Source organism: Tasmannia lanceolata, unplaced genomic scaffold (assembly GCF_043159265.1).
Source record: "Tasmannia lanceolata isolate RefF3 unplaced genomic scaffold, GAP_Taslan_0.1 ptg000020l, whole genome shotgun sequence".
Taxonomy (NCBI): Eukaryota; Viridiplantae; Streptophyta; class Magnoliopsida; order Canellales; family Winteraceae; genus Tasmannia; species Tasmannia lanceolata.
In genome coordinates, this window is record NW_027518697.1 from 1131678 (window position 1) to 1199647 (window position 67970).

At 40.1% G+C, this 67970-nt stretch overlaps 4 protein-coding genes across 4 annotated transcripts; all 4 read right to left on the reverse strand.

Annotated features, from left to right (window-relative positions):
- Nucleotides 1–1678: 1678 nt before the first annotated feature.
- On the reverse strand, nt 1679–4865 carry LOC143854778 (uncharacterized). Its single transcript, XM_077364888.1, has 3 exons — nt 3141–4865; nt 1812–3050; nt 1679–1687 (listed from the first exon to the last, which is right to left on the reverse strand). Exons 1-3 carry the CDS (start codon nt 4863–4865, stop codon nt 1679–1681), a joined length of 2973 nt encoding a protein of 990 aa, XP_077221003.1.
- A 12659-nt stretch (nt 4866–17524) lies between these two features.
- Nucleotides 17525–20285, reverse strand: LOC143854779 (uncharacterized). The gene is made up of 6 exons (XM_077364889.1): nt 20018–20285; nt 19411–19676; nt 19226–19324; nt 18920–19066; nt 18366–18481; nt 17525–17888 (listed from the first exon to the last, which is right to left on the reverse strand). Exons 1-6 carry the CDS (start codon nt 20283–20285, stop codon nt 17525–17527), a joined length of 1260 nt encoding a protein of 419 aa, XP_077221004.1.
- A 4107-nt stretch (nt 20286–24392) lies between these two features.
- LOC143854781 (cysteine-rich receptor-like protein kinase 10) lies at nt 24393–40950 on the reverse strand. The gene is made up of 7 exons (XM_077364892.1): nt 39549–40950; nt 37901–38029; nt 37619–37824; nt 37324–37534; nt 25295–25535; nt 24793–24943; nt 24393–24701 (listed from the first exon to the last, which is right to left on the reverse strand). Exons 1-7 carry the CDS (start codon nt 40948–40950, stop codon nt 24393–24395), a joined length of 2649 nt encoding a protein of 882 aa, XP_077221007.1.
- On the reverse strand, nt 25807–29478 carry LOC143854743 (cysteine-rich receptor-like protein kinase 25). The gene is made up of 4 exons (XM_077364851.1): nt 27927–29478; nt 26384–26509; nt 26102–26307; nt 25807–26022 (listed from the first exon to the last, which is right to left on the reverse strand). The coding sequence occupies exons 1-4, from the start codon at nt 29350–29352 to the stop codon at nt 25807–25809; spliced, it is 1974 nt and encodes a 657-aa protein (XP_077220966.1). The 5' UTR covers nt 29353–29478.
- Nucleotides 40951–67970: the final 27020 nt, after the last annotated feature.

Here is a 67970-nt window from a genome sequence, read left to right on the forward strand (position 1 = left end):
AGATAATGTCTAAGCCTTTGGGTCGCCCAGACTAATGCTAGACAAGTCTTTTCCAAGATAGTGTACTTTATCTCGTACTCTAGCATTTTCTTACTGATGTAGTAGATAGGCTTCTCCTTCTTAGATCCTACATCTTGCTGAGCAAGCATACAACCCATTGCTGTATCTGTGATGGACAAATACATCAACAATGGTTGACCAGGAATGACTGGGGATAAGACAGGAGGCAAAGACAAACACTGCTTGACCTTTTCAAATGCTTCCTGACATTCTTCATTCCATTTCTTGGAGGAATTCTTTTTCAATAATTTGAAGATGGGTTCACATGTCATAGTTAAATGAGATATGAATCTCCTCAAGTATTGCACTTTGCCAAGGAATCCACGAATTTGCTTTTCCGTCTTTGGTGGTTGCATTTCTTGGATAGCCTTGATTTTCTGAGGGTCCACTTCGATTCCTCTTTCACTGACCATGAATCCCAGCAACTTTCCTGACGTGACCCCAAATACACATTTATTTGGGTTCAAGCGAAGTTGAAACTTTCGGATTCGCTCAAAGAACTTCCTCAAAGCGACTGTATGCGCTGGCCGAGTCTTGCCTTTGACAATCATGTCATCGACATAGACCTCGACTTCCTTATGAATCATGTCATGAAGAAGAGTAGTCGCAGCCCTCTGATAGGTGGCACCAGCATTCTTGAGACCAAACGGCATCACTCTGTAGCAATATGTCCCCCACTGAGTAATAAATGCCGTCTTCATCATGTCCTCGGGCGCCATCTTGATCTGATTGTAGCCTGAAAACCCATCCATGAAGGATAACAGAGCATGTCCAGCAGTGTTGTCTACTAGGATATCAATGTTCGGAAGAGGAAAATCATCTTTCGGACTGGCCTTGTTCAGATCTCTGAAGTCAACGCACATCCTGACTTTTCCATCTTTCTTGGGCACAGGAACTATATTTGCAAGCCATTCGGGATATTCCACTACTTCAATGAATTTTACTTCAAGTAGCTTCTTCACCTCATCATGAACCTTTAACTCCCATTCTGTCTTGAGTTTTCGGAGTTTTTGCTTCTTCGGCTTGATGCCCGGAATTAGAGGTAATTTGTGTTGCACAATGTCCTCACTCAATCCCGGCATGTCATCGTAAGACCAAGCAAAAACCTCCTTAAACTCTTTTAGCAAAGTGATTAATTCTTCGCGTTCCTCAGGAGATAAAGTTTTGCCAATCCGAATCTCCCGAATTAAGGTTTCATCACCTATATTTACAGTCTCAATTTCTTCTTCGAGTGGTTTGGCTCGGCGAATCTCCTCTTGTTGAATCATGTATTTGATTTCAAGAGGAGTTTCGTCGGCTTCCTCGTTTGAGGGGGAGTCTTGATTATTATTATTATTAGTTATTTGATCAGGCTTTGAAGCAGAATCAGAAACAGAATTAGAAATAAAGACAGGATCGTACACAAATGAGTCTTTTATTTCTTTTGCAGAATTGATGATTACATCGAATGATTCACCCACATCGGGCGTTACAGACTCTGAATTCAAATGAAATGACATGTTGATATCAGTATCAACATAGACAGGACTATGTACAAATGAAGAATCAGCAAAAACATCCTCTGACTGAGACTCGACAGGGACCGACTCTTCACCACCTCCGAGAACTACTCCGACCTCTATGGTACCTGCATCAAAAGAAAAGTTAGAAATGACAGACTCTGGGTTGAACTCAGAAACTGACACATTTTTTGAAATGACTGACTCTTTTGAAAGGACTGGACTATACTGGAGGACTACTTGGGGTATAACCTGTGCGGTCCAATTGTCTAAAGGTCCAGTGGCTGGAGTAATGCAATCCCTTGGGCTCGTGAAGGGCACATCTCCTCCAATCATAGCGACGATTGGGGCCTCAACCTGATATAGGGAGTCTAGGAGATGCGGCTCAATATTTTCTGCCCAATCTGCAGCTGGTTTTTCTGCTATCGATGCCAAGGCAAACTGCTCACTATAGAAATCTTCTGACAACTCATCTGTGAAGAAGATCTCTAACCCTGGAAGCCTCTTCCCAGTCTTATCGCCCCAGGTCTCAGGAAAACCATAGAACGGACAGTCTGCCCCTTCTTTTCTGAATCGGCCGTTCATAATCATGCTGTACGGTCCTGTCGGAAATTCTGTACCCCGACGACGGCATTCAGCCCACTTCATCATATAACGCTTCATTTCTTGAACCTCTTTCGGAGTTGGCTCGTACCCTAACCCGAATAATCCGCCGACTGCTTTCAATTCCGGCCACTCAGTTGGGCCCTGCAGATTTCTTCCCAGACCAGTTCCCGGGACATAACCATACTTTCGCATTATCTTCACCACTTGAGTGTTCGTGCTTGATAAAAACATTATCTCTTCATTCATTGCTTCCCCAAAGGAAATAGTAGAGACTTCTAATGAAAAGCCAGTTAAACTAACATCTCTTGATTTTTCAGTGCTCAGTTCAGATGTTATTTGTCCAACTTCTGGCTCAGGGTCTCCTCGCACTGTGATCACCTTGTTATTCCTAACAAATTTCAACTTCTGATGCAAAGTTGAAGGAATAACTCCGACCTTGTGCAGCCAAGGTCGGCCCAGAAGAAGGAAGAAAGAAGTCTTTATATCGAGTACTTGGAATTCAACCTCAAAGGTTTCTCCCCCTATTTCGATATCGGTGGCCAGTATCCCGATCACGTCTCTTCTCGTACCATCATATGCTAATATGCCTTGCTCAGATGGTATGAAGTTGTTGGGCCCAAATCCCAAAGTAACAGCGGTGCTCAAGGGACATACGTTTAGAGCAGACCCGTTGTCTACTAGCACTTCAGGTACCCTTTTCTTGTTGCAGATTATGGTAATCCTGAGAGGTCGAGTGTGATCTCTACCCTCCGGAGGCAAATCCTCATCAGTGAAGGATAAAGTCTTTGAGGTCCTTGCCATGGCAACTAGACTTACTAGTTCGTCAGGAGTAATCTCGACTGACACTTGGGATGCGTTAAGCTCTCGAAGTACAACTTGTCGGTGCTTTGGGGATGCCATCAACAAACCCCAAATTGAAACATTAGCTTGTGTTTTCTTCAATTGTTTCAACAAGTTGTCTTCTTCTTCTTCTACAGTCTGTCTTTGCCTCTGATTTTCTGATGCTCGGGCTATTTCGGCAGGATTCTCAGCTCTGAGTTCAACTGGCTTAAAGACCCGACCACCACGTGTGACATGACGAAGCTCGTCACACTGATCCTCTAGAAGCAACAAGTCTTCTTCCTCTAGTCTCAAAACATAGGGGACTTTTTCTTTCATCTCTTCTTCCTCCTCACTCTTGAGGACATAAGAACAAGAACACTCAGAGGATCCTGTTAATCCTTCATCTGGAAGGGACAGTATGTAAGGTTTCTTGTTTTCAATCGCTTCGTCTTCATCATCCCATCTCAGAACATACGGTCTATCAGAAATAACCGCACAAATACGGGAGTGATCTAAGAGGATTTCTTCAGTGAAAATGGCATACACGTTCGGGGGAGGCATTGCATGTGTAGGCAATGGGTTTCGAGTGACATTCGGTACTTCAACGGCAAGATCCTTTGCTTCTATCATGTCTTGGATCTTGTGTCTTAAAGCCATGCATTTGTCAGTCAAATGCCCTGAATTCTGATGATAATCGCAGTATTGGTCCTTCCTCCAATACTTGGGCAAAGGGTTGGGAAGTTCTCTAGGTTCCAACAAAGTAATTTTTTTATCTCTCAGCAACTTCTTCAAAGCCACTGATAAGGAGTAAGGGAGGGGGTCAAACTGACGAAAAACCTTCTTTTCAATAGGCCTCCTGACTTCAGTCACCGTTCTGGATGGTGGTTGATCATAACCCGGCGGTCTGGCATAACTGGAAGGCCTGGTATAGTTAAGATTGTGCACCTCCTTCGGTGCCACAATAGGTCTTTTTCCCTCTCTCACATCAGACGAAGATCTTGATCTTAGTCCCTTGGACAAAGCATCTTCGATTTGAGTCCCTGTTTTTATCAGATGATTGAAGTCCAGAAAATATTGAATAGCCATGTGATGATAGTATTGCGGGGATAGGTTCTTGACAACAATCTTAATTTGATCGGCATCTGATAATCGATGTGTCATCTGCGCCGCTTTACGCCTCCATCGGCGAATGAAAGAAGTGAAGGTTTCATTGTGCCCTTGTTTCAGCGCCTTCAGATCTCTTTTTGTCACATCTATTCCCTCCTCCATGGAGAATTGCTCAACAAATCTATTGGCAATATCCTCCAGAGTTCTGATCTCTTCGGTTTTCAAGCTTAAAAACCATTTCTTTGCTGTTCCAGTAAGAGATCTAGGGAAAAGAAGAGCAATCTGCTCTGGAGTAAGCCCATGCTGCTGTAAGAGAGGAATAAGGGCTTTCAGATGACTCTTGGGACATCCTGTCCCATCATACTTATCATGATCCGGCATCTTGAAATTAGGAGGTAGCACAACTCCCGGTATTATCATATACTCGGCCATGTTTAATTTTTTCGGACCCTGCATTTTCATGCTCTCCATCTCCTGGGCCATCTTATCCAACCTATCGACTATCCCCTTGCCTTTATCCAGATGGGGGAGACAGTTCTCTTCTTCATACTGCTCGTCATCAGAATGGTCAAAGACTGGCAACACAGGAGGTTGAGCCATCATAGGAGGTGGGCGAGGCATGATTGGGGTTTGCTGAGGTGCAGGATTCTTGGTAGTAGATTCTCTGTCATTCTTTAATCGGGCTATTTCTTCATTAATGGTACTCAATTGTAACATTATAGCTTTCATCATCTCATTGGTGTCCATACTATTTTGCCCATTCTCTGCCATCATTTCAGGGGTTGGTTGGACTGGTGAAAGTATTTCTTGAAAATTCAAGGAAGGCGATAAAGGAGAAGTAAAAGAAAAAGGTGACAAGGATTGCCGGCTCAGCCTGGAATCAGATGTCTGACGGGACCAGGTTGGTTTTGAAACGAGGATTTTCTTAGGAGCAATGGCTGCTCAATCAAGAATCCTGAAATGGAAGTATAATCACTAGATTAAAATTTTGATAATCGAGATAAACTATCTTGATCAAACAATGACAAAAGAAACAAAAACACACTTTCATTAATAAAATCCAAATTGTGATTACAACGGATAAAAAAAATAATCTCTGATCACAGCTGGATAAACAGACTGACAAGAATGGAAAATGCAGAAATCGGAATAACAAAACATGATATGGATCTTCAAGGTTCCTCAATCCGAGCTCTCCGGCTTGCGGGCTCTTCCGATATTTCTCCACGTCGGAATTTGCGAGATAGACCTAACCTCCTTTCTATATTTTTGTTTCCCCAAGCAGCCACAATGGATCGGACGAGATCAGGAGTAAGATCTTCACAAAGAGGAGGGACTATGATTCCGGGAGGACATGGAATTCCCGTAATCTGATGGAGAATTCGAATGGGTGCATAAAAGGAAGACTTCTCGGTACCCATGAGGTAAACAAATGAATGTGGGTAAGTGCTAGTAAAAACATGAAAACATGAATGACTCACCCAGCGAAATTGGCTCTCCTCTACATGTTGTAACCAATTGTGCCATTCATCAACGGACTGAGGTTGGTTGGCTATTGGTTTCCATGTATGGAAATTCTTCAGGGTATACGGATTTTGTTTTTGTCGCTGAAGAATTTGAAATTTTTCACCAAGCCAGACATACAACAACTTCACACACCCACAGAAATTGTCTTTGACATTTTGGGAAGCAATAAGATCTAGTCCCAAAAAGGTCTCTGCTAACATGGTAGGAATGGGATTCCTCCCTTTGTTAATTTGGTCTACCACAGTTAACAAGGTTAACGGAGCAACACGAGGGTTTTTCCGAATGACATATCGCGCAAAGACACTAAAAATCAAAGCATTGCGTCGACAACTCTGAAAACGAGAGCTAGTAGGATCGACGTTTTCAGAAAAAAGGGTGATGAGTTTTTGAACTTGCACACACGTATCCGTTAAGCATGAAAGTGCATCAACGGTTTGATTTTTGAATAGCTTGCAAAAAATGGAATGAGAGGAATCTATGTTCGAAGATTGTATCCAAAGTCCATCTGTTGGGAGCTCTAATAAAGCACACCAATCTTCGAATATAGGACAAAGCTCGAATGATCCAAATCGAAAAACATGAAGATTAGGATCCCAGAATCTAGCGGCTGCTTGGAGAAACTTCCAATTTATATCGGAAACACTTAAATGACTGAAGGCACAGATGAACCGATCAGCCATACTCCTATCCGAGGATTCTAGCGGAAGAGCCCCAATAGTCTCGCTTATCCAGCCTTTCAACAAATTATTCGCCATGATTTAACCTAAACACAAAGAATAGGATGGGATAATTAGGGAATGGAGAATAACTTGGAATAAACAAAGAATAAAGATGGACTTAACCAATAATCACAAGAAGGATATAATTGGCGACATCAAATGTTCCATTGATGATCAAAGATGATCAGAAACTCAGGGAAGAGACCACGGTCATAAAATGACAAAAGTAGATCATAGACCGGATCTAAATCTGAAAGGTGGACGGCAAAAATGTACGATCAAGAAGATCAATAATGATAGACTATGGTCATAGGGACAGCAGACAAGCTATCAACCATATCTAAGACAGGACGAACAATAATCTGAGTAATACAACAAAAGAATGGGTAAATGAGGCTTGCATTTGAAGGATGAAAACAGGTAATATTTATCATCACTGGGTCAAGGAATAAACCATAGCTATGAGTGTGACAGGTAGAAGCCACTAGCTAGGTTTAGATCTGAAAAATGAATATACACGATTGATTGATTCAAGCCCAGGAATCTCTACTAGAAAGTAGGTCCTAAACTTATAATCAAAAGATATATGGACAAAATCTCCATGACTAGAGCAAAAGATAGGCCACGACCATGAGAGGGCAAGTAAAAGCCACTGGTCGGGTCTAGATCCGAAGAACGGACTGATATGACTAATTTGATTAGATAAGGAAGCCTCACTAATGAGTAGGCTCTAATCTGATAATCAAAATATAGATATATACATATATATCCTAACCAGGGGCACCAGCCCTAAATATGATTCCATAGAGTCAAGAAGCTTGACTCAAGACAGACATGTGAGTGTATTAGGACTGCGATGTAGTCACATAAGGTGAGCTACAATAATCTAAGAAATAGGACATGGCTCCTAAATCTAAGCTCCAACATGTGTGAGCAACACATGTTCGTCCTTATATGAATGCAATATATATATAAGCACATGCAGATCCTAATTGGGTTTTACTAAATCAACATATATATCCATGTACATAATATATGTAAAATGAAAGTAGAGCTCCGGACTCAATATCAGGTACTATGCATATGATCCATACTTTAAGTATATAACACAAGTACACCGAGTGTTATATACAGTATGCTTCATTGCTCACCGGCTGCTGTAAACACAAGTACACCGAGTGTTTACGACTGCAGCACTGGCGCATAGCTTGGTAATAGATACAACAGCACCATCTGGATAGTGATATCCCATGAGGCACGCATTATATCTATCCCGTGGAGCCAATAAATAAGAAAATCAATAAAAGAAAATAAAGAACAAAATGATGTATGCTGTGCAATGTGTGAATCCCTTGTTTTAAACACCTATTTGGTGCCCCTGGATTCTAAGCGATCACATTCCCATTTATAATGATTTCAGCTCAAAATTCTTCAAAATTAATAACAAATGGCATTTTAACAGAGTTAGGCAATGTTCCAAGAACTCCCCAGCAGAGTCGCCAGCCTGTGGACCCCGATCCGAGAGAGAGGCGGTGGAGGACGAATTCCACACGCTAACTGTCTCTATGGATCATTCACGTGAATGGAGAGCTCTACCAAGGAACTCTCGAAAGAATGTGCCTCTCACAGCATGAGTGGCGATAAAAAGGGAGATACCTCTCGATTCGGGGACTAGCCCAGATTCGAGGAGTACCTTAAACAAAGAAGAGTCGCCATCCAAGGAAAAGGGTCCAAGGATCCCATACTATGCTCTGTCGCAACGGATAACCAGAGATATAAAAGAGGGTTCGTGCCTGGTTACGAATTCGGAAGGTCTAAAGAGCACCTCATCCGCCCAAGTGCAAACACCTGGTCTCTTATGCCATTTACTTAATAATTTTGAAGAGTTTTGGACGAGAATCATATGAAATGGGAACACAAATCTCCGAGAAGACGTCTATCTAATCATGCATGTCTCGGAGGAATAATAAACACACATAAAAGAAATAAAAGTGTCACCTGAGAAAAACTAGGTTATAAGTGACATGCCTAATGGGTGTCTAAGTTCTGATGAACAAACACATGCACGACACACCAAAAAAAGTATAAGGTCTGCGCAATAAAGTAAGAAAACACTGCAAAACATAGAAAAATGACTCGATACCATACAACCCTAAGACTCTAATCTATACCTAGGCCCGAGTCTTTAGATGATCTGATGTTCATCCAAAGAAGCCTACGTATCCCCGCCTCCACGAGAATCAAGGCAACGTAGTTCTTCGCACCTATTCTAAGCTATGATGCCTAAGACATCTAGACCTCTATCCTAGACTCGATCTAAAAGATCGGACTAGTTCTTAAAGCTTCTTGTGTGATTATTTAAATTCCAATGGATTGTAGATTTTAGGACACCCTATATGCCTTAACTAAATGCAGGTTAGCCCTGAACTAATGCAGGTGGTTCCTGTAATCTATGTGTAGCTAGGCTGTACGCCCTAAGGGAAACAATGGGATCACTAGCGTATCCAAGACTTAATCATCAGTCGGCGATATGAATCGCCAACTGACTGGACGGAGGTGCTCCTATAACTCTAGGACAAACTCCTAACTCTAACACAAACACAAACAAACCACACAACACATCAAAGACAAACTCAAAACTCTAAAATTCTCCATCTAGGGCAAACTCCTAACTCTAGAGGAAGATCTTGTTAAAACAAAGTTTTGAAGATTTTTGGTATTTCTTCTTAAAATGGGTAAATGATTTATTTACAAAGGTTTGGCTGGACCTGAGATAAGAATCTCAAGCTGCACTACGTACCTCGTGGAAGAGGATCAAGCCAAACGTAGTTCGAAACAGATTTCCTAACTACTCCTAATGACTCAAGATTTTTGAGATTTTTGGTTTTTTAGATGTTTTTAAGTATTTTTGACTCAAGAGGGACAAATCCTATCATCATAAGGGGAGGACAGACTCCTGATATCCCGCAAAGGTTGGACAGCATCCTATACTTTGCGGGAAAAAAGAACAGAAACACAGCTCTGCAAGGGTTGAACAGCATCCTATACCTTGCAAGAGTGGATAAAAATCGCATGATTTGATGAGAGGTTGGAAAGAAACCTAACCCCTATGATGATAGGACTGACTCCTGAAAGAAAAAACAGACTTTCTAGCTAAGGACAGATTCCTAGGCTAAGGACTGACTCTGAAAATAGGATTCTAAGAAGGAGGTGCTAATGAGACAAAGCTTGTCTCCTAAAAGAAAAAGAGATAAAGAAGGGTGCTAGTGAGACTATCAAGCTGAGATAAAACTCACAAGTAATAAGGGAAGACCTTGTGCATATTTAGCAAAGGTAAAACATCCAGCCGGGCCGGACAGCTACCTAGCCCTAGGGTGCAACAAATGTGCAACCAGATACCCATATAGGATAGGGGTATGAAGCCAAGCCGAGTAGGGTGTTCTCCCAAAACCAAATGATACACAAAGAGAAGGTTTAGCAAGAAAATGAGACTAGGTAAGTCTCTTAGACACAGAGGTAGGATAGAGAAAATACTAACAAGGAAAAAGAGACCTTGTGCATATTTGGTAAAGGTAAAACACCCAGCCGGGCCGGACAGCTACCTAGCCCTAGGGTGCAACAAATGTGCAACCAGATACCCATATAGGATAGGGGTATGAAGCCAAGCCGAGTAGGGTGTTCTCCCAAAACCAAACGACGCACAAAGAGGAGGGTTAGTAAGAGAATGAGACTAGGCAAGTCTCCTATATACAAAGGAGAGGTATGCAACTTGGACTGAGCAAGTCCCCTAAGGATGGACTCACTAATGAGACAAAGCTTGTCTCTAAAGGATACAACTTTCTCTGTCTGAGACATAACCTGTCTCCCTAAATTGAGGCTTTAAATGACAAAATTTAAGGGTATCTCAAAAGACTGGGCATGTCTTAAAAACAAACGAGGGAAGGGCTACTCGGACTAAGAGAGTCCCCTAAGGATGGGCTTAGGCTAGCGCCTTCATCGCCCTACAAGAAAAGGGGATTCTAATATCTAAAGAAAATTAACAGCAATCTATAAGACTGTGTTAGTCTATCAAAGAGAGAAGAAAAAGCTATCAGATAATTGCAAATTTCACTCTATTTTTATAAAAATAAATCAAGTGCTAAGCAAAGAAGAATTTTCAATAAAAAAACAATACACAATCTAAAGCAATCATAAAATGATAAACATCATTAATTAGTCCAGACCAGCCGCTGGATAGCCTAATAAAGTAAAAACAAACAATATCAAACACTTCTAAACCAACCACAAACCCCAATACGGGGACCCCAATGAAATCAGATGATGCCAAAGTAATCATCTGATATCATATACACATGATAATATTTCTAATCCCGCCTTGAGATCAGACAGTACTCATGTCGATGATATCGAATAGAGTAGTCATCTGATCTCCTTCTTTCCTAAAACAGTTTATTTAAATAAATAAACAAGTATCATAAGCCTCAAGATATTCTCACCTGAGCATTCTATTTATCACCGTCTTCAAAATCTAACTTAAAGATTAGTATAAAAGACAAGTATTAAATATGCCGCAGGTTAAATATATTAAATGATACTTTCAATTTGTACAAATTTTAATATCTAATAGGGCATTAACTTAGGCAGAAAATGTAAAAAATGTGGGAGTGAAATATAATCAGATTTGTGCCAACAGTGGGGCCAAAATGTGGATAGATTTTGTATTAAAACTGGACTAAGACGGATTAAACTATATATAAAAAAAAATGGGGCTGAAACGAACTGAACTATGCTCAAAACAGGGCTGATTTGGTGAACAAACAAGGGCTGATTGCTGGGTTGATCTTGCACACAAACAAAGGTAAGTTCATGGGTTGATCTTATACATAAACAAGGGCTATATTACGGTGTAATAACAAGGCTGAAACAATAGAAAAAATTGTTACACAGTGGGGATTGAAGCAGGAAAACCATCATTGAATTAAGAGGAGATAATGAAAATACTATTATGTTCCCAATCTTGCACCATTCAAAGATACAAATTCAAGTAAAAATCTGTGTACTTAGATCAAAAACCAAGTCCTTATGACTTGATAAGCATATCAAGACAAGCATTTTTTTTTTTTACTTTAACAACTCAGACAATATCATAATTTAGCTATCATGTCATATAATATCATTAGAACTCATTTTTCTAAATAAAGAAAATAAGCTAAACATGTGACCATTAAATCAATAGAACTGACTTACATAACATATATATAAGACATGACTGCTGTTTTTTTAGATCACAGGAACTTAAAAGATCAAGCATGCAATAGATTTTAAGTGCAAATGATAACCCAGGCTTATAGCAGATATCCTAACTTTCAAATAAACCCATCCACTGATTTAACTGAAGCAGAGAAGACCATTGTACTAACACAAAGAACTTCAAATGCAGAAACAGATCAAGTTTTCAATTCAGAGACAATAAAAGCTAAATTTGAATCTTCTTTCAAGACTTTTTAAAGGAAAGGAGATAATAGAAGCATGCATGTATAGAAATTCCAACAATAAATTGAAATAACCAGTAATCCATTAGGTTTTAATGAAAATTAAGGATGATAAGCATTAAAGACAAACCTGCTGAAGGTATTGATGACTATGAGAGGTAGATCTATTGAATATCCGACAAATCAACTGGAGAGGAAAGCTTTTCCTCTCTAGTTTCTCTAATCACTGCAATTCCCCTTCTCTTTTCCCTCGTTAATTCTCTTCAATTTGATTATTACAGAATAATAATCCACCACAAAAATCGTGTAATCCTCCGAGTAAAAATGAAGAAATAGGGTTTAGAAGCTAAGGAAAAGGTTAGGGTTGCTAATGGAGATGAAATAGCGATGGATCTAAGATTCAAAAGCTTAGCTAAAGTTTCATTCAAGAGGACAAGAGAAACAGTGAGAATAAGAAAGAAAAATCAGAAAAGTCTACCTACCGGAGAATGATCGAAAGAAAAAAAAAAAATGAATGGCCGAAATTACAGTTTGAGGTGAGAAGAAAAAAAAAATTGGGGGATATCTCTCTTTCTTTTGGTTTGAACTAGTAAACAAAATGAAAAGCTTATTGAAAACTTGCAGAAGGTAAGAGATGATCTGATTCCGGCCAGAATCTCCTCGGATCGACAATCTTGTCGGAGTTTGGATGAGATCCGATGGAAAAAAAAAAAAAACAAAAATAGAGAGAGAAACTGAAGGAAATGCGTCTGACGATGACCGGCCGGAGCTAGGGTGTTGCCGAAGAAGATGAAGAGAGGGTTAATCGAAAAAAAAATGAACAAGAACTCACAAGATCTTGCCCGAGTTCCTGTAGATCTGGCTGACCGAAGCTTGGAGAGATTGAGAGAGATAGTCAGCCGAAACATGGAGATCTACCGGATTTCATAAGGATCGGCCGGATTTTACGCTCGCCGGAGGAGGTGGATTGGCAGGAGAAAAGGAGATCGGAGAAGGAGAAGGGAGTTGGGTTTGGACGAGATTCGTCTTCTCTCTCCTCAGAGCTTATCTCTTAAAAAAAAAATTAAGAAAAGTTAAGATCCCTTTAAAAATGAGCTTAAGTGAGTATTTATAGGAAAAAAAATGAAGTTGATATTGGCACCAACATTGATGGGCGCACAAATGCGCGACTCCTCTGGGATAATGCACCCCCTATACTTGATAACTGCACTAACTTGCTTTGTCCTTTGCAAATTTTCTCGGCGGAATTTTTTGAAATTTTACAGGGGTATTTCTGGGATCATAAGGTTCTCAAAAATATGGTCATGGGTGCTTAGGGTCTTTGGATGACTGGAATTTTCCTTCAAATACACGGATTTTGGGGTAAAATGAAAAACCTAGTGGGCCACCCCCTCATTTGCATTACATACACTGTTTCGGTCCATTTACCGGGCAAACGAGCTCCAATCTCGATGAAAATTTGCAGGGGGTTAGAAAAGACCCTCATCCAGCCTAGGGTGAAGTTTGGGTCCCTAATGCTGAGATTCTGATGGATTTGGCACGAGCCGGGAAGGTTTAGGGCTTAGTCAAAATGGGGTGTCTACAGGGTGCCGGTGAGATCGGATGATACGACCGAAGAAGGAATATGGCCTAAGGAAATTGAAGTGGGGGATTTAAAATGGGTTTCACAGGGATTTCCAGTGTCGGCTGCTATGGAAAAGAAGGATGAGGTTAGATTTGTGGAAAATGGGTAATGGGTTGTGGGGATGGCGATAAACGAGGAGATGGTGAAGTAAGTGGTCGGAACAGGGAAGTGGGTTGAAGATGATGATTTGAGTTGCAGAAATGGGGCGTGAAATGAGGTTGGAATTTGATTTGCCGGAGGGGATGGTCGGAGAAGACAAAGTGGCCGGCTAAAATGGTTGCTCTGGTGTGGGTTTGTAAATGAAAACAAAAAAAAAACAAAAGAGGGTTCGATGGTGGATGGATGGAGGAGAGGGGTTTTCGAAGCGAGTTTTGATGGTGGGAAGCGGTGGTAGTGGAGTTGATGGACGGAGAAGATGGACGGAGGTGGGAAGATGGCGATGGTGGCGGCAAACCCTCCCCCTTTCCTTCCTTGCTCTCTCGGTTTCTCTCCTCTCTCTGTTTTCTTCTTCTTCTTCTTCTTTTTCTTTGGTGGTGTCGGCGGTGATGGGGAAGATGGTGGAGGTATAGGAGGAGATGGGTATGGTGGAGGTGGCGATGCCGGATTTGAGGATGGTGGTGGTAGTTGGTGGTTGGTTTGGGTGTTTGAGAGTAGAAATGGGTTAGAGGTGGGTTTTGAGGAGAGGGTTTGATGGGATTTGGGGTAGGAAAATGGTGGAGGATGGTGGCTGGTGGCGGTGACAGAGAAAAAGGAAGATGGAGGAGGAGGTGGCGGCTGGCAGTGGAGGTTGCTGGAAAACTATCGGCGGCTCCGGTGGGATGTGGGTTGGAAGAAGGGTGGCCGGTGGTGGTTGGCTCGATGGAGGTTGATGGTTGTGGACGGTGGTCGGAGGTGGCACGGCCGGAGGTGGAGGTTGCAGAGAAAGGGGAAGATGGAGGAGGAGGTGGCGGCTGGATGAAGATGGGCTTTGGGTAACGGGTTTGAGGCCGGATTCCGGCAAGTTGCCGGAAACAATGAAGTCACAGATGGGGTTTGAGAGAAAAAAAAAATGGGTTGTAATGGTGGAGATGGGAGAGGCTGATAATGGTGAAGATGGGAGGGGATTTTCGGAGAGAAGAAGGAGTAAGGATGTGGGAGACAACAGTGGAAGTGGCCGGCCTCTCCCTCTCTTCCTTTCTCTGCGGCTGTTCTTGCGGCTGCCCTTTTCTCAAATGAGAGAAGACTCCCCTCTATTTAAGCCCTAATCGCTCCTCTTTAGAGAGGAAATGACGTTGCTACCCCTACTTTTTCCCATGGACAGCCCCCCCTGGTATATGAATTTATGACCATTCTTTTACCCTATAGGGGGTGTCTAGATAAGGAAAAGGGGGGACAAATTTGTTTTTTACTCTTAGGGACCGGTATTGGCACACCCCTACCAAGATGGTGCACCCCTCCTTTGCCTAAATAAAAAAAAAAAACAAGAAAGAAATGACATCAGTACAATCATTTCTTGGTGATCGCACTAAACTCATCTTGCCTTTTCTCAACTCCTTTGTCCATTTTCTTTGAAGATTTGCAGAGACGCACTCAGAAACAACAAGCATTCAAAGGTTCCACAATTAAGTCTCGGAACTCGAAAATTTAGGGGGGCGGGACAGTACCAAAGCTCCGGGATATTTGGTAAATTTCATAAATTTCGGGGAATCATTTGGGCTTGCACAGGTTTCGACAATAATCTGGAAATGAAGATTTGTCGGGGTCTTTTGCATTTTGGGTTCGGCTCTTCAATTTTTGAAGTTGAAGTGCGGGTTTAGGACATCAGGGAATTGTTTTTGAGATCCAAGGGTTCAGGAACTTTACTCGATTTCAGGATTTTTATTCGATTTTGGGAATTAGGGTCTGGTCAAAATGGGGTGTCTACAGTAAGTTGTAACTTTTCTTTTTGGAGGATGCAACGAGAGAGCGGGCAAGCCTTGTCACTCACTGAAAACAAAGATGCCATTAGGCATTGCTTGGCCAGGTAATTATTTTTGGTTAATTATTAATTTTGAAGGTCAATGTAGATAGAAACTTCTCTTAACTTTTAGATTTATCCAAAGAGGCCATTAGGCATTGGCTCTTTCCTGACAATAAAGCTAATCATGTTTTTTTTAATCTCTGTGCTTGTATTACATAACCAGCATATTTATTTGACATTTTCCCCAGGTTTTTAACCGCATTTGGGGAATTTTTAATTTGCAAGACCGTTCTTGGGGTGGTAATTAAAACCATTGCAATATACAAGTTCCAATGAAGTAATATTTTGGTGCCTCCATGTTTTGCTAATTGGTGAGATTTCAATTGCGATGCCAATTGTTCATTTTGTTATGATGACCATTGAACCTCAAAATGTATTGTGTGGCATGACTAATTAACACAAGTGTGATAACAGTTGTACTGATTTGGGATTGCCTGATCGGTTGATAAAAGAAAATATAAATTGAACGGGAACTTTCCAATTGAACCCCCAATTGTGCAGCGTGTCCTGGCAAAAAGAATGGTTGGCATTTTAGTGCTTAATGTTAGTTCCACTTTTGGATTGCACATGAAATACAAGAGGTCAAGGTAAATAAATTATAAAATTTGTTTCAACAAATTTATTTAACCACTTTGAATGGGATGCTTGTGGGTTTTGTGTTGCGGAATTGGGGCTCAAATCAGCCCTCTGCGGTGACCCGTTAACAATCCGAACACGAAAGTGTGTATCCGGATTTACGTGTTAACAATACGCAGCATTTCCAAAGTAAATTTGCAAGAACAAATAAAGTAAACCACAAGCCAAACCACAAATAAAGCACACAAGTACACCAAGATTTGACGTGAACCATGTGTGTGGCTACGTCCACAGGAGAAGACTTTAACAGATTTCACTATGTGGAAAATAAGTGGGTTACAAGAAGCACTCACCGGATAACAAAAGCCCAAAGCTTTCTCCGGATTACACAAGAATTGATCTCTACACCGTTTAGGATCCAAGCACCAATGCTCTCTAGAATAGCCTTGCTTCTTCTACTTCTTCCTTCACTTTTCCCTTTACCAGAAAAGTGCCCCAAGAAGAACCTGTGTTTTTCCCTTCTCTTGTTTTTCACCAAGCCGTACGCATTCCAAGAACCATTTTACATTTTCTATGTGATTGCTCTCCCAGCCGTACACGTGAATGTTTCTGCGTTAAAACATGACTCAAAACCAATTAATTGTTTCCCCTATGTGAATAGGATACCCCGTTTGCAAAACCCACTAGCTGTTGGACTCTTAATAAAAGAGTCCTAGTCAAAACTGTTATGTGCTTTTAATAAATTCAAGGCAATCCGAACATTCTCCACCTTGGCTTGAATTTGGTTTATCCACCACCTGTAAATATCTTTCATCACAAAGTCTTCTCCACCACACCCCGAAGGATGCTAGTTCGACCCAACTTGCCGAATGTTAATCAAGTCTAAGCAATGCTTGAACTTCTCCGTCGTCACAAGCTTAATCAACATATCTGTAGCATTGTTTCTTGTGTCGACCTTTTCTAAAGAAATTTCATCTCCGTCAATGACCTCTCGAATAAAATGGTACCTAACGTCTATGTGTTTTGTCCTCGCGTGAAAAACTTGAATCCTTGCCAAGTCCAATGCACTCTGGCTGTCGTAATACACACAAGTGTTTCCTTGCTCTACCCCATGTTCACTTACGAGTCCTCTCAGCCATATGACTTCTTTCACTACTTCCGTTGCTGCCATATAATCTGCCTCTGTAGTAGACAAAGATATAGTCGTCTGTAAAGTGGACCTCCAAATGACAGGTCTGCCATGTACCTACTACTTGTGCAATATCTGGTCTAGTACAGACCATAGCATACATCATGCTGCCAACAGCATTTGCATATGGAACCCGAGACATGTACCTCCTTTCTTCATCTGTAGTAGGTGACAACTTAGAGGAAAGTTTAAAATGAGCACCAAGTGGGGTAGCAACCGGCTTTGCTTTATCCATCTCATACCTTGAGAGCATCTTCTCAATATACTTCTTTTGAGATAGCAACAACTTTCCCTTTTCCCTGTATCAACGAATCTCCATACCCAAAATCTTCCTTGCAATGACTAGGTCCTTTATTTCAAACTCCTTGCTCAACTTGGCTTTCAACTTATTGATCTCCAACATACTTTTGGCAGCTATAAGCATGTCATCAACATATAAAATCAAAATAATGATAGATCCATTACCAAGGTTTTTGAAATAAACACATGAGTCATACTCACTTTTGTGGAAACCCTGTCCAATCATGAAATGATCAAACCTCTTATACCACTGCCTAGGAGATTGCTCCAAGCCATACAATGACTTTTTCAACTTGCAAACATGGTCTTCCTTTCCTTCTACCTTGAAACCTTCTGGTTGATGTATGTACATTTCCTCTTCTAGATTCCTGTGCAAAAATGATGTTTTCATATCAAGTTGCTCAAGCTCAAGATCAAATAGTGCTGTCATGGACTTTGATCGAAGTATGCTTCACTACCAGTGAAAATAACTCATTGTAGTCTGCTCCTTCCTTTTGAGCATACCCCTTTGCCACCAAACGTGCTTTGTATTTTTCTCCACAATTTTCTGAGCTTGATTCTTTTTTCCTGTAAAGCCACTTGCATCCAATCGCCCTTTTGCCCTTTGGTAACTCCACCAAATCCCAAGTCTAGTTCTTTCGAAGAGATTCTATTTCTTCACCCATTGCATCCTCCCAACACTTGAGTTTTCACATGCAACTGCTTCTTGAAATGTAGCCGGATCTCTACTTTCTGTTACCAATGCAAAAGCCAACATATCCTCATAGCCATACCGTACAGGTGGCTTATGAGTTCTTTGAGATCTTCTAACCTGTGATCTTGACTGGTGCATCTGCTAATCCTACTCATGTAGACTTGCTTCAGAAAATTCAACTTGAATATTTTCTTTCTGCACTTCTCTTAGAGTATCAACCTCCACCTCAATGGTCTCACCTGTGTCATGTTTTCCTTCTTCTACAATCTGCTTATGTGACTTTAACATATAAGATTAATTGAAAATAACATCTCGACTAATGGTTAGCTTGTTAGAAGAAGGATCCCTCACTCTAAATCCCTTGACCCCACTTGCATATCCAAGAAAGATAAACTTTTTGGATTTTGGGTCAAGTTTAGAGCGTTGATCATTTTTAACATGAATATAAGCAGAACAACCAAAAATTCTCAAAATAGAATAATCACTAGGTTTGCCAGACCATACCTCTTATGGAGTTTTGCAAGAAATTGCTGTTAAAGGTGTCATGTTGACCAAGTAACATGCTGTATTAACCGCTTCTGTCCAGAAGTACTTCTCTAATCCAGCATTGCTCAACATACTGTGAGCCCTCTCTAGAAGAGTCATGTTAAGTAGTTCTGCAACTCCATTTTACTGTGGAGTTTTCGGGGTAGTAAAGTGACGAACTATGCCTTCGCCCTTGCAAATCTCAATAAATTCGGAAGACTTGTATTCTCCTCCATTGTCTGTCCTTAGACACTTCACCTTCTTGCCAGTTTGCTTCTCAATCATGGTTTTCCATTGCTTGAAGGTAGAAAACACCTCAGATTTTCTCTGTAGAAATTAAACCCATACTTTTTTAGAGTAATCATCAATGAACGTCACAAAATAGAGAGCACCGTCTTTTGAAGCAACTGGGGCTGGTCCCCACACATCTGAGTGCACATAATCTAACTTGCCCTTGCTTCGATGAATTGAACTTTTATAACTCACCCTGCACTGCTTTCCGAATACGTAATGCTCACAGAAGTCTAACTTGCAACTTTTAACACCCTTGAGTAGATTCCTTTTACTGAGCTCTCTCAAACCTTGCTGACTCATATGCCCCAACCGCATATGCCACAGCTGTGTCAAATCAGTCACACCATTTTTTCTGTAGAAACGGCTGCTCCACCTACCACTGTATTTTCCATCAACTCATAGAGATGATTTTTAACCATATTTGCCTTCATGACCACGAGAGAACCCTTTACAACCTTCAGAGTTCCACCATCTCCAGTAAACCGACATCCACTAGTGTTTAAAGCACCTAAAGAAATCAAATTTTTCTTCAGCTCTGGAACATGTCTAACTCCTGTCAAGGTTCTAATGGTGCCATCATATATTTTTATATTCATTGTACCCATCCCAACTGTCTTGCAAGAATTGTTATTCCCCATCAAAACTGAGCCACCATTCAATTGCTCATATGTAGAGAACCAATGTCTGTGTGGGAACATATGAAAAGAACATCCTCTATCAAGGATCCATGTATCATGATAACAATCAATGCTTGATGATACGGTGAGCACATTGTTGTAGTCTTCATCTGAGTTTTCCTCTGCCACACTTATTTGTTAGAAGTCTCTCCACGCTTCTTTTCCATATCTTCCTTGTGTTTTCGGCAGTCTTTCTTTACATGCCAAATTTTATGGCAATGAAAACACTTTATCTTGCCTTTCCCTGTTTTAGATTTTGACCTAGACCTGCTTCGATTATTCCCTTTCTCTTTTTCTAGTGATCTACCTTTGGCAACCAAACCTTCTACGTGCTTCTCACTCGTAGGCCTCTTTCTCATCTCAATAGAAAGTAGAGTAGTAGTAACCTCCTCTAATTCTATGATATCCTTACCATAGAGCAGTGTTGTAACCAAATATTCGTAAGATGGAGGTAGAGAAGTCAACAAAATCAAGGCCTTGTCTTCATCATCAATTTCCACATCAATGTTTGATAATTGACAAATAATTTTGTTATAGGCATTCAAGTGATCCATCACTTCAGTCCCTTCCTTCATCTTCAAGGTGTATAATTGTTGTTTCAAATACAACCTGGTTGTGAGAGACTTTGTGATGTAGGTGCATCACACGATCATGAAATCAACGGTCAAGATCGCCCAATATTTAATTGGATCGCCCAAGCCCTTCAGATTAGAAGATTTCGAATGGCGCCAAGATCGACGGTCCTTGTTCACTAGAAGTTTTAAGAGTCCTACTTTAGTTGTTTTTAATTTAATTATTTTCAACAATTGTTTTTTAGTTGGGACGTCCAGAAATATTTTAGAGTTCCACTTTTACTGGATTAAGTTGGAGTATTTTTAGGAGTGTGAGTTTGTTTAGGATTTTAAAAGATTGAGTTAGAGAATTTAGGATAGAGAATTTAGGGGTCTTTTCACGAGTTTTTTAGGAGTCCAAATTTTGGCATACTTTTAGATAGAATGGGACGTTTCATTCTTTTAGAAAGAGTAGGATTTCTCTTTTTGAAAGCCTATAAATATGGCTTTTTGTAAACGTTTTATGATTATTATTGGAATAAAATTTGGTTGCCTATTGTTGCTTTTTGGAGAACGTATGCTAGAGCCATATGTTGCTCTTTTGACCCTCTATGAGAGAGCCACCTGCTACTATCTCTACAACAAGCCATCTGCTTCTTGTTTTTACCTCCTCAATTCAACCACCTGCTGTTGAATATTTCAAATACAAGCTTCCGCTATATCCCCCCCGCCCCCTTCGTTACTTTGTCATGTACAAACTCTCAAGTTTCAACAACATATCCGCCGTAGATTTCTCATACATAACATGGTATTTGACATCGTTTCCCAACGACAAGCAATAGAGCTCATAGCCTTCAATTCCATGTCATCCCAATCACCATCTGACATATCTGCAGGTTTCTTAGCCTTCCCTAACAGTGCTTTATATAATCCTTGTTGAACTAAAAAATCACAATCATTAACTTACCACAAATTAAAACTATTTTTTCCGTCAAATCTTTCCGCTTCAAACTTTGCACTAGAAACTGTCACCGCCATTGTAGAACCAAAGCTCTGATACCACTTGTTGTGGAATTGGGGCTCAAATCAGCCTTCCGCGGTGACCCGTTAACAATCCGAACACGAAAGTGTGTATCTGGATTTACATGTTAACAATACGCAGTGTTTCCAAAATAAATTTGCAAGAACAAATAAAGTAAAGCGCAAGCCAAACCACAAAAAAAGCACACAAGAACACCAAGATTTAACATGGTTCACCACACGATGTGTGTGTGGCTACGTCCACAGTAGAAGACTTTAAAAGATTTTACTATGTGGAAAATAAGTGGGTTACAAGAAGCACTCACCGAATAACAAAAGCCCAAAGCTTTCTCCGGATTATACAAAAATTGATCTCTATGCCATCTAGGATCCAAGCACCAATGCTCCCTATAATAGCCTTGCTTCTTCTACTTCTTCCTTCACCTTTCCCTTTACCAGAAAAGTGCCCCAATAAGAACCTGCCTTTTTCCCTTCTCTTGTTTTTCACCAAGCCGTACGCATTCCAAAAACCCTTTTACGTTTTCTGTGTGCTTGCTCTCACAGCCGTACACGTGAATGTTTTTGCGTTAAAACATGACTCAAGACCGATTCATTGTTTCCCCTATGTGAATAGGATACCCGGTTTGCAAAACCCACTAGCTGTTGGACTCTTAATAAAAGAGTCCTAGTCAAAACCGTTATGTGCCTTTAATAAATTCAAGGCAATCAGAACATTTTGCTATTATCTAGTTTGTGATATTTGTTTCTTTGAGTTGTGTTGGCTTAGTGAAATTTTCATTTCTTTATTCACGTTGTCTTCTATAGTGGCAACAGCCGATGTTTATATAATGATGATGCATTCATAATGATGTATGCAGTACTTTGAAGATTAAAGTGCAGGAATTAGGTGAAGAGCTATACTAGCATGCCCCACAGCATATAAAAGGACTCTTACTAGTCTATGAGGTGTGAGTGTTGTAACAGAACAGAGGGAGCAGAGGCCAATCGTTGTTCAGTCATGGGACCCGGGTCAGGTTGGATCGGGTGGAGGCCAACCCTAACCCAACCCGAGATAGCATTCCCTTATCCCTAACCCGACCCAACCCGCCTCTAAATCTCTCAACTCTAACCTAACCCATCTAACCTGTTTTTCTCTAAATTGGGTCAGGTTGGGTTTGTGTTCACCTAGGCCAACCAAAACATACAAGAAAAAAATATAACCCAATGAACATCAAGATAAAATTAGAGGACGGAGGTCAGGTTCGGGCCAAGTCGGCTTGCCAAGGCCTCAACCATAACCCAACACAAAATTAAACTGGGTTGGTTTTCCCAACCCTAACCCAACCCAACCTGAGGAAATGACAACCCAACCTGAGCCAAAATCGGGTTGAATCTGTCGGGTTCGGGTTGAGCCCGACCCAAGAAGGTTCTAGTTTGGAAAATCCAGGGTGGCAGGAGTAGGTGGTCTTCTTCGTGATCATGGAGGCAAAACAAGTTGGGTGTTCACAATCCCGATTTGGATTGAGGTGGAGATAAGAGTCTTTATCAAGGAATCAAGTTGATTGATCATAATATCCTTGATCAAGTTAAGTTATAGTGGGAGGGGATTCCCTTAATCTCATAAATCGGTTGAAGGGAAGTCTCCTTCTTCCTTAGCAGTTTACAAAAATGGGTTGATGAGATTTTGGATCGTGTAGAGGGATCCTCCATATCTTTCCATCACGTAAGAAGATTAACGACCAGTGAGGCAGATTGGCTAGTGAGTGAAGGGAGCCTTTAGGGTGGCATTGGAAATGTCTGATTTCCTCCTTCCTTGATATGTGTTGTCTTGTATACTTTGTTTTTCTTTTCTATTTTTTGGTTGTAGGTTCATCATCTCGGGCTAATCCCCTGGTTCTCTTTTCATTATAATATAATTCATTTTCACTCAAAAAAAACTTGACTTATAGATGACGTGGGGGTGATAAAAAGTTATGTAAGTGCTCTTATTAAGTTTGTAAATTAAATTATGGAAATCAGAGTAGCTCCTTCTCAACTAGGCTGGTGCAAACCTAAAGCGCTTGCAAAATCAGGGTGTGGAGGGCTCAATTCTTATCTAAACAACATCCTAAACTACAACCATGTATACAATAGAACAAAAGTACATAAATGAAAAGTTTTTTTTTTTTTTTTTGAGTTTGTTTTTCATTTTTCTACTTTGACATTCATCAATTATATTAATTACAACTAGCATGGTAGGCCTCATATTCAACCAAAAATGTCATGATGGGGTGGAACATTGTTGGTTTAGGCTCAATGGGAAAGATTCTATGGGGCCCTCATCCCTTTCGCAAGTCATTTGGGAGATTTGGCTTGAAAGAAATGCTCGAATTTTTTAGGATAAATGTTCTTCCTTCTACCTTCTAGCTTGGAAGATCAAATACAATGTGGCTAGCTATGTGGGCTAGTCATCATCGAGATTTTTGGGGTTACTCCGTTAAGTGCATTATTAGGAATTGGAAGACGATCTCATCAGGCACCGTTTCAAAGAAAAAGACATCAGCATTTTGGAAACCTCCTTCCCCCAATACTCTTAAACTCAATGTCGATGTTTGCTCCCTTGGCAACCCCGGCAAAGCAGGAAATGGAGGCGTGTTCAGAGATAACAATGGCATCATCCTTCTTGTGTTTTCAGGTCCGATTGGTTTAACAGATTCCACGGAGGCTGAGGTTCGGGTTATCCACCTTGGCATGCGAATATTTAGGGAACACATGGAAGGTAAAATAGAGGTGGAAAACGATTCGTCTAATGTTATTTCTAGGATTCAAGATAAGAGTGTAGGTCCTTGGAGACTAGCTAGGTTTTTGGATGAAATTTCTACATTGCATGAAGATGGATTTATTTCTTTTGTCCATATTCCTAGAACTGCCAACGATCTTTCAGATTGATTGGCCAAATCAGGAGCCTTACGGATCTTTCAGAAAGATCGGCCAAATCAGGAGCCTTACGGGATTCCTTCTATGTTGGGAAATCTTTGCCCACTGACGTGCACGTGTAATCTCTCGTGTATAATAATATAGTTATCTTTTACTAAAAAGAAAAAGCATGGTAGGGCCCATCTACCCAAATACTTATCGAGGTCGGAAATCAGAGATAGTTAGCTCGTTGAAAGAATAAGTGCTACCACCTGTCAAAGATTGATCCGATAGGAGGACTCTCCCTGGAGTGAAATTTGGAGGTTTTGCAGGTTGTGGAAGTGAAATGGATTCACTTCCTAACATGAGAACAACAAATGACATGGTGGGTCTATCTGCAGCATTTTCCTGGACACATAAGAAGCTAATATGGATGCATCTTATCACTTCACTTGTTGAACATGATTCCATCAGCAATGGATCAATCAACTCCAAGCTTTTGCCTTCACTCCAAAGCCTCCATGCCTAATTATGTAAAATTGGAACGAAATGTTTTAGACCCATATTCTTTAAATAAAAAAATAGTGCATAAAACATAATTTAAGAGAGAACATACGTATACAAGAAGGCTTTGACGATATTGTGTGAGAAACAAACGACTATTCCTTTTCCCGCTTACTATCTCTAGCAAGAGAACTCCGAAGCTGAAAACATCGGACTTCACAGAAAATAAGCCCTCCATAGCATATTCTGGAGCCATATATCCACTGTTTGAATTCAAAAAAAGAAGAAGGAAGATTAGAAGCGCCAGAAATAGAAACTAAGGGCCTCTTTGGAAAGCAGTTAACTAGATCATTCCTGAAACCATTACAATCATTATTTGCAAATAATCATATTTATGCCAAAACCATTTGCATATAAGAGACATTCAAATAATTTTTGGCAAGACAAATTTTCATTTAAGTAGATGCTCTTTTGTTCAAAAGGAAAAAAAAAGAAACCTTCACGAGAAAAGATTGATGTCCAATTGCAGTTTTCTCTATAGCCTAATATGTATTTATCATTGTTGAATATAATCTTATTGCTTTTATTTCTACGCATAATAATAACGCACTTACATTGTTCCAACAACTCTTATGGTATTATCTGGACTAAATTGATTTCCTCTGAAAACCCTGGCCATTCCAAAATCAGATATTTTTGGATTCATCTCATGGTCCAACAAGATATTGCTAGCTTTCAAATCTCTGTGAATGATTCTGATTCGAGAATCCTCATGAAGATAGAGAAGGCCCCGTGAAATTCCGACTATAATGTGAAGACGTTTTGTCCAGTCTAGTTGTGCACGCTTGCTTTGATCTAGGATGATAAAAAAACAAACTTTGTTAGGTTATGCTTATAGGGTCTCATATGTTGTAACTGCATCTAATTACCAATAATTTATTGAAAAAAGTTAGAATTCAAACTTTTGTGATATTTTTTCTCTCTCTCTCAAACGGTCCATCTTGATCAAAAATAAAATAAATAAATAACATGTATTGTCATGTGAAGGAATTCTGTCTTAGAGACATTGGATTGTTATAAACTTGAAATATTTTAATAGGCAGTATTGTCCATGTAAATACTTTCACTAACCATAGAGGAAGCCATCAAGGCTGGTGTTGGGCATGTATTCATAGACGAGAATCATTTCTTCTGTTTCCATGCAGCAACCCAAGAGCCTCACTAGATTCCTGTGTTGGAGTTTTGCAATTAATTTAACCTCATTGTTGAACTCCCCCATACCTTGCTCCGAACCTCTCGACAGTCTTTTCACTGCTACTTCATTCCCATCCGGTAGAATACCCTGACAGATTTTTCATACAAAATTAGGCCTACTTTTGCAAGGGTATATTTAACCGACCCACGCTAGAAAATCTGATTACCTTATAAACAGGGCCAAATCCACCTTGTCCCAGCTTATAGTCATCTGAGAAGTTATTGGTAGCTTGTTGTATAATACTGAAATCGATCAATGGCAGTTCTTGAGATTCGTCATCATTTTCTCCAAATCCATTTACCTCTAAGAAGTTTGTGCTAGTCGAAGGGCCAAAATTTTGGAATTTAACTCCATGGTTACTTTCTGATGTACCTGGATGAGCAACGAAGGAATTTACTCAACGTCTTAGCAGCATCACTAATGGCTGAAAAGGAAGACAGGGGTTTACCTTCTCTTTCTCTGTGTGGTCTCCTCTGGCATAGATAGTAGACGCAATAAGTTAACAACATAGCCCCAACAAATGCTGCCGCTACACTGGAGTAGATTACAGCTCTCGATGGTTTCGTATCTTTACCTGCATTTAGAAGTAAATATTTTTAATTTTGAGTTAAAATGCAGAGTCTCGGTCCATTAATATGTAAAATTAATTTAACTAGTTAGACTATGTACATAAGCCATATTTGTGTACGTGTGGTTGGAAATTGAAGTATTATTAAGCTACGTAGGTGTTGTGTAGATGTCTTGTATTCTAGCAGTGATTCATGGTGCTGACAGGCAAATGTGGACTACGTAGATGATGGTCAACCCTAAGAGATTGGCTCGCTGAAGATGCAGAGGACAGCGCCCTGCTGGAGTTTCCAGTGTAGTGCCTGGAAGAAAATTTTAACATTAGGATTGTACTAGGGGTATTTTAGTTATTCTTGATGTAGTAGCATCAGTATGTATAAGTTGCATATTAAAATTACAGGTAATAGAGTTTTGACTTAGCTGAGAGAAAAGGTAGGAGAGTTTGCACTCCTAATATCAAAATAGTGAAAGTCTATTCTCCCGTAGACACACTATTGAATCACACAACTCTTATGTTTTTTTGCTTTGTATTTCTTGCATGCCATGTTATTAGAGATCTCTCATTCTACCACAAGATGATCTCAAGTAAGGAGTTCATTGTTTTCTAAAACTTTTCATAGAAACAAAAGGTTGTAGGAATGTTTTCATAGGGTTAGTAGTGTTTTCTAAGGTGACTTTGTATTGTATTCACAACCCTATGATAACAAGAGACGTGCTAATATTAGTTTCTACAGGTTTTAGTGATCAAATCAATAGGATCCTATCACCAATGTATTATCATGTGGTCCCTTAGTCATACACGCCAACTTAGGATTGTACATGGCCAAATATTAATATAATTAGACGACCCCGGTCTACGTATCAAGCAGAGGGCCATATATTACTTGAGATTTTATATGATGTGTGGCCGTATAAATCTGTATTTTTGCAAAAAGTACGGTATGGGCCACATCATAGGATGATCCAAAACGTCCATTTGTTTGGCCACAACATAAATAGGTTGTGCCTCAAAAATCATTTGCATAGGATAATCATAACCTTCATATCTATAGAAGTTTCTATAATGTGCAGCCCCTCTATAGATTGGAGTGTTAGGATCATCCTATTCCTATGGAGATGATTTTGGGGGCACAACCTATTTATGTTGTGACCCAACAAAGGACGGTTTGCATCATCCTATGGTTTGGGTGTATCGTACTTTTTGATTGTCCACACATCATATAAAACCTCAATGTTACTATAAGGTGCGGTCTGTGTGTTTTGTGTCCCACTACTGAATGGGATGCATCGCAAATCATAGCGTGACATGTATTTGGGCTCAAATTTTATTGGTTCATAAAAGGTGCACTAATCTACAAGCTTTTTCTTGAACTGTAAAGAAAGTGTACCAAGTTGAAAGATGAACAAAGGAAGAAAGGACTCACCTTGTGTAGATGTTGGATGGGGAGGGAAAATCTGCGGTGCAGAGGTGTTGTAGAACGGGAAGTTATCATACCTGATGGTGCAACTTGCTGTATAATAACGATATGAGGTTCTCATGGCGCAGCAGTTCGAGAGATTGGTTGTTAGAATTCTCAAGCACTTTCGGCAGTCATCAGCACTGAGGTCCCTTGTGCACTGCACCAGACCATATCTCATCTCAGACTTGCTAATCCTAACTCTGTCTGCTGCAAAAATCGTTGTCCGATTTGGGGCCTTTTCTTGCAATTCTGTAAACAAAGTTAGTGGGTTGAAGTCTGCATTATCGGGTCGAGAGATATTGTCGAAGCTGGTCCTGACTAATCCTTTTATAGTGTTATCCAAGACACCCGTGAAGCTTTGATTGGAGTAGTGCAACAAGCACCCATCAAACCATATAATACCATTTGCCCTATTGGGGCAATTATATTTAATTTCATCTCTTGCAATTTGGAGGCAAATCAGGCAATTATCAGAGCTAACATCACCTCTGCAGAGAACAAGGCCGTAAACAAGGTCTGGGTTTTCCCCCACAGAAAGAACGTTAAAACCCCAGGGAGGAGCCTTTGTGGTTATAATTGAAAGTAGTTGATTCAGGTTCGTAATAAATAATTGGGAGTCTTGAATTTCATGTGGACACTTGTACTCCAAATAATGGGGATACGGTTTTGAGCCATTAAAGAAAGAGTATGCCTCGTACCTGATATTGCAACTTGCAGACAAATATCTCCAACCTTTGCTCCATAAGCAACACGACTCTATCTGATTGATCACTTCATTCAAGCATTTCCCGCAGTCATCACTGCTAAGATCTTTGGTGCACTGTGCAAGGCCATATATACTCTGGCCAAAACTCTGAACCCTTGATGCACTCGTCCCAAACATCGACGGCCGAGTTTGAACTTCTTTCGTCAGATTAGAGATAAAAGCTAGTGATGTACTTGGGGAACTTGTATTTTCACTGTTGTAAAGGTAGAACCCAGTACTTGTGTCGATGAGTCCGAAAAAGTTCCTATCAGAGTAGCGTAACTGGCAAGGTTCATACCATAAAATAGCTTGTTTTGAGTTTTGGCAATATAGAATGATGTCCTTGCTTGCAGTTTGGATGCATGTCTGGCATTTATCTGTGGTGATGTCTCCTTTGCAGAGGAAGAGGCCGTAGACGAGGTTGGGGTTTCCTCCCTTGGTGTCGTTGCCGTAGAATCCCAAAGCAGCTTTGGATGTTAGAGAAGAAAGGAGGTTATTGAGGTTTGTTTCAAACATGCTTTGATTAGTGTAACCATCGCCTGTACAATTGAATTTGAAAGGATCGGCGCTAACGGCGGTAAGGAAGAGAAGCATGTATGATATGGAGAGGAGGCAATTGAAAGCTTTTGAATGGAAGCTATCCATATTGATTCTCTGTTGGGTTCCACTAGAATGATAAGAGAATACAAAGAGAAGCTGCTTTTGATGTTCAATTAGAAAGAGATGGGAAAGTGGTGGAGAAAATGCCTCCTGTTTCAGTTGTGGGGATCTGTTGTTTGTTGTTTGTTTTTCTGATGTTCTTTGTTTTGTCTTGATCGTATATATCTTCCAGGTCTTCCCCGATCTTTCTTTCGTCATTAATTTAATCCATTGACATATCTTCCAGGTCTTCCCCGATCTTTCTTTCATCATTAATTTAATCCATTGGACAAATATAACCTGAATAAAAAATATATGCCACTTACTGGATTTTCCATGCAAGAGGCCGGTAAAAGTTTAACCAAAATATAAAAAAACACCTCTCACTGTTCCCAAACCAGCTTGCCAATTTCAGCCACGGTAAGCGTTGCAATATTGTGGATGACTGGACCATTCATGCAATCCAGCATGGAATGTTTTTAGCCTCTGGTCCCACACCAAATGGAAATCCTATTGCTTTGATCAAAACCCTAATGCTCCATTTGGTTACCCGGGGTGGCTTGGAGAGTAGTGGAATATGAAGTCAAAAGAAGTTAAAAGGGAGGAGACAACCATTTTGATTTATCTAGAATTACCTTGGAGAATAGTGTAAGTAGTGTTTGGTTTCACGGAATATATGTACTGGGAAGGATGGAGGGAGGTATGTTTTAGTAGGGAGAGAAGAGCTCAAATAGTGCAAAGATGAGAGCCCCCTCCTCATGATATGATTAAAGTGAATTTTGATGGTGCTAGTTTTGGCAATCCGGGACCGGCCGGGGTGGGAGGTGTTTGCCGTGACGATTGTGGTGATGCTCTTTGGACATTCTCCGGTTCAATTGGTATTTGTGATGCATCGGAAGTCGAAGTTAGGGCTGCTTACCATGGAATTAAGAGACTTAGCATAGGCATGATGGATACATGATGGATAAAGCTATTGTGGAAGGTATATAGAGAAAGACAACTTTTACAACACCGGAAAATCCTCTTCTCAAATAGTGAAACCGAAGTTTACACTAGCCCAAGATCCACAACCAAAAGAGAAGAAGAACAATCACCACAAGATGTAATCCAATATATATGAGAGAAGAACAAAACTACAAGTAGAAAGCTTCAACACATAGAGAAAATATGGGCAAGTTGGCTCTCTTCTTCAATCACAAGCTTGCACACAAGAAAGCTTCAATGGAGGTCTTGCTAGTGGAGAATCTCTACCAAAATGAAGTTAAGAAGAATAGGTTTAGTCAAAGGAAAGTAGAGAAGTAACAGCTTTGGTAGGAGATAGTGGGTATGGGAAAGTGGGGACTTTAATGCTAGGAAAGTGGTAGTGGGTTTAGAGTTTCAAGTAGGGTTTGATTTTGAAATAGGAAGTAGTGGGAAAAGATGGAGCAAACTCGTGTGGCTCACACATGTGCAAGCTAGGCCAACAAAAGACCAAAATGCCCATAGACACAAAATACATTTTTGTCCTCACTACACCTCTCAAAATATAATAAACTAAAAGCTACCCAAAAAATACACTTAAAAATTTAATAGAAGGGGATTCTTTGAATGTGATTCGGTGGCTTAAGGGAGGGGTGGCTCCTCCTTGGAGATTCCTGGCACTATTTGATAAAATAGAGGATTTAATCATGGGATCATCTATTGTGTTTTACCACATCAGAAGGTCGGCTAATGAGAAGGCGGATTTGCTGGCTCGGCAAGGGGTATCTAGTGAATTGCTAGAATGGTTTGACTATCTGCCGGCATGAGGAGTATAGTGCATATTTGTAACTTTTTCTCACTCTTTTGATTTTCATATCTTGTATTCTTGGGGTGTTCCATCTCGGACTCCCGTTTTTCTCTAATACAATCTTGCCATTTAAAAAAAAAAAAAAAAAAACTAGAGGTGTCATTACCAACATAAGGAGAGAAGAGAGAAAGAGAGAGCACCATTCCCAATAAAATTCAACCAAAAGTCATAAAGAGGGGAGAAGGAGTTAATGTCACTACCCAAGCAATTATTACACGGGAGATATCTAAGGGAGTAAAAGGGAAGTCCAATGCTATTTTGGCAACCAACCAAGGAATTTGTCCTACGTGCTAGCTATTCTCCAACAAACTTCTTAAAAAATAAAACCCCAATGGCAACCAAACGGAGCATAAAATATCAATGGTCCGATTTTATGTTTGGGAATTGCACTTTCGGATCAAATTAAAGGTTAAGATTGTGAATTCAGTTCGATAGAAAAAGGTGCTTATTGTGAAACAACCAGTTACTCCAAAGGCTTCAGCGGTTGGAGAAGGGGTTATTTAATCTTTATTACTTTAACACTCCCCCTCACGTGTGGCCCCTCTTTTTAGGTTGGCCTACACGTGGCACCTGTGGACCCTCTTTTGAGTTGGCCATTAGGTGTGGATTTTTAATATCAAGGAGGTTTGAACTCAGGACCTTTGCTCTGATATCATATGAAACAACCAGTTACTCCAAAAGCTTAAGCTGTTGGAGAAGGGGCTATTTAATCTTTTATACTAGGGTTATTTACTGTTACACGCTGAAGTCTTGAAAAAATTATGTGAAAATTCCATTTCTTGAAAAAATAGCATTTGTAAGAGTTTTTTCAAGAAGCAGCATTTTTTTTTTCAAGACTTCAACGTATATATAACAGTAAATAACCCTACACTTAACACTTAACTGACACACATGTCATCCATACAGGGCCCTGATTGGACTCAGGAGAGTGAAAAACAAACAGACCACAAGATGAACACCGAGACACACATATCCTCTCCCCTTGCTGCCAACACCAATATCGAGAAGGCAACTCTGTAGCTGACTCCCTCGCCAATTTCGGATGCTCCTCCAAGAACATCTTCTACTCCTCCTGGGCAAATTTGCCTCGACATTCCAGAGGGGCTGCAAGATGTGATGTTGCCGGCCTCCCCAACAACAGACCTTCCAACAAGGTATGCAGAAGAATCCTCTAGGATTTGTGCTCCCTGTAAGTCTATGCTTTTTCGCCCCTCCCGCCCTAGCCCAATTTTGGTTATTTGGTTGCTAGCATTTTCTTCTTGTAATCTTCCAGGCTAGTTGGCTCTGCCTCCTTTGTATTGACTGTCTCTTTTTATATATTCTTGGCAGTATGCCCCGGGGCTGTTCAATTTCCGGGTTTAAAAAAAAAAAAAAACCGAGATTTACATGGTTCCACAGAGATGCCTACGTCACGGGCGAGAACACTATCTTCTACTACGAGAAAATAATATAAAAGGAATATAAAGGATTAACCCAAATTCACAAACATGGAACCCTTTCCTTGCTACTTAAATCAAGATCATACGCAAGAGAACCCCAAGAAAAAACCCATGAGAGAAAAACCGAGAAAACCCCCAAGAGGAATCTCTCTCTCTCTCTCTAACCTTGAGGCCACTTTCTCTAACCTTGAGGTAGCTGTCACACACTGAGAAAGAAATGTCTCTTCCCAAAACTCTAAAAAATTGCTTTCTCATTTTGCATTCTTACCACAACCCACAATCCCAATTAAATTAGGAATGTCGTGGTAGTGGGAAACAACTTTGCCACCAATTTTGACAACGGTTTAATAAAAAAAAAAGTGCTTTCTCGTTTTGCCTTCATACCGCAATCCACAATCCTAATTAAATTAGAAAATTGGTGAGGGTGGGAAACAACCGTCCATTTCAGCCAATGGGGCCACCCTTACAGCCCATTTTTGCAACGGCGCCCATCACTTTAGAATACCTCTATTAAAAGTTTGCTCTTATTCAACGCACATTTTTTGGGTAGTTATAGGGAGAGCGAAAAGAGAACTCCGTTTCTTTTGACGTCGGCAGAACAAATTTTATGGTCATAGTTTAAAAATGGGCGTCGAAACAGTTTACTTCCATTTTACGTCGGCAGAAAGGGAGCCTAATGGAAATGGTTTCCTACAACCCTGCAGGTGGGCAATATCACAAATAATCAAATCCATTGAAAGATTCAATCCTTTTGCCAATTTATTTATTCATTGTTGACCGTTACTTTTGATTATGGGTGGCAAAATTTGCGGAACCGAACCAAAACCAAACCGAAAATTCGGTTTCAGTTCGGTTTCGATTCGGTAGAACCAAACCAATTCGAATTTCGGTTCAGTTTGGTTCGGTTTGGGGTCAAACCGAAACCGAAACTGAACTTTTCCAATGATTATGAGTAAGGGGTGGCAAATTTTTTTTTTTTTATTTTTTTAATGGGTAAGCTGGAGTTGGGGGTGGCAAAATTGGCCAAACCGAACTGAAACCAAGCGGAAACCGAACCGAAAATTCGGTTTCGGTTTGGTCCAAACCAATTCAAATTTTGGTTCAGTTTCGGATCGGTAGAACCAAACTGATTCAAATTTCGGTTCGGTTCAGTTCGGTTTGGGGGTCAAACCGAACCATTGCCACCCCTACTTGTGATTAGTTAGCAAAACCTGATTCACAAAAAGAAAAACAAATTTCCATTTAACATTCCATCCATTCATTGTTGACCATTACTCATGATAATAGCAAAACGTGCTTCGGGAAATTAAGGTTCCGTTCCTTTCGACGTCAAAATGTTAAAATGGACGTAAAATTTGTTTTATGTTAAAAAATTGAACATAAAACAAATTTTATGTCCATTTTTACATCAAAAGGAATGGAGCCTAAAGAAAAAAAACACAGGCTCACTTTTGAGGAGATTTTGTATTTTTCATTTAATTCATCTTAGGTGGATGTTCTAACTTGTAACAGCTAGCCCCAAAATGCCTTTCTGCTATGGTCCCTAGCAAATTCTTTTACAAAAAAATAAGCTCACATTTTTTTTTCATAAAAAAAAAAGATAATTAGGTTTTCATGGTTTTCTACACAAAGGGACGTCGAAGCACCTTCAGTCTGTGTTTGGATTGCTCCTACTCCGAATCTCCTTTAAATGGAGTGAGAAAATAATTAAAATAAAATTTTAATTCAAAAAGTCTCTAATAAAAATTTCATTAAAATTTAATTCAAAAAGTTTCTAAGGAAAGTTATTAAAAAAATGCAAAGTTTTGCTGAAATTAGGATTCAAGGGCAGACTTTTGAAAATCATGAGAGAGGGGCTGTCAGGTGCGTCAGATATGTTTTAGGATAAGATTACCCTTCTTACTTTTCCCTCCCCTTTTAGGCACGGATCCCAATGCCGTTTCACCTACCATTTTCACTTTTTATCTTCATCTTCCTCAAGCCTTCCAAATGGTAAAACTCCATACCCATTGCCATTAGGGAAAAAAACTCCATTGGTTCTCTTTATTTTGCTTTGGATAATAAGCCTATGCTCTGGTATGTCCATTGTCCTCCATTTTGCTTTGGATAATAATGGAACCACTCTTTCCATATTTGGGCGGTGGTGTACATGTGTTGGATAGTGATAATATATTTTGGTGGAGGCTTTTCTAGGTATTCATCCGAGCAAGAAGTGCTAGATTAAGGGATCTTCTTGTTAGATTTCTTCTTTTTCTTAGGGGTGTTAGCAACTGGTTAGGCAATGGAAGGACGAGGGGTTAATTTGTCCTCCTCATCACCAAGGTTTAAAATTTAGGTTTCGGACCTTGAAATTTTGAGATTTCGGTGGAAATCTGGTAGCAAAAAAAATAAATTTATTCATTATTAAATTTCGGCCGAAATTACGGGGAAATATTAAATTAATATAAAAAAACAGATTTTTGTGTCAAATTTCGAAATAAATGACCATTTCGGTTTTGTGTGGTTTTCGGTGTCGGTCTCGGATTTCGGTCGAAATTTAAAACCATGCTCATCAGGCTGGGGCTAGTGGAGATCCATGGGACTCGAACTCCCCTGACCCAAAAACTGTCCTTATTCAAAGCACATGTCATAGACTCATAGGTAAAGAGGAGTGTGAAAAGAGAGCTCCGTTTCTTTCTACCGAAAATGGAAGCAAAATGAATTTTATACTAATATCTGAAAATATGCAATTTTACATCGTAAGCAACGGAACCTAAATGAAATAAATTGCCGTGAAAAACCCATTTGTTGAATGATCCCAACTGTCCAGTAAATGAAATGAACATGCATGATTTGGAAAAAAATTGAGCAGCAATTCTCATTCAAGCTCTAAATGTGCGACAACCTGGATATCCTAAGATAAACGCTCCAGACTGTAGTAGAATGAGAGCAGGTCAAGCTTCTCATATATAGTATGAACTTCTTATGGCATGATTTCTTTGAAGTCCATACATTCAACTATGTATCCGAAATTTCCAATTTACCAATTAAGATATAATGCAAATGGAATGTTGAGAGAGAGAGAGAGAGAGTGGCAGGGTCAAATCCCGAGTCAAGTGGAGCCATGAGAACTAGGATATTTGATTCATGGAAACATGACTTAGAAATGAAAGACATAGTTTCTTACAGCCCGGTAAGTGGGCCTTATCACAAATAATCAAATCCACCGAAAGATCGAATGCATTTGCCTTGACTATTGCTCGTGATCATAATTACCAAAACGTGAATCCGACAAAAAAAAATGGGACGGTAAAAATAAGAGTTTAATATGATAGAAACATGACTTAGAAATGAAAGACATAGTTTCTTAGGGCACGGTAGGTGGGCCATATCACAAATAATCAAATCCACCGAAAGATTGAATGCATTTGCGCCTCCATTTGTTCATTGTTCACTATTGCTCGTGATCATAATTAGCAAAACGTGAATCAGACCCAAAAAAAATGGGAAATGATAAATTCGCCCCTTTTCCTTACTTTGGACAGCCAGCTGGAGTGTACGAGGCAATCAGGTCTGTTGATTCCTTCCCTAGATACACCTTAGCGGGCTGCCGCAAGTTAAAAAAAATGGGGGCGGATATATCGATCTCTTCCCTTAAAAGTGTGTCATTTACAGAAGGAATTTGCTAGCAGAAAGGCATTTGGTGGCAGGCTGTTGCATATGAGAGAGCCCACACAGGCTCACTTTTCAGCAAATTTTTTGTACTCACTTAATTCATTTGAAGTGGCTGCTCTCACATGTAACAGCTAGCTGCAAAATGCCTGGGGTGGGATCAAAATCCCACCTCTTGGGGTGGCAAAGACTCCGGCATTTTCCTCCTCTAACTATGCCCCGGTGTCAATTTCTGCCCTCGACTCGGTGTTTTTTTTGCCCCAAATGTGGTAATATGTGAAGTTGGAATCTGATTCCGATTCCAACACATGATCCGACAATCCAGAGTACGGTCGAGTTGGGAAAAGTAGGGTCGTATCCGGAAAAAGCACGACCGGACGATTTTCTGACATGACCAGATATTTTCCGACATGACCCACTTTTGTTGTATTAGTATAGGACTATAGGAGGATGTGAGATAACTTTTATCATAGTCACATTTATGAGGTAAATCCACTGTTGCTTTTGGAATGTAAGAATGTTGACTTTTCTTGTGCTTAATCAACTAATTTGGGTGCTATGAAATGTAACCTTGCTTATGGAAAGGGAGATCACCAGGGTGTTTAGGGGTCTGGTAAAAACTCTGCATTACTTCTTCATTAAGGTGATAGCGCTTACCATTATATTGCGTGGGTTAGGGTTTTACCCTCAGTGGATGGTTTATGGCGGGGGTGGACTGAGTGTGCTTCAGTGGAAAGCAGAGGCAGACCGTTGCTCGGTCACGAGCAAGTTTTTAAATTTCGACCGAAATCTAAAGTTTTTAGGGCAGGACTATTGATCCCTACGAATGCGCACAATCGCCCATAAACCACGTGCATTGGGAAAGCTTGGGGATATTTGAAATCATGTTACTGGGGAGCATGTCCATGACTTTAAGCCAAAGAGCCACACCCGTACAGGTTTGAAGGAAAGAGCCACACCCGTACGGGTTTAAAGGAATCTTGTCCAAGAGGCATTGGATGATTATAAATTTTTAATATTTTAAGAGGGAGTATTCTCCATGTAAGTACTTTTACTAACCATAGAGGAAGCTATCAAGGCTGATATTGGGCATGTATTCATAAACAAGAATCATTTCTTCTGTTTCCATGCAGCAACCCAAGAGCCTCACGAGATTCCTGTGTTGGAGTTTTGCAATTAATTTAACCTCATTCTTGAATTCCCCCATGCCTTGCTCCGAACCTCTCGAAAGTCTTTTCACTGCTACTTCTTTCCCATCTGGTAGAATACCCTGAAAGTTTTTTCATACAAAATTAGGCCTATTTTTGCAAGGGTTTATTAAATTAAACCAGAATACACTAGAAAATCTCATTACCTTATAAACAGGGCCAAATCCACCTTGTCCCAGCTTATAGTCATCTGAGAAATTATTGGTAGCTTGTTGTATAGTACTAAAATCGATCAATGGCAGTTCTTGAGTTTTGTCATCATTTTCTCCAAATCCATTTACCTCTATAAAGTTAGTGCTAGTCGGAGGGCCAAAATTTTGTAACAGGACTCCCTGGTTACTTTCTGATATACCTGGATGAACAACGAAGGAGTGTACTCAAAGTTTTAGCTGCTTCACTAATGGTTGAAAAGGAAGCTAGGGATTTACCTTCTCTTTCTCCGTGTGCTCTCCTCATGCATAGATAGTAGACACAAGAAGTTAACAAAATAGCCCCAACTAATGCTGCTGCTGCTACACTGGAGTAGATTACAGCTCTCGATGGTTTCGTTTCTTTCCCTGAATTTAGAAGTAAATATTTTTAATTAGTTGAAATGTACATAGAGTTCCAGCCCATTAATATGTTAAATTAATTTATTTTGTTAGCTTGAGCTATGTAACTCTTATTTTTCTTCCTTTGTGTGTCTGTGTTTTATTTCCATCTCATCTTATCTTTGGAGTGATTAGAGATTTCTCAAGTTTACAAACTGAAAAATTCAAAGTATTTTGAGAGTTATGACAGAGAGTAGGATCTAGAATTAAGAGTTCATTGCTGATGCGAGTGCTTAAGAGGGAAGAAGAACAGAAATAAGAACACAAGAGAGAACATAATTTGGCAAATTTCAAGATTGCATGGATGGCCCTTTTCGAGTGCTTAAGAAAATGGGAGCAATGCTCAGCCTAATTGATATTCCATCAATTACATAAGTTAATCTAAATCCAAAATCCCCTTCTACCGCTGATTTCTATCTATTTAAATTAAAGACAACAAGAGAAAATTCGTTCAAGCTCATCCACTAGCGAATTTAGGGACTAATATAATATTAATTGCATTGGAACTCACTAACTTTGACTGGTTTGGGAACCCACGGACACAGTCCACTAAAACTGCCATAACTTTCTAACCACTTGTCCAATTTTCGAGAACAAATACTTGATGGAAAGATCTCAAAAAGACCTACAACTTTAGTTTACCACTTTCCATATCTAGGTCCAAAAATCAAGTTAAAAAACGGACAGCAACATTATTGTGGGAATGCATCTTGGAACTCCACCTAAACCTCCTAGGCATGACATGGCTGCCATGTTGGCACTGCATCAATTGCTTTCTAAAACTTTGACTTCATTGTACCACAAGGTCGTAAGGATGTGTTTGCACATGTGTAAATATTAGTTTCAAAAGCTTTGAGTGATTAAATAAATAGGATCTATCACTGATGTATTACGAATTTACAATGTAGTCTCCTTAGTCATGGACGTCCCCTTAGGATTGTACACATGGGCCAAAGATTACTATAATTAGATGACCCAGGTCATCCCTATCAAGCACATGGCCAAATATTACTATAAGGTGCGGTCTGTATGTAAGATAGGAATGCTACGAGTTGAACTTTTGCTAGGGACCATCGAAGAAGGCATTTTGACGACCGGCTGTTTCATGAGAGATCAGCCATAAGGGATGAATTAAATGAATAAGACAAAATCTGTTTAAAGTGAGCATATGTGGCTGCTCTCATGAAACAGTCAACAGCGAAATGCCTTCTACGATGGTCGCCAGCAAATCCCTTGGAATGATAGTAATCTTTGGGTCCCATCACTTAGGCCATGTTTGGCTGCCATGAATTTTTTTTCCCATGGAATTTTAGTTTATCAATTGGTGAGAGAGGGCTAGGGAGGTGAGAGAAGGAGAGACTAGAAAGGGATGAGTGATAAACTGATATTCCATGGAAAAAAAATTTCATGGTTGGCAAACGTGACCAATTGTGGAATCATCACAAATCATGTGGCGACATGTGTTTGGCTCAAAGCAAGGACTCACCTCGTGTAGATGTTGGCTGGGAAGGAAAAATCTGTAGTCCAGAGGTGTTGAAGAACGGGAAAGCCTCGTACCTGATGGTGCAACTTGATGAAAAATAACGATATGTAGTTCTCGTGCGGCAACAATTCAAGAGATTATTTGTTAGTATTGCCAAGCAATTTTTGCAATCACCAACACTGAGGTCCCTTGTGCATTGGACCAGACCATATCTCATCTCAGACCTGCTGATTCTAACTCTGTCTGATGCCAACATCAATGTCTGATTTGGGGCCTTGTCCGCCAATTCGGTGAACAAACTTAGTGCATCAAAGTCTGCTCTATCAGGTTGAGAGATATTATTAAAGTTGAACATGGAGAATCCATCAGTGGTATCCGAAATACCGATGAAACTTCGGTTGGAGTAGCGCAACAGGCACTCATCAAACCATATAATACCTTGTGTCCTGTTAGGGCAATTTGTTATAATTCCACCTCTTGCAAGCTGGAGGCAAGTCTGGCAAGTATCAAAACTAACATCACCTCTGCATAGAGCAAGGCCATAGACAGGGTCTGTGTTTTGACCCAGAGAGAGATCATAGAAACCCGATGGAGGAGTCTTCACGGTTAGATTGGAAAGGAGTTTATTGCGGTTTGAAATAAATAATTGAGAGGCTGGAGAATCATTTGGATCACACTGGTACTGGATAAGTTCAAGATGGGGTTTTGAACCATTAAAGAAAGAGTAGGTCTCGTACCTGATATTGCAACTTGCAGATAAGTATCTCCAACCTTTCCTCCCTAAGCAACATGAATCAATCTTTTTGATCAATTCATTCAAACATTTTCCACAGTCATCGCTGCTAAGATCTTTGGTGCACTGTGCAAGGCCATATATACTCTCAGCTTGTGATTCGTTCGTCCCAAACATTGATAGCCGAATTTGAACATCTTTAGCTAGCTTGGAGATAAAAGCTAGTGATATATTTGGGGAAGTTATAGTCTTGTTGTTGTAAAGGTAGAACCCAGTACTTGTGTCGATGAGTCCCAAAAAGTTTCGATCAGAGTACCGCAACTGGCAAGATTCATACCATACAATAGCTTGTTTTGAGTTTGAACAAAATGGAATGATGTCCTTGCTTGCAGTTTGGATGCAATTCTGGCATGCATCTTGGCTAATGTCACCTTTGCATAGGAAGAGGCCGTAGACAAGGTTGGAATTTTCTCCGGCAGTGTCGTTGTTGTACAAGCCCAAAGCAGCTTTGGAGGTTAGAGAAGAAAGGAGCCAATTGAGGTTTGTTTCAAAAGTGCTTTGGCTGGCGTAATTATCACCTGTACAATTGAATTTGAAAGGATCGGCACTAATGGTAGTAAGGAAGAGGAGCATGTATGAAATGGAGAGGAGGATATTGAAGGCAGTATGCATATTGCTTCTCTGTTGGGCTCCAATGAAATGATAAGAGAATACAAAGAAAAGCTGTTTGGTGAAGTTAATGTTTCAATTGGAAAGATATGCAGATTTGGAAAAAAAAAAAGGTGGATTAAGTGCCTACAGTTTCAGTTGGGACCAAGTTTAACCTTAATAAAAAATAGAGGCAATCTTTTGTTTATTGTATATCTTTGGGTTTGGACTTTGGAGGTTAGGCGGCATATACCCCACTTGTACTATTTTTTTCATATGAATAACATTTAGGGAGCTGATATTTTCCCCACCTTAAACGGATAAAATACCCCCCCTTAATGGTTTATGTGAGAATGGTTCACTGCTTGAGGATAAATTCACCCCCTTTAATTTCTTTACTAGATAAATTTCGGGTTAAAAATGCTAAAGATAAAGAAAAACAGATGCTTATATTCACTTGATGTATTTTCCATGTGAGAGGCATGTAAAATTTTCACATATATAAAACAAACAATTTTGTTGTCAACTTGGGCAAATATCTATCACTCACCTAATCCCCCTGAAAATGAATAAGCACCACTCACTCCTTCAAACACTAGCTTGTAAACTTGAGCCAAAATCAATCTCAATGTGTTGATGACTGGAGCCATTCAAGTATTGGACTTGCCTGGAACTTAACTAGTAGAAGAGTCGTCCATTTGTGTTTGGTTGTCAACCTCATAGGGTAGCAGTAGGTGCCATTAGTTATTACCAATATAGAGACATTACAGAGAGAGGTAAGAGAGAGAGGGAGCTAAAAAGCATCACTCCAAGAAATTTAACCAAAATTCCACTGTTAGGCCTAAAATCGGTAACAAATACGGCAGTGACGTAAGAGTTGAGCTGGAGGACCCGAGGAGCCGAAGTGAACGAGCTAAGTCCTGCACAAGTGAACACGAGGTCAGAAGACCAACCCGGAGTCGTTACTTCGGACAGGCCCTTCGACACTCAAGTCAGTACGAGCAGGAGTGCAGAGCGAGTTTTTAAGAGTGGTAGTTCAGAAGTTATTACCGTTTTCTTCGAGCCTTAAGAGGCCTTTTATAGAGAGGCCTGAGTAATATTTGGTACTTTAACTGCGAGTTCATCCTTATCGATCATATTTTGAATTGCATGCTTCAAAGCCAAGCAATTCTCAGTTAAATGCCCCGAACCTCTATGATACTCACAATATTGATCTTTCCTCCAGTTTGGGGGTAACGGATTAGGGGCAGGTTTAACATCCGGAAGTCTGATCTTCTTATCTCTTATTAGCTTTTTAAGTATCATAGGCAGGGGATACGGTAATGGATCAAACTGTCTGAACTGCCTTTTCACCATTGGTTTAGTAATTTCCACGACAACCTTGGCCTCTAGTCTAAAAGCTGGCTTGAAATAATTCACTACATCAGAGGGAGCCACCACCTGCGAGGCGATTCGCTCGCTCCGGGTCCTACGAGGTAGTACGGCTCGGGTAGTTCGTGCAGTTGGTACCCGAGCACTCTTCCGCCCTGCCATTTTGTATAGGGGATTCAAACAGTTTTTAGTTCGTGGTCCCACGGATGACGCCAATCTGTTAGGCCTAAAATCGGTAACAGATATGGCAGTGACGTAAGAGCTGAGCTGGAGGACCCGAAGAGCCGAAGTGAAGGAGCCGAGTCCTGCACAAGAGCACACGAGGTCAGAAGACCAACCCGGAGTCGTTACTCCGGACAGGCCCTTCGACACTCAAGTCAGTACGAGCAGGAGTGCAGAGCGAGTTTTTAAGAGTGGTAGTTCAGAAGTTATTACCGTTTACTTCGAGCCTTGAGAGGCATTTTATAGAGAGAGGCCTGGGGTGGTTGGATTACCTATCCCAGGACAGGTGTCGGCCCTCCTGTGGGTTTAGGTTTACCTACTCTTAGGTAATTACCGGATTACCCCTGGGCCGACGCTGGATTTGTGGTGGGCCATCCAGGAGCCACGTGTCGATGGCTAATTGGCTTTTGTTTTTCATACCCTATCATCCACCATTTTAATTTTGTTATTTTTGGCTTGGATATTATAAGGAGGGGACCAAGGGTGACACATTAGTAGACATGGAAAGATTAACTGGAGTCTGGAGACATCCCTCGGAGTTTCCAAGAATTCCAATACTATATTGGCAACCATACAAGGAGTTTTGCTAACTTGGCTCCCAAATGCCAAGCAACAGCCCTAAGCCATCCTAAACACAACCTAAGATGAATGATCCAGATTGTACTAGAATGACCATGTCAATCTTCTCATAGTATGAACTTCATATGGCATTATTTTTTCAAAGTCTATACATTCAAACTTCCCAAATTTCCATTTCCAAATTACTGTAGAATTTTTTATAAACTAAAGAATATTAGAACACATGACCTGGAAAGGAATTAGAAGAGGCACTAATTATTGACAGTAGAAAACGTCTCCTTGTTTTTTCAATCTTATTCATTCCATTCAAAAGTAAATAATAAGAGAACCATATATATAGACATCTGTTTCTTACGTCAAGACTCACACGTTTTCTACTGTTTAACAATCCAAGTAAAACTCTACCGAACTTGTCCACCTATAAAATAGCTCATTATTCTGATCACCTAAAACAAGATAAACATCAAATAAGAAAAGGACTCTCTTGATACTAACTCTAGAACCTTCAAGCACTTGGAATACCACTGACTCTCATACCCTAAAAAAACGTAAAAGACTTTGGTTAACTTGGATGGAACCCACACGGTTTGAATTACACGTTCCAACAATTACATGCAAAGATATGGCGGTAATAAAAAGTTTGAAGGACAAGTCAATGAAGTTCTTGTTGTCGTTACCGAGAGAGAAGTTCTTGTTGTCGTTACCGAGAGAGAGAGAGAGACAGAGAGAGAAAGAGAGAGAGAGAGAGCATCTTTATGGCTAGGAATCCAAAGTGAAAACCCGAGTCAAGCAGAAGGATGAGGACTGAGATACTTAATTCATGGAGTCATGAGAAGAAATGAAAGAGATGGTTTCCTACCACACTGTAGCGTGGGTGGGAGAGAGAGCATCTTTATTGCTAGAAATCCAGGGTGAAAACCCGAGTCGAGCAGAAGGATGAGGACTGAGATACTTAATTCATACAGTCATGAGAAGAAATGAAAGAGATGGTTTCCTACCAGACTGTGGTGTGGGTGGGCCATATAAGAAATAATCAAATTCATTGAAAGATCGAATCCATTTTCCAGGGCATTTGCTCCATTGATTAACCCTACGGTAGTGCCAATATCATTACCAATTTATCAGATCCAAATGGCCAAAGCTTAAAAATATAATGCATTCAATAACTACGAAAATTTTACATCCATCAGAAAAAATTGACTTTTATAAGGTGTTTAATTGTTAAAGGAGCTATTAAAATATATATAGTTAAGGGCCGGTTTGGATACCACATATTTTGTATTTGGATTTGGAATTGAGTTTTGAATACAAAATGAATAGATCCGCCAGCTTATGTTGAGGGAGACAGAGAGGGAAGGGGGTACTTCCTAATGGAGGGGAGAGGTTGAGGAGCAAATAGGGTGAAGGAAAATGCCAGATCTGTGGATTTCCACTTACTTCTTTCCACAGCATATTTGGAAATCTGATTTTTTTTCACTGTCAATCGTTAATTTGGAAATCCAAGGATTTGATCCGGATCCAAATAAGAATGCAAAAGGGCTCCAAATGTGAGAAATCCAAATCAAAATCTTCTCGGCATCCAAACGGGCCCTAAAGAAAGTTTATATTCATAAATTTTAAAGAAACAGAGGGCCACACGCATGTTTTCACATTATACTTACTATGTGTAAATATTAAATATGTGAGGCAGCACATTAAAAACATAAGTATTGGGGCGCCTTTTCAGCCAATTTCTGAAAGGACACCCCTCAATTTAGCATTCGTCTTAGTCAATGAGGACTGCTAGATTGAAGGGTGCCCTTGCAGAAATTGAATGAAAGAGCGCCCCCATTGGTTGGGGTTACCAAAGTGTATTTATAACATTTAAAAGTCAGAGAACATTAATTGCACTTTGGTGAAGTACAACCAATGGGGGTCCCTTTCATCCAATTTAGCAAGGGCGCCCCTCAGTTTAGCAATCCTCTCAGTTAATGAGGATTGCTAGACTGAAGGGCCAGAAATTGGATGAAAGGGCACCCCCACTGGTTGGGGGTTACTAAAGTGCATTTATAGCATTTAAGAGTCCAAGAAAATTAATTGCACTTTGGTGAAGAGCAACCAATGGGGGCGTCCTTTCATCCAATTTTTGCAAAGGTGCCCCTTAGTTTAGCATTCCTCTTAATGAATATTTATTTTTATAAAGTATTTAAGATCTGTAAAGAAATTTACATAGGGAAATGATATCCCCCCCTCCCCCTTAAATGGATAAAATCCCCCCGCCCTTTAACGGTTTCTATGAGAATATTTCATTGCTTGAGGATAAATTCACCCCCTTTAACGTTTTTCTTTGCGTTCAAAACTTACTTAGAACGTTAAAGGGGGGGATTTTATTAGTCTGAGGGGGAAATATAGAGTGCAACAATGTAACTTTAGTAAGGAGGCGGGACGGGGATGTAGTAAATATGACCGGATAGGAGGTACCTAAGAGGGATATCTTTCGCTATCTCTGTTCAATTCTACACAAGGAGAGATTAAAGAAGATATTAACCATAGAATAAGAGCAGGTTGGTTGAAGTGGAAGCTTGTCTCAGAAGTTCTGTGCGAACGTAAAATCCCTACCAAGTTGAAGGGAAAGTTTTATATGACATTTGTGAGGCTAGCCATGGTGTACAGCTCAGAATGTTGGGCCACCAAGAAGCAACGCATGCATAAAATAAGTATAGCGGAGATACGAATGCTTAGATGGATGTGCGGCCATACAAGGTTAGATAGAATTAAAAATGAAGACATTCGTAAAAAGGTGGGAGTGGCACCAATTGAGGAGAAGATGAGAGAGCACCACTTTAGATGATTTGGACATATCCAACGTAGGCCTTTAGATGCTCCAGTGAGAAGAGGCGACTCGTGCCAAGTTGATGGAGTAAAAAGAAGTAGGGGCAGACCGAAAACAACTTAGGTAAAAACAGTGAGGAAAGACTTGATAGTGAACATAACAGAGAACATGACCTTGGATAGGATAGAATGGAAGAAAATGATCCATGTGGAAGAACCCAACTAAAGCCGGGTAGATTCCTTTCACCTTCTTCAGGAAATTTTTCTAAAGGATTCATTTAGCCGACCCCAACTAGTTCGGGACAGAGGCTTTGTTGAGTTGAGTTGAGAGGGGAGAAAATATCATTTCCCATTTACATATATAAAATGTTTTAGTAGATGTGTAGAAATTTAGCTTAATAAGGTATTTAATAATTAAGAGAATTTTACATTTATAATGTTTTAAATAAATCTTAGGGAGTCAAAGGAGACCTTACATTTATAAAGATTTTAATAACCTCAAGGGCCACTAAGTTTTACCATTATATATAGGAGAAATTGTATGGCGGCCGACCGTCAAGTCCAGTGAAGTGGTACATCAAACGTATCACCCTCGATATTTGATCCAACAACAGCCTCTTAGAAAGTTTGAAAGTGTGAAAGTGTGCTACTGCTGGATCAAATACCAAGGGTGGTATGGCTTTCAGAGTACTTGATGGTCGGGCACCATATAAAAACTCATATATATATAGTACAGATTAAAAGCGAGAGAAGTTTCAAAATGTTCAATGCAAGACAATCGAGAAGCTATATATTATATATTAATATATACACTAGAAGGGTTGTCTAGGGAGTGAAAGGGGGAGGCAAAATATGTCACTTCATTTTTGGAACCCCATTTGTTACTTGGACCACCCACCATAGTGTAAAAAAAGTAGTTAAATTACACTAGATAGGGCTGTCCAGGGAAGATTAGGGGTGTGAACTTAATATAACCCGAGCTCGGTAAGGCTCGCGAGCCTGGCCGAGCCTGACCGAGCCGAGCAGAGCCCGAGCCTGGTTCGAGCCCGAGCCGAGCTTTTGAGCTTAACGAGCTGAGCCGAGCCTGGCCAAGCTCGGCTCGTTTACACCCCTAGTGCCACCCTTGATATTTGATCCATCAACAACAACAGCCAACATAATTTAAGTGGCTCTCATCGGTCAAACACCAAGGCCGGCAGATTTGTCCTACACATAGTTAGCAAAACACCATTTTAAACGGCACGTTTTCTTTTGAGAAAAAACGTGTTTTGTAGATTCACCATTTAATTCTGTGTTCAAAACTTCTACATAAAAAAAAGGGAGATGATACAGTAGGATTATGCGCCCCCTTTAATGTGATTTGTGGGCAGACTTTAATGTTTTTTAGGTCAAAATCACGTTAAAAGGGGGGCACATAATCCTAAGGGGGGGAGGGGCGAAAAAATCATCGCCCAAAAAAAAATATGTTTTTCATTTCTTTTCTCGCTTTTTTTTAGTGGAAGATGTTTAAAACACGCTTTTTGGCTAACTTTCTAACTTTACCTCGCTTTATTTTGCTAGGGTCCATCGCAAAAGGCATTTCGCAGAACGCCTGTTGTATGGGAGAGCCGCCACATAGGCTCACTTTCCAACAGATTTTGTCATTATTCATGAGCTGGCGGCTCTCTCATGCAACAGACGTTCTGCGAAATGCCTTTCGAGATGGACCCTAGTAAATCTCAAATTTTAGATATATTAAGAGAAAAGGGTTGTTGCCCTCGAGCATAGAAATAGGGGGGTGGGGCCATTGGGGGGATGATCCTAACCATTCATTTGGAAGGCTCCATCATGGATGTGGGGCCTACCAAAAGTCAGCTCCATTGGATCACCAATGGGTGTCCATTTGTGGGGCTAAAAATGGACAGATACTGTTTGTCCACAGATCTGTCCATTTTTAGCCCCACAAATGGACACCCTAAGGTGATCCAATGGCGCTGATTTTTGGTGGACACCCTACCCATGAAAGGGCCCATCAAATGAATGCTTTGGATCCCACCCAAAATGTGGCCTACCCTTGTTTCTGTGCTCGAGCGCAGCTAAGCTTAGCTGAGCGCGCAGCAATTCTATCCTCATATATTAAATAACTTTTTGGGGGGTTGGGCCTGTTGTTCAAGGTTTAAGGCTTTGTTTCTCAACCTTGAGGTCTTAGGTTCGATCCCATCTTACAGATAAAAAAAAGAAAAAAAGAAAAGAAAAACGATACGGCATTAAACCCACATCTTTCCTGTCCCATTTTTTTGTCTACTATGGTCGCACCCTATTACGTGCAGCTCCGCGTGTACGCCATATAATTTTGCCTCCAAAGGAATAACAATTCAATGCTATGGATTTAAAAACTAAATGAGAGAGAGGGGGTCAATATCCAAATTAAGGAAAAAAAATTCAAGGCTTTGAATTCAAAAACTCAAGATAATTGGAAGCTGTAAGCTTACAAAACAGAAGGAACCTCCAGAGAAACAACCCAAGCCATGAATCTTCAGGGACGATTGACCACTTTAGGTGCTAAAATCAACTAAATAAGAGGACTGCTAAGACTTATATGCTTACAAATTATAACAAACGAAACTACAAAGAAATTACCAAAACCATAAGTCTGCATGGAAAATTGACCTCCTCAAATACTGAAACAGACAAAATAAGTTAGTCTTCTAAGGCCAATGGTGCTAGATTAGTCACCCTTCTTAGTCATTGCATGTAGTGAAATGTAGAGAGAGAGAGAGAGAGAGAGAGAGTTGCGAATCCAGGGTCAAAACCCGAGTCAAATGGAACGATGAGGACAAGGATATTTAATTCATGGAATCATGTAGGTGGACAATATCACAAAGAATCAAATCCATTGAAAGATCCAAAGCATTTGCCAGTTTATCTGTTCATTGAACGTAGACCATTACTTGTAATTAGTAAGCAAAACGTTATTCAGATTTCAGGGAAAGAAAGAAAAGACCAACGCATTTGCCAGTCCATATGTTCGTTGTTGACCACTTGTAACTAGTTAGGAAAACGTGATTCGGACCAAAATTAGAGTTTAATATAGGGGTTTGGCTAGGGTCCATCACAGAAGGCATTTCGCGGATAGGCTGTAGCACGTGAGAGAAGCCACATCAAAAACAAAATCTGCTGAAAAGTGAGCCCAGCCGCGAAATGCCTTCTTCGATGGATGCTAGCAAATCCCTTAATATGGTATCGGTATTAGAGTAAAAAGAAGGTCAAATTCTCAGAAACACGGAAAGAATGATTTAACATGTTTAAAATTGTGTCCTTCATTTACAAAAGGAGTTTGCATTGGTAGGGACAATCGCAGAAAGGCATTTGGTGGCTTGCTGTTCCTCGTGAGAGCAACCACACAGGCTCACTTTTCAGTAGATTTTGTCCTATTAGTTCGATTCATCTGAGGTGGCTGCTCTCACATGCAACAGCAAGCCGTGAAATGATTTTCTAGCATGGTCCCTAGCAAATCCCTTTGCAAAAAATAAGCTAACATTTTTTTTTTTGGAAATGATTTCTGCGCTCTAGTGTTTTGATAAACATGCGCTCCACTTGTTTGTCCTGTGGTATATAAAGGGATGTCAGAGGATATTATGGTTCTCAAAAAGCTCTTAAAACCCTTTAAATACTACACGACAAACAAGTGAGCGTATGTTTATCAAAACATTCGAGCGCTGAAATCATTTCCCTTTTTTTTAAAAAAAATAATGAAAGAGAATGAGGCTTTCTTGGTTTTCCACACGAAGGGATGTTAAAGCAACTTCGGTCTGTGTTTGGAATGCTCCTAGTCCGATTCTCCCTTAGTGCACTGTTTAGATTACAAGAAAAACATTTCTTGGGGAAAAAAATTCTTAGAAAAGTTGTTTCTTTCTACGATTTTGAGGGAAATCATATGATTATGGTTGACTTAGGGGGCAGGGTCGGAGGCACATATAGAATGGGGGGCCCATGGCCCTCCAATGACTAGCAAAATCTCTTTTAAGTTACATGGCCTGCACATGAATGCTTGGATGGTTTAATGGCCATGACCCCCCCCCCCCCCCCCCCCCCCGAATGCACCCCAACCCAAGTGTGAATTCCTGGCTCTGCCCCTGCTTAAGGGGATATTATTGTAAATTGAAAGTCCCTCTAAGTAAAAAATGAATACGGTTGGTTCCAGTCATCTTTTTTTGTGTATAAAACAGTAAGAAAATTAGAATAAAAAGTCATTCCAAACTTTCCCAGAAAATTCCTACAATCCAAATAGGGCCTAAATGGAATGAGAAAATAATTAAAATAAAATTTTAATTCAAAAAATTTCTAATAAAAATTGCATTCAAACCGTGTTGGGATTTAAATAGCACCTCTTGGGGTGGGAAAGACTAAGGCATTTTCCAACTCTAAATACACCCGGGCGTCAAGTCTGCCTTTGATTGCGTGCATTTTTTATTTTTTATTTTTTGCACCAAATGCCGGAATCGGTGGAGTTGGAATCTGATCCCGATTCCAACGCATGATTCCGACAATCCAAGTGCACCCTCAGAGTCTTGACAATCGAAATAGACTGCCATCCATCTCTTCCATTCTCCTCCATTTCACTTTTGTTGAATTGTAGTTTACCTGGAGAGAAAGAGACGTGAGAAAAATCAACATGAGAGAGAGTGAGAGAGACGAACCCACAGTCCAAAGGGGTCTTTATATGGCGTCGGTGTTTAGCTGTGCGAAATCAAGGTGCCACCCTTGATATTTGATCAAACGACAGCCAACTTATAAGAGGATGCATAGGTCAAACAACAAGGGCAGCCGAGTGGTCGTACTAGGAGTTAGCAAAATGCCATTTTAAATAGCATTTTTTTTTTTGAGAAAAAGTAGATTTGCTGTTTATGTCGTGCCCCGACCTGATATCTATATCGGGCACGCGACAATGCTGAACACCTGCAAGGCGAACCTTACAATCGTGCAGGCATTCTATATCACATCCCACTTAGTCATTCATCCAAAATAAAACTAGGCATATGTAAATGTGCTAAAGTCCTTACAACAATAATAAATAGAAGTAATTTGTAGAAATCTCACACTAATCCTATATCAAACTTAAACCATCATTGTTCATCTCGATAATCTAAAAACAAATACTCACTAAAGAAGGTAAATCAAAGAACTAATTCCCGAAATGGAGGACTGTGCCCCCGCACCCTTGGATCTTTGTGAGAATTGGGACTTAGGATCTTAAAAATATAAACCACAGGTAAGCTAACGCTCAGTAAAGTAATAAAGAATTCCTCTAGCTGGGTCTAAGCAGGCCAAGAGAACTAGGGGCTAGAATAATTGATTTATGAAACATGAAATGAGAAGCATGGTCACATATTCCATAGGTAACACCGACGATTTCACAAGTATGGTAGAACACAAGTACGTTGCGATCAAACTAAGTCAATTGAACATTGGCTGAAGAATCAGACCGATAATAACGAAAGAGGTCATGCACAAATCACATACTAAACAAAGTCACTTCATGGTCATCGGCTTAGTCCACACCATATAGGAGAGCACTGTGGTTCCACTAGACACTATGTCTCATCGGCGGTCAACAGTATCGAAACTTGTTCGAACACAATTCTTGTCGACAGGGCCAACATATTTTTCCCATTGGTGGGATCCACTTGCCAACATATTATTTCCCCATTGGAAGGGTCGACAATTACCAACGTATTATTACCCATTGGCAGGGTGCACAATTTTAACCTAAGGGAACGTTTGGCCACTAGGAATTTCTTTTCATGATAAATCAGGATCTCCAAGGTGGAGATGAAAGTGAATTCCCTAAAAATCAAGACACAGAATCCAAAAAATCAGACCATCCGGTGATGAAATGCGGCTAGAAACCAGGAAAAGACCGATCCAATTTCAAGTAGACTTTTTTGTTTCCTAACTTTTAACCGCATCTTATAGCTGGAGAGTGTAGTTTCCCGATTCTCTTTCTGGATTTTTAGGAACTTCACCCTCATCTCCATCTTGGAGACCCCAGTTTATCATGAAAAGGGCATTGGCAATGGGTCTAAGAGTCCCAATGGCTCAGCCCTCTCCAACTTATCTTATTGGCATGTGAGGCATGTGAGGATCTTCCACGTCGTCGATCATCCTGAGCCAGTAGTAGCTATGTTTCAACAAGGCATGAGTGCGATGAATTATGGGGTGTCTTGCCCACAATGTATCATGGCATTTCTTGCTGGTAGTCAAACGTTCCCTACGTCTCCACAAGAAATGTCCACAATAAAATATAGCAATTAACATGAAGATACAAGCAGCTCCTATTAAAAAAAGTCAATTTTGCTGGCTTACATTTACATGCTAATAAGTATTTTTCAGTGCCTGATGGGGCGTGCTCATGCATCCCTATGCTGGACCCCACAAGAATTTAAAAAAAAAAAAACCCTAAGGCCAGGTTTGGACACCCACAAGATTTAGATTTGGATTTCTCACATTTGTAGTTATGATTTGGAATTGGATTAGATCCTTTGATTCCAAATCAGCTAAAACAGTGAAAAAAATATTCGATTTTCAAATCTGTTCTACAAGACATTATTAGGAAATCAATATTTGTGGCAATTACCTTCACCCTCGTTGCTCCTCGACCTCGCTGCTGCAACTGCCAAACTCCCCAACCCTCCCTCTCTCTCTCTCTCTCTCTCTCTCTCTCTCTCTCTCTCTCTCTCTCTCTCTCTCTCTCTCTCGTGCAGCATGAGCATGAGGATGATTGACGTATTTTGTATCGAAAACTCAGAATCCAAATCCAAATACAAAAACATGATGTATTTAAACGTGGCCTAATTTTATTAACTCATTGCCCCTTTTCTCAAGTCATTTTCACTTGAATTACTTCTCTCCAGCCCAGCGAGAACCTAAATTTCATTTCCTATATTTCATCACCCCCCCCTCCCCCCCCCCCCCCCCCCCTCATCGTATGGCAGGGGAAAATGGTGCCTGGCCTAAGAAGAGATTTGCTTTTGCAGGTATTTCTCTGCTTCGGGGTGATGATTTCCTTATTTTTTTTGCTCCTTCCATTTGCTTCTAGACTCTGTTTGAAGAAAAACCCATTAATGAAAGCAGTGTAAAAGAAGGGCGAGAAATCAGAAAACGACGGACGGTCCCCTTCTTTATAATCTTGGATATCAATTGTTTTCTTGGATTTTAAGTATGAAAGTTTTAGAAATCTCTCCCCCATCCTCAGATTTGTAAAACATGGGACGATCTCCTACTCTTTCTCGCTCAACGAAAAGAGGGGCGAGAAATCAGACAATGATGGACTGTCTCCTTCTTCTCTTGTCTCCCACCTAGGATTTTGAGGAAATCCAGGATCCAGGATTTTAAAATCCTTGTATCCAAACAGCCCCTAAAGCTCAGGGAAACTGAATGGGAAATCTTAGGTTTTTTAAATCCCACGATAACAAAAGTTCTGTTGTTGTTTTTTTAAATGTGTGTGTGGAAAAAACTACAAAATTGTAGTTTTTTCTAGCATTTTTTAATTCAGGTTCTGGTTTTGGTTGCTAGTGAGGAAACCCATTTGAGGAATTGATAAACTTTCATAAAAATGAGCAGTTCTCTTGATCTTAGTGGCATTTTGATAGTTTAAAGTAGGGCTGCAACTCGAGCCGGGTAAAACCCGACCCGCGTCGACCCGACCCGAAAATAGCCTGGGTCGGGTTCAGGTTTCATTGGTTTTGGGTCGAGCCGGGTTCAGCATTTAAAAGCCCGCATGAATCTCGGGTCGAGCCGGGTTTGAAGGGGCCCGACCCGACCCGACCCGAGTTACATAAGTTATAGTATGTACATTTTTTTCTATTGTTAGTTAAAAGTTAAAGGGATAATTACATTTACACCCCCTCTAGTTTCTGACACATCCACTTCCACCCCTATAGTTTAAAACGTGACAAATACACCCTTGTAGTTTCAATTTGTTTAAGGTAGGCCCCCTCAGCTGAAGGTTCGTCCATAGATTGAAGGGTTAGGATGATCCGATGGAGCTGATTTTTTGGGCACACCCTAACTATGTCAGGACCCATCAAATGAACGATTTGGATCATCCAAACAATGTGGGCCCACATTATTTGGATGATTTTTTGGTAGTGTTTGGATTCGGGTACGGGCCCACATTATTTGGATGATCCAAAGCGTTCATCTGATGGGTCCTGACATAGATATGGTGTGCCCAAAAAATCAGCTCCATCGGATCATCCTAACCCTTCAATCTATGTACGAACCTTCAGCTGAGGGGGCAAACCTTAAACAAATTGAAACTACAGGGGTGTATTTGTCACGTTTTAAACTATAGGGGTGGAAGTGGATTTGTCAGAAACTAGAGGGGGTGTAAATGTAATTATCCCAAAGTTAAAAGTGAAAACCCACGCACCCACTGTTACTGTATGTGAGTGTAATTTCTGCTTCTATGAGTTGAGTTGATTCAAGTGTTTGATTCAGCATTGTTTGATTGTAATTACAACATTGTTTGATTACAGCATTGTTTGATTCAAGTGTGATGTGAGTGTAATTACATCATTGTTTGATTCAAGTGTAATGTGAGTGTAATTTCTGCTTCTATGAGTTGAGTTGCCTTGCCAAACAAGAATTTTCCTTAAAAATTTGCGTCAACGTGAAAAAACCCGACCCGACCCGAGATTTATCATGGGTAGGGCCGGGTTTGGGAATCGTGGGTTTTCCGAAAAAAAACCCAACCCGACCCGACCCGAGATATTTCTCGGGTAGGGTTGGGTTCTCCAAAACCCGACCCGCCCGACCCGAGTTGCAGCCCTAGTTTAAAGGGAGAAGTAATATACTCTAGCATTTTTATATTTTTCTAGCATTGTTTTACGTGGGACAGCCCCCTCTAGTTTATGACAACTCTTTTACACTGGAGGGGGCTGTCCCAAGTAAAAAAAGGGCGGAATACGTCATATCCCTTCCATGGTTGCTGCTCTTCATTTTCCATATTTTATTGAGTCATGTTGTGGTTTTATGGATGAAGGGGTTATATTTTTAGGTAGATGATTAAATCGCACCCCCTGTAGGATAATTCCCACCCCTTATAACTGATCTTTGTTTTTGTGAAATGTCTTGGACTCTTTTCATTTGCAATTGTGATCACTGATTGTGAGTGCTAAACCGATTAGTGAACTCAAATTTAAACGTAATTTGGAGTCCAATTATAGGTTTGGCACTCGCAATCAGGGTGTAATCATCTTAAACGAACAGGGCATTCGTGTGGGTGCGAGATTGTTGTGCTGATTAAATCTGTGGCCCTATTAGCCGAATAAGGTTGTTTTTTAGTTTCTTTAAAATTCTTATATGATCCATCTTTTTTTTTGTATGTTTGCTACCAATAGGGATGTACTTCCCTTTTCAGTACATGATAGCAATTGTTGGTTGCATCAATGTGGGTTTGATGGTGGCATATATTCGAAAGCGGGAATTCAGGATAGTGTTTAAAGGATTGCAGGAGTACCAGTTATTTATCTTAAATCCTGTCAGCAAGAAATTGCTGACTTGAAAGCAAGTTTTATCAAGAGTGATCCTAGGAAGAAAAGACATTGATCCACGGCTTGATGAAAGAGCCCAAGTAACCAATTGAGCTTGTTCTCAATACCAGCCTACCTTCCAAAAAAATGTTAGCAATGGTCATTTTCTCAATGATATTTCCTAAGCTGAAAATTTTGTAAAAGACAAAATATGGCCAGTATGGCACGGCCTTATAGTCGTGATAAGCAATGCCTATGACCTTCATGAATATGCTTTAAGGTCCCTTTACAGGGCATTCCAAACTTCATGTGAAAAGGTACAGGTACTTTAAATTTTACTGGCCATGTTGAATTATGAGCTAGTATCATTTATGTTTCTCCTTTTGAAAGGGTAATTATGCAAGAAACTCTTGTTAGAATGTTACTTGTTTGATTAATAAAAACAACAAGTTAAAATGTTACTTCTCCTTGACAGTTATAAAATGATGCCTGATGTATGTCATTGCCCTGTCTATTCACTAGAAGCAGGACTTGTAACTTTTCTTTTTGGAGGATGCAACGAGAGAGCGGGCAAGCCTTGTCACTCACTGAAAACAAAGATGCCATTAGGCATTGCTTGGCCAGGTAATTATTTTTGGTTAATTATTAATTTTGAAGGTCAATGTAGATAGAAACTTCTCTTAACTTTTAGATTTATCCAAAGAGGCCATTAGGCATTGGCTCTTTCCTGACAATAAAGCTAATCATGTTTTTTTTAATCTCTGTGCTTGTATTACATAACCAGCATATTTATTTGACATTTTCCCCAGGTTTTTAACAGCATTTGGGGAATTTTTAATTTGCAAGACCGTTCTTGGGGTAGTAATTAAAACCATTGCAATATACAAGTTCCACTGAAGTAATATTTTGGTGCCTCCATGTTTTGCTAATTGGTGAGATTTCAATTGCGATGCCAATTGTTCATTTTGTTATGATGACCATTGAACCTCAAAATGTATTGTGTGGCATGACTAATTAACACAAGTGTGATAACAGTTGTACTGATTTGGGATTGCCTGATCGGTTGATAAAAGAAAATATAAATTGAACGGGAACTTTCCAATTGAACCCCCAATTGTGCAGCGTGTCCTGGCAAAAAGAATGGTTGGCATTTTAGTGCTTAATGTTAGTTCCACTTTTGGATTGCACATGAAATACAAGAGGTCAAGGTAAATAAATTATAAAATTTGTTTGAACAAATTTATTTAACCACTTTGAATGGGATGCTGGTGGGTTTTGTGTTGCGGAATTGGGGCTCAAATCAGCCCTCTGCGGTGACCCGTTAACAATCCGAACACGAAAGTGTGTATCCGGATTTACGTGTTAACAATACGCAGCGTTTCCAAAGTAAATTTGCAAGAACAAATAAAGTAAACCACAAGCCAAACCACAAATAAAGCACACAAGTACACCAAGATTTGACGTGAACCATGTGTGTGGCTACGTCCACAGGAGAAGACTTTAACAGATTTCACTATGTGGAAAATAAGTGGGTTACAAGAAGCACTCACCGGATAACAAAAGCCCAAAGCTTTCTCCGGATTACACAAGAATTGATCTCTACACCGTTTAGGATCCAAGCACCAATGCTCCCTAGAATAGCCTTGCTTCTTCTACTTCTTCCTTCACTTTTCCCTTTACCAGAAAAGTGCCCCAAGAAGAACCTGCGTTTTTCCCTTCTCTTGTTTTTCACCAAGCCGTACGCATTCCAAGAACCATTTTACATTTTCTATGTGATTGCTCTCCCAGCCGTACACGTGAATGTTTCTGCGTTAAAACATGACTCAAAACCAATTAATTGTTTCCCCTATGTGAATAGGATACCCCGTTTGCAAAACCCACTAGCTGTTGGACTCTTAATAAAAGAGTCCTAGTCAAAACTGTTATGTGCTTTTAATAAATTCAAGGCAATCCGAACATTCTCCACCTTGGCTTGAATTTGGTTTATCCACCACCTGTAAATATCTTTCATCACAAAGTCTTCTCCACCACACCCCGAAGGATGCTAGTTCGACCCAACTTGTCGGATGTTAATCAAGTCTAAGCAATGCTTGAACTTCTCCGTCGTCACAAGCTTAATCAACATATCTGCAGCATTGTTTCTTGTGTCGACCTTTTCTAAAGAAATTTCATCTCCGTCAATGACCTCTCGAATAAAATGGTACCTAACGTCTATGTGTTTTGTCCTCGCGTGAAAAACTTGAATCCTTGCCAAGTCCAATGCACTCTGGCTGTCGTAATACACACAAGTGTTTCCTTGCTCTACCCCATGTTCACTTACGAGTCCTCTCAGCCATATGACTTCTTTCACTACTTCCGTTGCTGCCATATAATCTGCCTCTGTAGTAGACAAAGATATAGTCGTCTGTAAAGTGGACCTCCAAATGACAGGTCTGCCATTGTAGACACCCCATTTTGACCGGACCCAAGTTCGCTATGCTTGGGAGAAACCCCATCCGATCATTTCCGCCATGTTTCGCATTTTTCCGTGAGAGGTTGAGAGAGATTATTCATAAGAATCCAAGCGAGGGAGAATTTGGACCCGTTTGGTGGGCCCGCATTGAACATTTGTTTAAAATTCGAATCAACCGAGGGCCCACATTGTGGGGCCCACGTTGTGGGGCCCGCGTTGTGGGGCCCACATTGTGGGGCCTCAGTAGGGCCTCTTGTGAGGCCTCTTATGAAGAACAATAATGATGGATTCTCCACTAAAGAAACATGATGGGCCCTCCACTAAGAACAATAATGATGGATTCTCCACTAAGAAACATGATGGGCCCTCCACTAAGAAGAATGATGATGGATTCTCCACTAAGAAACATGATGGGCCCTCCACTAAGAAGAATGATGATGGATTCTCCACTAAGAAACATGATGGGCCCTCCACTAAGAAGAATGATGATGGATTCTCCACTAAGAGGGACAACATGATGAGCTCTCCACCAACACATCTCTCTCTCTCTCTTTCTCTCCCTATATATATCTTCCTTCCCATCCATAACAAGGAGGGGAGAAAAAAAGGAGATTTATCTTCCATTATCTCTTTCTCTTCCATTATCTCTTCCAATCACTCCCTCAAATCCCTTTCCCTATATTCTTCTTCCATTATCTCTCCCAATCACCTCCCAATCCTTCCCTCTAAGAGAAAGCGAAAGACGGCGGATCGGATCGGCGGCGGCAAGATCTTCACCACAGGTAGGTGCATTTTTCTCAAAATATTTCTGTATTTTTCCGAATTTTTCTGATTTTTTCCGCAAATTGTGTTTTAAAAATAGAAAACTCTTCAAAAAAACATCTTTTGACGAAGAAAAATTAAATTATATACCAAACAGATTCCAAATTTAATGAAATTTCGTGGGAAATTAATATGGTACTGATTCATTTTACCATGAATTTTTAAGGATTGTTGGAGTTTATTTGGTATATTATTTAATTCTTTCTTTGAAAATTATCAGATTTTGTGAGACTTGTTACTGACATCAAATCACCCTTAAAATTCTTAAACTTTTTACAGTAGTCTTATCTTCCATATTTCTTGTTACTGTAAAATTTTCAAGTGATTTGGATCTGTTTTCATATGGGATGTAGTGTTAATTCTTAATCTGGTCTGAAAATTGTAAAATCCGAAATCGGTAGTAAATAGTCTTTATAATTTATGAAATTCTCACCGCATGCTCATTTTATTGATATCTTATTTCTGTAGAAATTTCATAGAATTTATATGTCTATTTCTTGTAGTTTCTGTGTTAATTTGGCAATCTGGTCATTTAATTGTTAAATCAAGATTAAATATGAATTTAATGTAAAAATCTGCAAAACTCATCTATTAAGCTACATACATTCCCATCTTGCTGCTGTAGAAATTTCAACTCATTTCGAATTCGTTTGCAATAATTTCACTTGTAAAATCATTCATATGCTTAAAATTGATATAATCCATTGAAAATTCGAAATTAATTACTACCAAGTGATTTTCAACATTCGAAATTCGAAATTAAAATTGATAAAATCCATTGATAAAATCACATTTACTCAAACTTAATCTAACAAAACCTGAAGGCATCATAGATTGCGCGAACTTATTGCACACACTTACATCACTTTCATCTAAACCCCTGCATCTCACATGCACACACGTCCCATTTTAGGAACCCGGAGTGTTATCTAGCATGGTTGACTGGGATTTCATCACCTGGTGCCTCTGTGCTAGAGAAGCATTCCACCCTTAGCCTAGTACCTTTATGGTACGTAAACGGATCTCTTGTTCACGTACTGATACGCCGGACACTGGTACAGTATATCGAACACGGATTCGCGCTAAGGGAACTCTTGGCCTTACCCCTAGATTAACCCACACATGCATGTAGTATACGAACACATGTGCATCACGTGTGTGAGCCTAGTTTAGGATATCCTACCCATTTGTGTCTAGATTAGGCCGTAGTCCATCTTCCAATGGCTACGATCGGTCCTAGGTACACAAACAAAGTCATGAGTCGAGATCCTCTCTCCACTCCGCTAGATTAGGGTTAGGGTTGATGCCTTCAGGTAACACTGATAAAATGTGCGAAGATTAAAAAACTTTTTCTTTGGGGTTAGGATGTAAATCCCATTCATTTTCAAAGATCTCATAGGATTAGTCATTCATGATCCATCCGTTGAAAGCAATCTTATGCTATCTCATCTCATCTTGATCACAGATTTTCAATCTTCTATTATCTGATTCGATCGTGTTTCCATCTGATTCGAGAGTCTTTTGACTCATCTGTCTTTAGTTGGTGTTAGTGGAGTCTTTGACTCGTGTTTTCATCTCTTTTAGAGAGTCTTTGACTCATTTATCCTTTAGTTGGTGTTAGTGGAGTCTTTGACTCCTGTTTCTTTTCCTTTAGAGAGTCTTTGACTCATATATCCTTTAGTTGGTGTTAGTGGAGTCTTTGACTCGTGTTTTCATCTCTTTTAGAGAGTCTTTGACTCATTAATCCTTTAGTTGGTTTTAGTGGAGTCTTTGACTCGTGTTTCTTTTCCTTTAGAGAGTCTTTGACTCATTTATCTTTTAGTTGGTGTCATTGGAGTCTTTGACTCGTGTTTCCGTTTTTAGAGAGTCTTTGACTCATCTGTTTCATTTGCAGTATTATTAGAGAGTCTTTGACTTCGTTATCTCATTTCAGTGTTATCAGTTGCTCTTATTAGAGAGTCTTTGACTCGTTTATCCTTTAGTCGCTTTTATTAGAGAGTCTTTGACTCATTTATTCTCCAGTTACTGTCATTAGAGAGTCTTTGACTCATTTGCTCTTATAATAGTATTATTAGAGCATAGTTGATTTGCCGTAAGTGTTTGATAGGTAGAGAGTTCGTTTCGAACTACGTTGGCTTGATCCTCTTCCACGAGGTACGTAGTGCAGCTTGGGATCCACATCCCAAGTCCAGCCAAACCTTTAAAAATAAAAATTTTAAATCTTTCAAAGTTACAAAAATATTCAAACCATTTTCAAAAAGATCTTCCTCTAGAGTTAGGAGTATGTCCTAGCTGTTTAGGTTGTGTTCTAGAGTTAGGAGTTTGTCTTGATTTGTATTGATATGGTATGTCCTGTCGTGTGAGTGTCCCTAGAGTTAGGAGGCCTCGAGTCGATCGGTTAGACATTTAGTCGAACCGATGGCTAGACTAGGCATATAGTCAGCCCGTGGTTTTCATTAGGTTGCACAGCCTAGTTACACATAGGATTGTAGGAACCACCTGCATTAGCCTAAGGCTAATCAACTTGCATTAGTTAGGGCATATAGGGTGTCCTAAAATCCACAATTCACTGGAATTTTAATAATCATACAAGAAGCTTTAATAACTGGTTCGGTCTTTTAGATCGAGTCTAGGATAGAGGGCTAGATGTCTTAGGCATCATAATTTAGAATAGGGCATCGAACTACGTGGGCTCCGATTCTTCCCGAGGCCGGGATACGTAGTGCAGCTAGGATGGATGGCCATTCTGGTCCGAGTCCAGTCCTGCATTAGAGTTAGGACTTGTCTTGTCCCGTCATACATAGCATAGATTTGTGTCTCATGTTTTGATATGTTTTCTTACTTTCTTGTACTGATACTATACCTTTGGTTGTAGCTTGCATGTGCGTGTCCACCAGAAACTTAGACACCCATTAGGCATGTCACTCATAACCTAGCTTTGCTTAGGTGACACATTTTTCATTTCATTTTACGTGTTTATTTCTCCATTCTCAGGAAATGCATGCTTAGGTAGACGATTCCTGAGGATTGTTCCCATTTCACATGATTTTTACTCAAACTTCTTTGGAATTAATGAAAATGGCATAAGAGACCAAGTGCTTGCACTCGGGCGAATTGGGGGTGCTCTCAGACCTTCCCCATTCGTAACCAGGCACGAACCCATATATATTTCTGGTTATCCATTGCACAGAGGATTTGATTTTAGGGTTCCATGGCCTATCCATGGATGGCGACTCTGAGTTCTTTTTAGGTACATCTCGGTTTCGAGCCCTGGCTCCTGATCAGGATGTATCTCATTCGTTTTGTATCGCCACTCGTGCTATGCTGTGAGGGTGGCATCCGTTTCGAGAGTTCCTTGGCAGAGCTCTCCTTCACATTGTGGAGATCTTAGAGGATTGCTGTGGGGACCTCGCGTCCCTCGCCGCACTCGTCCTCTCCGGATCGGGGTCCACAGCCATGTACCTACTACTTGTGCAATATCTGGTCTAGTACAGACCATAGCATACATCATGCTGCCAACACCATTTGCATATGGAACCCGAGACATGTACCTCCTTTCTTCATCTGTAGTAGGTGATAACTTAGAGGAAAGTTTAAAATGAGCACCAAGTGGGGTAGCAACCGGCTTTGCTTTATCCATCTCATACCTTGAGAGCATCTTCTCAATATACTTCTTTTGAGATAGCAACAACTTTCCCTTTTCCCTGTATCAACGAATCTCCATACCCAAAATCTTCCTTGCAATGACTAGGTCCTTTATTTCAAACTCCTTGCTCAACCTGGCTTTCAACTTATTGATCTCCAACATACTTTTGGCAGCTATAAGCATGTCATCAACATATAAAATCAAAATAATGATAGATCCATTACCAAGGTTTTTGAAATAAACACATGAGTCATACTCACTTTTGTGGAAACCCTGTCCAATCATGAAATGATCAAACCTCTTATACCACTGCCTAGGAGATTGCTCCAAGCCATACAATGACTTTTTCAACTTGCAAACATGGTCTTCCTTTCCTTCTACCTTGAAACCTTCTGGTTGATGTATGTACATTTCCTCTTCTAGATTCCCGTGCAAAAATGATGTTTTCATATCAAGTTGCTCAAGCTCAAGATCAAATAGTGCTGTCATGGACTTTGATCGAAGTATGCTTCACTACCAGTGAAAATAACTCATTGTAGTCTGCTCCTTCCTTCTGAGCATACCCCTTTGCCACCAAACGTGCTTTGTATTTTTCTCCACCATTTTCTGAGCTTGATTCTTTTTTCCTGTAAAGCCACTTGCATCCAATCGCCCTTTTGCCCTTTGGTAACTCCACCAAATCCCAAGTCTAGTTCTTTCGAAGAGATTCTATTTCTTCACCCATTGCATCCTCCCAACACTTGGAGTTTTCACATGCAACTGCTTCTTGAAATGTAGCCGGATCTCTACTTTCTGTTACCAATGCAAAAGCCAACATATCCTCATAGCCATACCGTACAGGTGGCTTATGAGTTCTTTGAGATCTTCTAACCTGTGATCTTGACTGGTGCATCTGCTAATCCTACTCATGTAGTCTTGCTTCAGAAAATTCAACTTGAATATTTTCTTTCTGCACTTCTCTTAGAGTATCAACCTCCACCTCAATGGTCTCACCTGTGTCATGTTTTCCTTCTTCTACAATCTGCTTATGTGACTTTAACATATAAGATTAATTGAAAATAACATCTCGACTAATGGTTAGCTTGTTAGAAGAAGGATCCCTCACTCTAAATCCCTTGACCCCACTTGCATATCCAAGAAAGATAAACTTTTTGGATTTTGGGTCAAGTTTAGAGCGTTGATCATTTTTAACATGAATATAAGCAGGAGAACCAAAAATTCTCAAAATAGAATAATCACTAGGTTTGCCAGACCATACCTCTTCTGGAGTTTTGCAAGAAATTGCTGTTAAAGGTGTCATGTTGACCAAGTAACATGCTGTATTAACCGCTTCTGCCCAGAAGTACTTCTCTAATCCAGCATTGCTCAACATTCTGCGAGCCCTCTCTAGAAGAGTCATGTTAAGTAGTTCTGCAACTCCATTTTACTGTGGAGTTTTCGGGGTAGTAAAGTGACGAACTATGCCTTCGCCCTTGCAAATCTCAATAAATTCGGAAGACTTGTATTCTCCTCCATTGTCTGTCCTTAGACACTTCACCTTCTTGCCAGTTTGCTTCTCAATCATGGTTTTCCATTGCTTGAAGGTAGAAAAAACCTCAGATTTTCTCTGTAGAAAGTAAACCCATACTTTTTTAGAGTAATCATCAATGAAAGTCACAAAATAGAGAGCACCGTCTTTTGAAGCAACTAGGGCTGGTCCCCACACATCTGAGTGCACATAATCTAACTTGCCCTTGCTTCGATGAATTGAACTTTTATAACTCACCCTGCACAGCTTTCCGAATACGTAATGCTCACAGAAGTCTAACTTGCAACTTTTAACACCCTTGAGTAGATTCCTTTTACTGAGCTCTCTCAAACCTTGTTGACTCATATGCCCCAACCGCATATGCCACAGCTGTGTCAAATCAGTCACACCATTTTTTCTGTAGAAACGGCTGCTCCACCTACCACTGTATTTTCCATCAACTCATAGAGATGATTTTTAACCATATTTGCCTTCATGACCACGAGAGAACCCTTTACAACCTTCAGAGTTCCACCATCTCCAGTAAACCGACATCCACTAGTGTTTAAAGCACCTACAGAAATCAAATTTTTCTTCAGCTCTGGAACATGTCTAACTCCTGTCAAGGTTCTAATGGTGCCATCATATATTTTTATATTCATTGTACCCATCCCAACTGTCTTGCAAGAATTGTTATTCCCCATCAAAACTGAGCCACCATTCAATTGCTCATATGTAGAGAACCAATGTCTGTGTGGGAACATATGAAAAGAACATCCTCTATCAAGGATCCATGTATCATGATAACAATCAATGCTTGATGATGCGGTGAGCACATTGCTGTAGTCTTCATCTGAGTTTTCCTCTGCCACACTTGTTTGTTAGAAGTCTCTCCACGCTTCTTTTCCATATCTTCCTTGTGTTTTCGGCAGTCTTTCTTTACATGCCAAATTTTATGGCAATGAAAACACTTAATCTTGCCTTTCCCTGTTTTAGATTTTGACCTAGACCTGCTTCGATTATTCCCTTTCTCTTTTTCTAGTGATCTACCTTTGGCAACCAAACCTTCTACTTGCTTCTCACTTGTAGGCCTCTTTCTCATCTCAATAGAAAGTAGAGTAGTAGTAACCTCCTCTAATTCTATGATATCCTTACCATAGAGCAGTGTTGTAACCAAATATTCGTAAGATGGAGGTAGAGAAGTCAACAAAATCAAGGCCTTGTCTTCATCATCAATTTCCACATCAATGTTTGATAATTGACAAATAATTTTGTTATAGGCATTCAAGTGATCCATCACTTCAGTCCCTTCCTTCATCTTCAAGGTGTATAATTGTTGTTTCAAATACAACCTGGTTGTGAGAGACTTTGTGATGTAGGTGCATCGCACGATCATGAAATCAACGGTCAAGATCGCCCAATATTTAATTGGATCGCCCAAGCCCTTCAGATTAGAAGATTTCGAATGGCGCCAAGATCGACGGTCCTTGTTCACTAGAAGTTTTAAGAGTCCTACTTTAGTTGTTTTTAATTTAATTATTTTCAACAATTGTTTTTTAGTTGGGACGTCCAGCAATATTTTAGAGTTCCACTTTTACTGGATTAAGTTGGAGTATTTTTAGGAGAGTGAGTTTGTTTAGGATTTTAAAAGATTGAGTTAGAGAATTTAGGATAGAGAATTTAGGGGTCTTTTCACGAGTTTTTTAGGAGTCCAAATTTTGGTATACTTTTAGATAGAATGGGACGTTTCATTCTTTTAGAAAGAGTAGGATTTCTCTTTTTGAAAGCCTATAAATATGGCTTTTTGTAAACGTTTTATGATTATTATTGGAATAAAATTTGGTTGCCTATTGTTGCTTTTTGGAGAACGTATGCTAGAGCCATCTGTTGCTCTTTTGACCCTCTATGAGAGAGCCACCTGCTGCTATCTCTACAACAAGCCATCTGCTGCTTGTTTTTACCGCCTCAATTCAACCACCTGCTGTTGAATATTTCAAATACAAGCTTCCGCTATACCCCCCCCCCCCCTTCGTTACTTTGTCATGTACAAACTCTCAAGTTTCAACAACATATCCGCTGTAGATTTCTCATACATAACATGGTATTTGACATCGTTTCCCAACGACAAGCAATAGAGCTCATAGCCTTCAATTCCATGTCATCCCAATCACCATCTGACATATCTGCAGGTTTCTTAGCCTTCCCTAACAGTGCTTTATATAATCCTTGTTGAACTAAAAAATCACAATCATTAACTTGCCACAAATTAAAACTATTTTTTCCGTCAAATCTTTCCGCTTCAAACTTTGCACTAGAAACTGTCACCGCCATTGTAGAACCAAAGCTCTGATACCACTTGTTGTGGAATTGGGGCTCAAATCAGCCTTCCGCGGTGACCCATTAACAATCCGAACACGAAAGTGTGTATCTGGATTTACATGTTAACAATAAGCAGTGTTTCCAAAATAAATTTGCAAGAACAAATAAAGTAAAGCGCAAGCCAAACCACAAAAAAAGCACACAAGAACACCAAGATTTAACGTGGTTCACCACACGATGTGTGTGGCTACGTCCACAGTAGAAGACTTTAAAAGATTTTACTATGTGGAAAATAAGTGGGTTACAAGAAGCACTCACCGAATAACAAAAGCCCAAAGCTTTCTCCGGATTATACAAAAATTGATCTCTATGCCGTCTAGGATCCAAGCACCAATGCTCCCTAGAATAGCCTTGCTTCTTCTACTTCTTCCTTCACCTTTCCCTTTACCAGAAAAGTGCCCCAAGAAGAACCTGCCTTTTTCCCTTCTCTTGTTTTTCACCAAGCCGTACGCATTCCAAAAACCCTTTTACGTTTTCTGTGTGCTTGCTCTCACAGCCGTACACGTGAATGTTTTTGCGTTAAAACATGACTCAAAACCGATTCATTGTTTCCCCTATGTGAATAGGATACCCGGTTTGCAAAACCCACTAGCTGTTGGACTCTTAATAAAAGAGTCCTAGTCAAAACCGTTATGTGCCTTTAATAAATTCAAAGCAATCAGAACATTTTGCTATTATCTAGTTTGTGATATTTGTTTCTTTGAGTTGTGTTGGCTTAGTGAAATTTTCATTTCTTTATTCACGTTGTCTTCTATAGTGGCAACAGCCTATGTTTATATAATGATGATGCATTCATAATGATGTATGCAGTACTTTGAAGATTAAAGTGCAGGAATTAGGTGAAGAGCAGCTATACTAGCATGCCCCACAGCATATAAAAGGACTCTTACTAGTCTATGAGGTGTGAGTGTTGTAACAGAACAGAGGGAGCAGAGGCCAATCGTTGTTCAGTCATGGGACCCGGGTCAGGTTGGATCGGGTTGAGGCCAACCCTAACCCAACCCGAGATAGCATTCCCTTATCCCTAACCCGACCCAACCCGCCTCTAAATCTCTCAACTCTAACCTAACCCATCTAACCTGTTTTTCTCTAAATTGGGTCAGGTTGGGTTTGTGTTCACCTAGGCCAACCAAAACATACAAGAAAAAAATATAACCCAATGAACATCAAGATAAAATTAGAGGACGGAGGTCAGGTTCGGGCCAAGTCGGCTTGCCAAGGCCTCAACCATAACCCAACACAAAATTAAACTGGGTTGGTTTTCCCAACCCTAACCCAACCCAACCTGAGGAAATGACAACCCAACCTGAGCCAAAATCGGGTTGAATCTGTCGGGTTCGGGTTGAGCCCGACCCAAGAAGGTTCTAGTTTGGAAAATCCAGGGCGGCAGGAGTAGGTGGTCTTCTTCGTGATCATGGAGGCAAAACAAGTTGGGTGTTCACAATCCCGATTTGGATTGAGGTGGAGATAAGAGTCTTTATCAAGGAATCAAGTTGATTGATCATAATATCCTTCATCAAGTTAAGTTATAGTGGGAGGGGATTCCCTTAATCTCATAAATCGGTTGAAGGGAAGTCTCCTTCTTCCTTAGCAGTTTACAAAAATGGGTTGATGAGATTTTGGATCGTGTAGACTGTAGAGGGATCCTCCATATCTTTCCATCACGTAAGAAGATTAACGACCAGTGAGGCAGATTGGCTAGTGAGTGAAGGGAGCCTTTAGGGTGGCATTGGAAATGTC

What these genes read in the sequence shown, in the direction of transcription:
- LOC143854778 (XM_077364888.1), bottom strand. Translation starts at nt 4,865, where the DNA reads ATGGCAGAGAATGGGCAAAATAGTATGGACACCAATGAGATGATGAAA. An exon ending in ATCAGAGGCAAAGACAGACT is followed by an intron (nt 3,051 to 3,140) that starts GTAGAAGAAGAA and finishes GCATCCCCAAAG; the next exon opens with CACCGACAAGTTGTACTTCG.
- LOC143854779 (XM_077364889.1), bottom strand. Translation starts at nt 20,285, where the DNA reads ATGAAGGAAGGGACTGAAGTGATGGATCACTTGAATGCCTATAACAAA. An exon ending in AGAAGGTTTGGTTGCCAAAG is followed by an intron (nt 19,677 to 20,017) that starts GTAGATCACTAG and finishes ATGGTGGCTCAG; the next exon opens with TTTTGATGGGGAATAACAAT. An exon ending in TTTGCAAGGGCGAAGGCATA is followed by an intron (nt 18,482 to 18,919) that starts GTTCGTCACTTT and finishes TCACATAAGCAG; the next exon opens with ATTGTAGAAGAAGGAAAACA.
- LOC143854743 (XM_077364851.1), bottom strand. Translation starts at nt 29,352, where the DNA reads ATGGATAGCTTCCATTCAAAAGCTTTCAATTGCCTCCTCTCCATATCA. An exon ending in CCATCCAACATCTACACAAG is followed by an intron (nt 26,510 to 27,926) that starts GTGAGTCCTTTC and finishes TTCTAAATGCAG; the next exon opens with GTAAAGATACGAAACCATCG. An exon ending in GATTTGGCCCTGTTTATAAG is followed by an intron (nt 26,023 to 26,101) that starts GTAATCAGATTT and finishes AAAATCTGTCAG; the next exon opens with GGTATTCTACCGGATGGGAA.
- LOC143854781 (XM_077364892.1), bottom strand. Translation starts at nt 40,950, where the DNA reads ATGCATACTGCCTTCAATATCCTCCTCTCCATTTCATACATGCTCCTC. An exon ending in AGCACACGGAGAAAGAGAAG is followed by an intron (nt 37,825 to 37,900) that starts GTAAATCCCTAG and finishes TTGTTCATCCAG; the next exon opens with GTATATCAGAAAGTAACCAG. An exon ending in CCTTGATAGCTTCCTCTATG is followed by an intron (nt 25,536 to 37,323) that starts GTTAGTAAAAGT and finishes TTATCATCCTAG; the next exon opens with ATCAAAGCAAGCGTGCACAA.